Source organism: Quercus lobata, chromosome 6, assembly GCF_001633185.2.
Source record: "Quercus lobata isolate SW786 chromosome 6, ValleyOak3.0 Primary Assembly, whole genome shotgun sequence".
Classification (NCBI taxonomy): domain Eukaryota; kingdom Viridiplantae; phylum Streptophyta; class Magnoliopsida; order Fagales; family Fagaceae; genus Quercus; species Quercus lobata.
The window spans coordinates 34,222,703-34,294,791 of NC_044909.1; the positions used below are offsets into that span (position 1 = coordinate 34,222,703).

A 72,089-nucleotide genomic window follows, 5' to 3' on the forward strand; every position below is an offset into this window, starting at 1 on the left:
GATTTTCCCGACTGAACCAAGTCGCCAACCAGTCGCCAGGGTAGCTGCGAAACACTTTGAAAACAAGATTCTTGAAATTTTTTCTAAGTTTTTTTCGCGACTGGAAGGTCTACCCGCGAGGAAGTCACGAGCTGAACCGCGAAAATCTCTATATACCCCTCGTGACTAGACCTTGCACCCGCGAATAAGTTGCCAACATGAGTCGCAAAAAACATGAAAATCCAGATTTTTGAAAAATATTCTAAGTATTTTTCTCGACTGAGGCATTTACTCGCTAGTAAATCGTGAAAAATCTCTGTATGGGCTCGTGATTGGAGCATGCGACTGGCCCAACCCGCAACTGAGTCGCCAAAACAGGGCAACACTTGTTTTGAAAATTTTGACAATTTTTGTTAAAACAAAGTACTTTCCAAAAACAACTAAAACACTCAAAAATCTTTTTGTGTTTAATCAACAAAGATTGAGCATGTGAAAACACATTTAATCAAGTACAATCACATGAATGAATATGACATTCATTGAACATAGACGTGTGTTGTGTTTGAATATAAAAAATGAGATAGTCCTTAGTCTAATGTGAAACTTCAATGATCAATTCAATCAAGGTATACACAACTAGCACTAGATAATGTGACCCATCTCAATTATAGAAATATGCATATATGACATCCCACATAAACTTGAGTATAATATTTTTGAAGCTTTTCATTTGGCTCCATGATCAACATATCATTTGATCTTTTTGAATCAACACATCTCATTGTGAGATCGATGCCTAAAATTTTTGATATTTCACTTTGATGAGTTAGCCTTTGGCTTTTTGGGCATCATACAATTTTATTTTTGGTCGCTTTCCCTTTTTCTTAGTCAAATACTAGTATGTGCGACAGGCTTTTGCAGCTCAATATCTCTTTTCATTTGGAAATTTACATTTGATGAGCTCTTTTAGCAAAAACAGAAAAAAAATAAATAAAAGAATGGGAAGATATATAGACATAAGTCTATGCATGTCTCAAGATCAACAAAATCATTCACTAGTCGTTCATGACAAGATTGAAGATCTATTTACAATAGTCACATAGATTTCAAAATTTCTCCCACAATGATATGAGTGCATAGGAAACAATCTATGCTCGTAGATGCGCAAAGCTATTTGCACAAAGGTACAAGGCAAAACATGTTTTGAGACAAAACTCAATAATGTCGATCAAATTTTTTGATTTTCTACTTTTTATGCATTTTTGAATTTTTGACACAAAAACTAGTAAAGATTGATCAAAAACAATGTAAAAACATTCAAAGTAAAAAACAAACAAGCATAATTTTCAACACATGCTGGAACGATAACAGAAAGCACTCAACCAATCAAAGTCACAAAGCATAGAAAATATTAATGCATGGACATGTTGTAATGCTTATGCATGAGTACCCTTCTTCATCCACATGGCACGTGCATTTGGGGTGATATCCCTAGAGGATTGGGTACGAGTGTTTTGGCTTCCAAACCTTTTTTTGAAGCTTACCAAACAGGTGGTGAATGCATCAATCATCCTCATCACATCCCTCATTCCAAGATCACCATTTCGACATCTTGATGACTCAACAGCCCAAGTCCTCTTGTCATTTCTTGGTCTTTTTGACCTTTGATCAGTTGCATTCTTCAATGCTCTAAGCTTATGACAATTAGGTTGGGTGTGTCCTTGAAGTCCACAGTGATGGCAAACATGGTTCGTTCTAGGACCTCTTTGTGATCTTGGAAGAGATGTCCCTCTGGCTTCAGACCTGACCACAAATTGGTTCCGGGACTTATTTAACACCCTTTGGTCAGCCACAATCTTCTTCTTTTCAACCTTTGCCTTCTCCACAGTAGGGGCAACTACAACCGGTTCTTTGGCCTTCATAAACTTCACTTCTTTGGAGATATTCACAGCTGAACTACTTTCTCCAGTATATCCCAATCCGGTTCTATTGGAAAACGATTTTTGTTGGGAAGGACTTCATCAAGCTTTTTAGTGGAGACCCTCTCTATCTTGGCATTTGCTTGAACCACTTCAAGCTTAAGAAATTTGACCTTTGTGTAAGCTTCAGTCAGCTCACCATTCAGCGTCTCTATCTCACACTTGGCCTCCTTATAATGCACTAGAAGGCTTTTATAGTCCTCCTCTGCCTTTTTCATCTTCTTCACGGCTACCATGGCCACCCTTGCATACTCTCCCGACTTCTCAAGGAGTGAGTTGTAGTTCTCTTGAAGACTGGCTGTGCTTTCATTTTCTTCAGCATCTGATTCTTCAACAACTCCCATTGATTCTTCATCACTATGCTCCCCAAGCTCTTGCACAAGCAAATTCAAGTCCTCCGAAGACTCAACATGATCAATGGTCATGAGTGCAGAGTAGTTTCCCTTTCTAAGACAAAGACCTTCATCTAAAGATCCAATGATGTTACTGCCCAGATGGTTTTTGATCACTCTTGATGATGGCTTCTTTGAGGTAAACACTTTATCATTCTGAGAGATGGGAGAATGAACTTCTGGAGGAGTGAGAGGACTTGATGTCCTAGACATTGATCCTGTTTCCATTTTTGAGTTCACAGGAGTTGATTCATTTTCTGGTGTAGATTTTTTAACTTCAATATCTTGGGCTTCGCCCTCAGTTGTGAGTCCTTTGGAGCTTGGACCTTCTCCATCATCAACCATCTATATCTTTGTTATAGCATCATCAACTTCCACATTGATGGACTCCATTACCGTCTTTGTTCTCTTATTGAATACTCTATATGCCCGACTATTAGTAGAATACCCAAGGAAGATGCCTTCATCACTTTTCGCATCAAACTTCCCAAGGTTCTCACGATTATTGAGAATGTAACACTTGCTTCCGAATACTTGGAAGTACTTCACTTTTGGCTTCTTTTCATTCCAAATTTCATATGCGGTCTTCTTTGTTCCAGCTCAAAAATATATTCTATTGCCAATGTGACATGAGGTGTTCATAGCTTCTCCCCAAAACTTTTGAGGAATTTGCTTGTTGAGTAGCATAACTCTCGCCATTTCTTGAATCACCCGATTCTTCCTCTCAACCACCCCATTTTGTTGAGGAGTTTTGGAAGCTGAAAATTTCTTTTTGATTCCATTCTTCTCACAAAACGACTCAAATCTTGCATTCTCAAACTCCTTGCCATGATCACTCCTTATCTTGACAATAGGAATCCCTTTCTCATTTTGTAGTCTCTTGCAAAGAATTTTCAATTTCTCACACGCTTCCGATTTTTCTCTAAGAAATTCAACCCAGGTATATCTTGAGAAATCATCAACAATGACCATAATGTACCTTTTTCCTCCTAGACTTTTAGTTCTTGTGGGCCCCATTAGATCAACATAAAGAAGCTCTAAGCATCGTGAAGAGGCGATCACATTCACCTTGTGGTGACTTGCCTTTGTTTGCTTCTCCATTTGGCATGCACCAGAAAAAGTCTTCTCCACCTTTCCAAATTTTGGAAGTCCTTAAACAGCTTCAAATTTGGAGACTTTAGCCACTTGTTTGAAGTTAGCATGTCCGAATCTTTGATGCCAAAGTTCCAACATGTCAACACGAGCAATTCTGTAGGAAATTGGTGCCGTAGGAACCACTCCGTAGCAATTGTCGGTAGTTCTCTTTCTTTCCAAGCCTTGAATCCCTTCTTTATCAATAATTATGCACCCCTTCTTTGAGAATTGAACAAGGAAATCCTCATCACATATTTGAGTGATGCTTAAAAGATTTGCCTTCAACCCTTTGATGTATAAATCATCCTTCAATAGAGGTAATCCAGGTATCTCAACAGTCCTTTTGCCAAGAACTTGAGCAAGACTCCCATCGCCAAATGTTACATAGTCACCAATCTTTTCTTTGAGTGACTTAAACAGTGATTTATCACCTGTCATATGATGAGAACAGCGCTATCAAGATACCATACATGATTTAAATACCTTCAATGAGGTGTGCACAAATAGGCAAGCATGGGATAAGCATTCTTGACCTTCAAACAGAAACTTATCTTCATTTTCCATGCTCTTGCTAGATTGAATTTTCTTTTTCAGATTATCAACCTTATCACACAATCTTCTATTTCTTCTTTTATACTTCTTAACCAACGAATTAGATTCACATAGACTATTGTGTAAGATTTGATTCTTATTTTCAAAAAATTTCAGCATGTGAACAAACATTCTAACATGTTTCTTTATTTTTAATAACTCTAGGAATTCTTTGTTAGGGCACCCCTCAAACATACTCATAGAGTCATTATCACAAACATTTAAACCACAATTCAGCATAACCTTTTCCAAGGCTTCATCTATAGCTAAAGGGTCTAGGATCGCACTTAGGTAATTAAACCATAGCAAGTGCACCTGCTTTGATACCAATTGAATGTTCAATTAGTGTATAAAACACCTTGAACGTTTAGATCCCCAATTTCCAAATTATCAATTCAAGCTATCAAACAATTAATGTGCAAAATATGAACATAAGCATATAACAGAATTTATAAACAATCTTAGACCAAATAAAATCACATTCACAGCAGAAATTAAATGGCAAAGATTAAGGGAAGAGAGATGCAAACACAAGGATAACACATGATGTGTTATCGAAGAGGAAATCGAAGCCCTCGGCATAAAACCTCTCCGCCACCCTCCAAGCGGTAAATAATCCACTAAAGAATGTAGTTGGGATACATGAATAGCAGAAGACCCTCCAAGCCTGATCTACCCAGTGTACCTAAGCCCTCCAAGCTCCTACTCCCATGATATTACAACGAACTTATTTCTTCTTTAGCTTACCGGATTCCGCTATAAACCATAGCATCAACCAATATGAAATTGGTCCCTTCCTAATTGCTTCCCAAACACCAAATGGCCTTCTCATAGATGTGGATATGGTGAGAAAATTTTTTGGTAATGTACCTCTCAAGGATGTAACAATGGAGAGGAAGAGAGTAGATGAATTTAAAGAGTCTCTATGTGAAGATTGTGTATGAGTCAATCTTATTTTTCTCTAGGGTTTCTCCCACAAAATTCTCTTTGGAAGCTCTCTATATTTCGTGGGAATAAGGGTCTATATATAGTGGGGTGAGAAAGGAATGCGAAGAGTCAGTTTTTCCCAAACAAGGTGGTCTGGTGACTTGGCCTTGCGACTAGACTAAGTCGCGAGTTCAAGTCGTGAACTAATGGCCTGGCCAACTTGGGACTTTTGTCCTGTAGTGCAACAGTTGGCATGACGCTTCAACTTCTGACATACTTGGCATGTGTGCAACTTCTAGCGGCTTGTAAGCTGCAAGCCACCCACGAGATCCAGTTGCGAGTCCTGCTTCTTTGCACAATCTTGAGCATTTCTTCACACTCTTTCACACACTACCCTTACATGATTCCCACCTAAATACAAAGTTATTAATTGCTAAAATACAAGCAAATTTGGCACAGAATAAAGCCAACAAGATGGTTGATAAAATTTCAACCTTACAATCTCCCCCTTTGGCTATTCCGTGACAAAACCCTAAAAACAAACTCAAGACTTAACATGTGAGATGAGAACTGTTGAATAAAACTCACTCACACCTAACTGTAGAATCTGTGTAGCTCTTGAATCATATGAACAAGAATCTCCTGAAACACAATAGCACAATATGATCATTGTATGTAGAAAAACTTGTAATGCATATGCGGCAAGCTCAATGTGATCAAGCAAAATGGAATAAAGTAATAAACCATGGCTTGACCATACAAGAAATCACTATAAAATAGTGACCACAATGCTCATTCACACTTGGAATGAACATCCGGACATACAAGCTAACAAGCTCAATGCAAATTACTTGCATGTCCAACACTCAACCAATGCACAATAAATAAGGTATATGCATCTAGGAACAAGATCCTACTAGGGCACAAGAGTGAGAGTACTTAAAGAAAATGCATAACATTTAGCTAGAAGTACTAGGCAACAAAACATAAAGGCTGCATAAGTATAGTACAAACCATAAAAGCCTACAAAAAATATGGAAACAAACCCTAAAAACTTACAAAAGCAACATGGGTACAAATCAAAGTATTTTAAATAAACTAAAAGTGCTTAAAGTTTCTTCCTTTCAAAATGATAAGAAGCTATGATGCACTTGGAACATATATACCTCTAACCTGAAATACTTGCACAAAACACATTAGACCCTCAAGGTAAAGCAAGTAATAAAATGACAAGTATAATGTAACAAGTAAAAAGCGATCAAGTAAATATGTTGTGAAACATATGAGTAACTTGATCATACACCAAAACAGTCATAAGACAAACAGACAAAACAAAGTTTTCTTATTATCACAATGTCTTCTCCCCCTTGGATATGCATCTCCCTTATGGAATATCTCTCCCCTTACAAATGTGCATGAGAAATAGAATTTCTCCCTCTAAGGATGTGCACAGGAGTCATATAGAAATGAAAAAAACTCTCTGATATACTCTCTAGAGTATACTCTCCCCCTTTTTGTCAGGAAGAGATAAAGGGTCAAGGAGAAAAGAGGGCAAGAGATGAAGGTATGAACAATGATAATGATGCATGAGGGGTGCGAGATGAATGAGAAAATGAAACTCAAACTGAAGACAAAGTAAAATGCTACAAAGCATAAGGTAAACATGACATGCTAGGATGAAGAAGCAAGGTATAGACCAATGCATGACAAGGGTAGCAAAGGTGTGTGCAAGAGGTGGCTATGTGCAATGCATGACTAATGCATGAAAAATGCACATGTGTGGCAAGGTGTGTTAAATATACAACCAATGAACCAAACGTGTTCCCAATAAGGAAACATGAGAAACCCCAAATTTTGGTACTCATAGGAGTCCAAACAAGCGAGAAAATACCTAAGAGGCATTTTATCAAACACTTAGCATGCACACTATGAACAACAATGTGAAACAATACATGAACATCATGAAATCCACCCTTAATACATGTTCTTTTTGCCACAAGGGGCCAATCATCTAAAGAAAATCAACAAAAGAAACCAATCCCATGCAAAAATTTGACAAAAAATAAGTTTTCCCAACCCCTATGATGAAAATCCCAACCAAGTGCACAAAACTCTCCAAAATATAATCTAAGAAACAAAATCAATGAAAAGAGTTTATAATTACCTTAGAGATGTTAATGGAATGAAACCATTCAAATTGATTGGGTTTTGATGTAAAAATAGTGAAAGAGAGGTTTAAGAGAGGATGGGAGAGGTTCAAAATAGGTTTCCCAAGAAAAGCCCTTTAAAAGCTATTTCTGGGCGTTTTGCAACTGGGCGAGTCGCGAGGTTCAGTCGTGAAAATTTTCGCGAGTCGCAAGTGAGTCGCCAAAGCTTCTAGATGAACTCGTGACTGGGGTTTCACGACTGGTGACTCGCCAGCTGAGTCGCGAAAAACTCTGACACCTGTTTTTCAGCACAGAACATGTTTAAACAATGAAAAACAAAGTAAGCACTAAACATGAACACAAAGAGTGATAAAAATCACTTCCAAAAATATATAAAATGATCAAAAATCTTTTCGGATTGATCCATATATAGTTGAGCACACACACATCACATTTAAACAAGTTCAATCAAACAAATGAATAAGATATTCATTAAACATTAGGCATGTGTGTTGTGTGTGCGTATCAAATGTGGAATAATCCTTAGTCTAGAGTGAGCACACACACATCACATTTAAACAAGTTCAATCAAACAAATGAATAAGATATTCATTAAACATTAGGCATGTGTGTTGTGTGTGCGTATCAAATGTGGAATAATCCTTAGTCTAGAGTGAAGTTTCAATGATCAATTCAATCAAGTCATACACAACTAGTACTAAGTCAAGTGGTTTATCTCAATTATAGAAATGAACATATATGACCTCTCACAAGAAAATGATTACATATATTTGAAGCTTTTCATTAGGCTTCTTTACAATCCATAACATTTGATCATTTTGAATCAATACATCTCATTTTGAGATCGATGCTTGAAATTTTTTGATATTTCAATTTGATAAACAAGCCTTTGGCTTTTGGGCATCATATGTTTTCAATACAAGCCGCTTTCCCTTTTTTCTAGTCAAATACTAGTATGTGCGACGGTTTTTGCAGCTCAATATCTTTTTACATTTGGAGATTTACATTTGGTGAGCTCTTTAAGCAAAAACAATAAAGAGTGTGGAAAGATATATAGGCACAAGTCTACGCATGTATCAAAACCAACATGACTACTAACTAATCATTCATGACAAGCGTGAAGATCGATTTACAACAATCACGCATAGATGTCAAGATTTTTCCCATAAAGATAGATGTGCATATATAACAAGTTAAGCTCGTAAATGCACTATGCCATTAGTACAAAGGTACTAGGCCAAACTCACATGTGGAATGTGCTCAAACATATACGATCAAACTTTTTGAATTTTTCACTTTTTATATGTTTTTGGATTTTTACAAACACAAAAACAAAAGCATAAAAGTATGATCAAATGCAAAAACTATCAAAACAATGCATATAAAGAGATTCATGATGCACAAATGCATGACAATGAAGCATCTAATGCATGAAGGGTCCTACAAAGATCGAAAGAATTAGATTAAGGACGAAAAGAGCAAAAGCTTAACCATAGGAACCCTTTCTCATCCAAATGGAATGATTGTTTGGAATGAGTGTCTCATGAGAAGAGAGACGAGAGTTGGAAGAATGAGAACCACATAAACAAGGAGTTAAGAGCATTAAACACTTTGTTTAACAACATGCTATTTTCACTTAAAACCGGTTTACCATGTTTATCATGACATCTAAGAAGCTCAAGTTTCTCTTTTCTTTTAATTATTTTAAAAGCATGAAACTTAGAGCATTGAGGTCTTAGATGACCAAAGGCACCACAATGGTGACAAACAATGTGTTTAGGTCCACTAGGTTTTTTGGGAAGGGATCTAGCAACATGGTTTTGTTCTCTCTTTAACTTACGACATTGAGGTCTTATATGACAAATCACATCACAATGGTGGCAAGTTGGAACAAATTTGGATTCATCTAAAGCCTTAGGTTGAGACCTAAACGGAGGCTTTGACTTAATAGCCTTTCTCTCCACCTTTTGATTTCTTTTATGTAGAGGAATATACACCGATTTGTCATTTGAGGTAGAACACACAATAGACACAAAATCGGGTACCATAACATGATTGCAACAAATATTTTCATCCTTTTTAGAAATAGGTTCAGCAATCAAACCCTTGGCATGCATCTTAAGAGATTCATTTTCACATTTAAGGTCATCAACTAGTTTGTTAGACAAAACAAGTTTAGCATCCAAGTCCATATTCAAACATTCAAACTCTTTGAGCTTTTCAAGAGAATTTTGAGCACATTTCTTATATTTCTCAACCAATTTGTTGTATTCATTGAGCTTAGCAATCAAATCATCATTTTCACAAAATAACTTGCTCAAATTCTTTTGAAGCTTCTTTAACCTTTTTCTTGAAGAGTTTGTCATTTGGAATATCAACAACACCCATATATTCAAGTAACATGTCATCACAATTATAAGGATTAACACTCATAGATGCATTATAACAAACACATGGCATGTTACACTCGACAACATCCAAAACATCCATAGAATCATACAAAGCATTATCCATGGCAAAACACAAAAGGGGTCAAGGAACACACTTAGGTATTTAAACCATAACAAATGTACCCGCTCTGATACCAATTGAGAGTTCAATTTGTGTATAAAACACTATGAACGTTTAGACCCCCAATTAACAAATTACCAATTCAAGCTTAATATCAAACAATTAATGTGCAGAATATGAACATAAACTTAATACATAATTGATAAATAATCTAAACCAAATAAAATTACATCCACAGCAGAAATTAAATGGCAAAGATTAAGGGAAGAGGGATGCAAATACAAGGACAACACAACGATGTGTTATCGGAGAGGAAATCGAAGCCTTCAGCGTAAAACCTCTTCGCCACCCTCCAAGCGGTAAATAATCCACTAAAGAATGTAGTTGGGATACATGAACAGCAGAAAACCCTCCAAGTCTAATCTGCCCATTGTACCTAAGCCTTCCAAGCTCCTACTCCAACGAGGTTACGCCAAACCTATTTCTTCTTTAACTTACTGGATTCTGCAACTTGACCATAGCATCAACTAATATGAAATTGGTCCCTTCTTAACTGCTTCCCAAAGCACCAAATAGCTTTCTCACAGAGATGGGTATGGTGAGGAAATGTTTTAGTAATGCACCTCTCAAGGATGTAACAATGGAGAGGAAGAGAGTAGAGGAATTTGAAGAGTCTCTATGTGAAGATTGTGGATGAGTCAATCTAGTTTTTCTCTAGGGTTTCTCTCATAAAATTCTCTCTGTAAACTCTATTTATTTCGTGGGTATATGGGTCTACATATAGTGGGGTGAGAAAGGAATGCGAAGAGTCAGTTTTTCCCAAATAGGGTGGTCTGGCGACTTAGACTCTCGACTGGACTGAGTCGCAAGTTCAAGTCGCGAGCTAATGGCCTGGCCAGCCTGGGACTTTTGTCTTATAGTGCAACAGCTGGCATGACACTTCAGCTTCTAGCATGCTTGGCATGTTTGCAACTTCTGGCGGCTTGCAATCCGCGAGCCACCCGCGAGATCCAGTCGCGAGTCCCTGCTTCTTTGCACAATCTTCAGCATTTCTTCACACTCTCTCACACACTACCCTTACATAATTCCCACCTAGATACAGGGTTACTAATTGCTAAAATACAAGCAAATTTGGCACATAATAAAACCAACAAGATGGTTGATAAAATTTCAACCTTAGAAAGGTAAAAAGCATCGGAGCTCGTTGTTGCTTAGATCGATAGCTATAAGCTCGCTTTGTGCACCTAAAGAAGCTAGGGCTTGTACGGAGGAGAATAGGTTGAATGAGAGAGTGAGTTGTTTTAGTGATAGGAGGTCGTAGAGAAGGGATGGTACTGAGCCATTGAGTCGATTGTGACTTATATTGATTACATGTAAATAACCCAAAGTTCTGAAATTCTCTGGGATTATTGTTCCTTCTAAGCTATTGTTTCTCATGGAGATTTGAACCAGCGAAGATGGAAAAACCCACAGGATTTTGCTGGAGATGGCATTGTTGCTAGCATCTAAAAAGGAAAACTTGTTCAAAGAACCCAACTCGAGAAACTTGCATGTAAGCTTGTTTGATTGGAGTTCGAGTCTTTTTAAGCTCATAAGGTTGTTGAAATTCGCTGGAATTGCTCCTTCTAGCTTGTTGTTATCGAGGTAAAGCTCCTCAAGCCCAGTGAGTGAGCTAATCGAGGTGGGTATTTTGTCGGAGAACGAGTTAATTGAGAGACCGAGTTGTCGCAGACGAGTCAGGTTAGGGAGCGAGTCAGGAATTGGATTAGAGAAGAAGTTGTTGGAGCGGTTAAGGGTGTCTAAGTAAGGGAGGTTCCAAGAAATGTGATAGGCCAATAATGTATTGGTCCCTTATGATGAACTAACCAATTAATTTAGCCAAGTGAATTAATTAAGTTAATTAACATGCAAAGCGCGTGGTAGCACAAACAAATCACCAAATAACTAAATGCAGCGGAAATTATATTGAGATGGTGATTTGTTTACGAATGGGGATAACCTACACGACAAAAACCCCACCGGGTGATTTTAAGGTCACCATTCCCAAGAATCCACTATTATCAAAACAGGGGTTACAAGTAAGGGAATCACAATACCTTACACCAACCTACAGTTGAACCTTTACCCCAATACCCAATTAGACTTGTTTTGTAGTGACAATCTCTCTTTTCAATGCGCGGATCCCAGTACGCGACTTAATCACCAACTTGAGAAGAATGTTGGCTGCAAAGTTCTTCAGCTCATCACACGATGAAGATCACGAAGCTTTTTGGTCACAAAACCCTACGGTGTACAAACACAGCAGCTTCTTCAAGAGAAAGATGAACTACAGAAATTTTTTGTCTCTGGTCACAATTTGCATAAACAAGACTTTGCTTCACACTTGTGCAACTTGTATTACCTTTGATAGCCCTTAAAATAATCCTTATATATGTTTAGGGTTGTGAGAAAAGAAAGCCTAAACACATACTCATAGATTGGATGTAAAACAGCTCTGAAAAACTGAGTCTCATAAACCTCGATAGATAGCCATCTATCGAGCTAGCTATCGAGCCACGGGCTTTAACAACTTTTAAACCTCGATAGATGCTAGCTGTCGAGTTTTAAATTCCAACGCTTTCTTACTTGATTCTTGGATAGAGTTGCATGGCTTTAACACTTGAAATTGAAATCTTGTTCCTTGAAGTATTAAACACATCCTAGATCTATCCAATTACAAGTAAAGTGCATTTTGTCAAAGAATTTGCCAATTACATAAAATAGTGACATATTTTCCTAACATTGAATCACATATGTCCTAACAAAATGGAAGAGAGTGAACCGTTGTAACCCGCCTGGTCATGACTGAGTTCGGTGACTCAGCTTGTTTCTGAGACATTGAGGTCGAAACGAAACCCGCACATGAACTATTTGCTGAAGAGGTTGTTGCATGGGTCAACATTGAAGTCCCAGGAGTTAGTGTCTATTTGGGAGTCTTGCAACTGGATCTCGCGACTAGCAAGTCGCCAGAATGGCACACGTGTAAAGCATGCAGGGGGAGTTAAAGGGTCACGCCAGCTGTTGCACTACAATACAAAACTTTCAGTCTGGCCAGGCAGTTAGCTCATGACACAAACTCGCGACTCGTTCCAGTCGCGAGCTCGAGTTGCCAGGATGCCCTGTTTGGTTGTAACTGACTCTTCGCATTCCTCATACACCCTGCTATAGATTCCCTTATACCTATGAAATGTAGAGTGCTTCCAAAAAAAATTTTGGGAGAGAAACCCTAGAGAAAAACAAGATTGACTCATCCACAATCTTCATCTTTTGATTTTCCAAATTCTTCTACTCTCGCCCTCTCCATTGATATATCCTTGAGAGGTACTTTAGCCAAATCCTTATCTCACCATACCCATATCTGCGAGAAGCTATTTTGGTGCTTGGGAAGTAGTTCAGAAGGGACCAATTCAATTTCGTTGATGCAATGGGCTATTGCGGGATCTGGTAAGCTAGAGAAGACAAGGTTCGGCGTAACCTTGTTAGAGAAAGAAGCTTGGAGGGCTTAGGTGCATTGAGTAGACTAGGCTTGGAATGTCTTTTGCTATTCATGTATCCTAACTTCATTCTCTAGTGGATTATTGACCGCTTGGAGGGCGGTGGAGTAGTTTTACGTCGAGTACTTCAGTTTCTTCTTCGATAAAACATCACCGTGTTATCTTTGTGATTGCATCTTCCTTCCCTTTCTCTTTACCATTTAATTATAGCTGTGATTGTGATTAATTATGGTTTAGAGTGTGTTACACGTGTTGTTTTCTTCATATATATATATGAGTTGATGTATGTTTTCTTCACCTTTGTCTCACATGTGTTGTTTCTTTTCTATCTTTATACACATGTTTCTTATTGTCTACAACTTGTCTATGTTTCACACTTGATCTTGTTTAAGCATTTCAGATAACACAGGTTGCAAGTTTATATGCCATGATCTCTGTTTTTGCAAAGTTTTCAAGAGTTCGTTGTAGGGCTAGACTTATGTACTTTTGTAAATTATGGGATAGTTGTGTTAGACTTCTCTCATAATTCCTTTTTGTTGTTTTATCACAGATTTTCAAAGGGAGAGATTGTTAGGGTCATATTTTATAGTAATTGGCTAATCCTTTGACAAAATGCACTTTATTTCTAATTGGGTAGGTCTAAGATGGGTTTAGTACTTCAAGAAACATGTTGTTCAAGTCAAGTATTAATGACATGAAGATTGATCCAAGAAACAAGTGAAGAAAAGCTGTTCACTAAGTCTTGACAGATAGCTCGATAGAAGCTTGCTATCAAGACTTAATGTGAAGCTCGATAAATAGCTCGACAGCAACTCGATCTATCGAGAACTACGATTTTAGAATTTCCAAATCTTGAATTTGGCCTAGTCTTATGCAGTTGTTTAGGGTTTCTTTTCTCATAACCCTAGACATATTTAAGGCTTATTTTAAGAGTCGTCACACACGAATATAGAGACCAAGATTCTTATTTTCTCTGCGTGAAGCTACTGCATTTGTGCGCCATTGGATTTTGTAACCAAGTGCTTCCCGATCTTCATTATTGCTGAAGTGAAGAACTTTGAATTCAACAACATCAGTTCAAATTTCTAGAGTTAGTCACGTACTGGGATCCATGCAAAGGGTTAGTCACAAATTGGGGGTTTGCGCATCAAAGGGAAAGAAGGCTACTACAAAATCAAGTCCAATTGGGTATTGGAGTGATGGTTCAACTGCAGGTTGGTATTTCGGGATAGGCTAGGATAGTTGGTAAGATTCCTTATACTTGTAAGCGCTTGATTGTTAATTAATGGATTCTTGGGAGTGGTGACCTTAAAATCACCCGGTGGGGTTTTTGTCTTGCAAGGTTTTTCCCATTTGTCAACAAATCACCGTGTCTAATTTATTTTTCACTGCACTTAGTATTTTTGGTGATTTGTTGGTGCTTTCACGATTTGCATACAATTGAACCTAATTAATCAACTTGGGTAATTGAATTAATTAACCGGGGTCAAACTATCTTAACCCAACAAATTAGACCTATGAATAGTAGCAAAAATAAGCTGAATATTTAAAAAATCTGGCTTTTTAAGCAATCCTAATCGCGCAATTAATGCATGAGCCTGGACTCACTGAGTTAGGGTCTAACCCATTCTTCAGCTCCTTCAAAACCTCTATATCCCCCTAAAATGTTTTTGATTTTGCTGTAAACATATATCGGTAGGTGAAAGGAGAAGAAAGGGGAATTTTTGGGTAATAATTGTGCAATAATTGTTTAAAGATTCAATTGAGCAATTATTGTGGTCAATGGTAAGCTTCAAAAAAAGGGCTCCAATTAGGGATGATCAAACCCATTGGGTAATGGGTATCTGACCCTACCCAACTCGAAAGTTTGATATTAGTTATTTAGTTTTTAATGAGTATAACATAATCAGGTTGGATTTTATCTAAACTCGAACAAACCAAAAAAATGAAAAAAACACAAAAACACAAAAACAAAAACAAAAACAAAACAAAATAATACAAAACGAATTTGAAGCTGGAGAATACATAATCAGATAGAGGAAGTCATGGACAACACATACTAGTATACTACTGGACTACATGCTATGCAATTATTAAAAAAAATAAGTATTAGAATAGCACTTCCTATTTTGTATAGAGGAAGTCATATACCATTTATTAAGAATATATATAATTAATAGGAACTTCCTATTAATCAAGAATACATACCCTCTAAATGTGTCATTAATTTTTAGAAATCAAGAAAAATCTGAAATTCATAGATTTCTAAATTTGTTTGTATAAAGATGTTTCCTTGAAATTCAAAATTTATAGATTTCTAATTTTGGTTGGCCAAAGATCTCTCCTATATATACATGTATGCAGAAGAACATCAACAGTAAGGGTGCAAAAGTAAACACACAGACACAAAAAAAAAAAAAAAAAAAAAGAGCTTAGCAATTGTATACACAAAGACATAAGAGATGGAGAAATATTCCTTCAAGTTGGCTTTTTTAATTGCCCTCTTATTTCTTGGCTCCTGTAAGAATCTCATCCTATATTTTTACTTAATTTTTTTTTTCTTATATGTATATAGTACTATATGGCCTTATTGTTCTTGCAAATAATTATAAACTTTGAGATAATTCAGTACTTTAAATAGGTTTGGTACCTCTAATACGATAGAAATTTAAGTAAAAATTAAGGAATATATACTTCTATTCATCAAAAAAAATAAATGGCCATTTTCAAGTTTTTTTTTTTTAAATTATTTTAATTATTTTTAAATATGCAAAATTATTCATTATTCAAGTCTGTGTTATTCAAGTCTGTGTTAAGAGGGAAAATGAACATTAGTGTTACTAACGAACATTTGAAAAATGCATAATATCTGGATTTAAAAAAATTGACATTATCTCTCATAATAAACGAAACACAAGAACGTTCACTTAGTTATCATTTACATAGGAGATTAATTTGTTGGATCTTATTTATTTACTTCTTTATTTATTTATTTATTATGTACAATGATACATTGTTGTATATATAAAACTAGTACTGTGCCACAATTTTATAATTTTAATGATTTTTCAATGTTTCATACTTAAATATAATTTGAGAGAATGCAATCGTTAACAAATACAATAATTGCAGGTTTCAAGTTGGATGTTGAAGGACTTACACAAATTAAATGCCAAAATGATAACGATTGCAAAGATCTACAAAATTGTTTTTGCCACAAGGATTTGAAGTTGTGTTTCTGTGATCCCCCCACTAAACAAGAATTTGTAGCTAAAGTCCTCAACAATCACTTGGAAGGACAAAATGATAGCTTGTTTCATTAATAGCAACCCTATAAGTTGTAATTTGGAATAAATTGTAATTCTCAGGACATCCTATTATTCAAGAAAAATAAATCAAGGATCCTGTTAATAAGTGCTATAAGGACACAAGTTAAATATTAATAAATGTTCAATTATTTAAAATGCTAAAAGATTAGCATTAAACTCAATATATTTGCACATTTTCTTCCATTCTCTTTTATTTTCAAATCATTGACATAATATGGTTAAATTTTTTGATTTCTACATTTTACGTTTTTATCTAGACTAGGATCACGCACATTCAGGAGAACAATCAGGCTAATATCCATACCCAAAATGAAAATCCCCCCAAAATGGTAGATATATGAAATTGAATCATCAATTTCGATGGGAAGGAGAAAAGAAAGGTACTCATCTAGCTAAGTAGAAGAATCCTTAAATCCTTAGTATAGGAAACTAAAAGTCCGACCACCATATTGACCAAGAAACATATCTAAAAGAAAGAAGCTGAAATGGAGAGGCCAAATTATGTACAATTATCTCTAAGCTACTGCAAATTTTGAGAGGGCTTGTTTCTGTTGATTGTAGCAAGGGAATTAGTTGTGCATATAAACACGAGAAGTGCTACGTCTACAAACAACTCGCGTGGAATGCCAAGGAGAGCAGCCCAAATTGCTTGGAACTCAAGTTTGAGTTGAAACTCAAGTTCCAAAAAATTTGCAATATAACTAAATAACTTTGTTAATGTGCTTTTCTCCTAAAATTTACTAAAATTGTGCTATTGGGCAAATTTGGCAAGTGGTGATCTCTTCAAAGGTTTAGTCCAGTTTAGCTATTCCTATATGAGGGTGAATTAAAAAGAAAAAGGAAAATAGAGGTAATGCATGGGAATTGGGGAATTGTAATTGGTCATTATTATTATTATAGAAAAATTAGTCTAGGGACTTGACACTTTTAGTGGAGCTTATGTTGTTATATAAACCACAATTTATTTTTTAAAAAAAGTGAAGTTTAAGTAGAATATTTTTCAAATTCTCTTAAAATAAGATTTGAAAGTTCATATAAACTTAGGCCAACAACAAGTGAAAAAAAAAAAAAAAAAGCTTAAATAACAACAATTATTAATCTAAACAAAAACAAAACTAGGCCAACAACAACTGTAAAAATTATTCATTAAAACCTAATCAAAAAAGGAAAAAAATTACATTTGCCCCACTTACCATCATTAGTCCTCTTAAACAAGAAGAAAATGTCTATACAAAATTAACTGATCTAAAATCCCATAATACAAATTAGCAAGGTCAAACAAATTAGTCCAACAACAAAATCACAGATAAACAATTTAGCCCAACCAACCAATTTTACCAAAAAAATATTAATACAATTAGCTTGGCCCTTACAAAGTTTGTCGCAAAACTAATCTCAAAAGGTTGAATTGAGACATTCCACTCCATCGAATTCCAAATAAAAATTTATTAAAAAAAAACTAACGGAGAGAGAGTGAGAGGCACTAGGACTAAAGCATGCAGTAGAGGTAGAGGCAGTGGAAGATTGAATCCAAAATGCAGCAACACTCCAGCAAGACACTTTGACTTCGGCACCACCACACAAGATCTGCTTCTGAGAGAGACACCAACAACAGCACTACAAACTACAGTAGCAACACAATATTTCTTTGTCTCTCTCTCTCTGACTCCTTTCTTTTATTCAGTTTTGTTTTTCTCTGACTCCTTGCTGGTCAAGTTGTGATGTTATAATTGTGGTTTTTACTAAAATTTTCTACTAACTATATAAAAAGAGGCAATAGCTCAATCTATAGTAGAGTAGAGTATTTGGTGAGGCAAAACTCATTGTTTTTTTTTTCACTGTACGCCCAGTTTTGTTTGTGCTTTTTTGTTTTTTCTTTTGAAAATTTATGTGTGCATACACAGTACTTACACAATAAATTTTTACAATTATTTAGGTGTAAATGTTTATAGGTCAAAATAAAATAATAAAATAAAAGATTGAGACCAACTACGACTGAAACTAAATGATTGCAAAAATTTAATAACATCTTCTTGTTGTTATAATATTTTCACAATTGCCAAGATTTCAGTTCCTTAAAAATCAAAATAAAATCACAATAATTTCATAACAAATCTTACTTGGTGAGGTATTTTTATTGGATATAAAAGTGATATTAGTAGTGGGCTCAGTTTAAAACCAGTAACAATTTGTCATTTAGATTTTGTTGTGAAAATGCTATGGGTGTAGCATTTCTCTAAAATACAATAATAAAATATCATATCGGATCCTAAAAATAAAGGTATTGTGAAAATGTTGTGATATTTTGTTGTATTCTTTGTCTTCTTTTTTAGTTTTGTCAAATTCGGAGAACCAAAATTCATAGTTTCATGCACAATTTTCTTGGGTTGCCTTTTTGTTTTTTTAATTTTTAATGCACAGTTTTAGAATTAGTAATAATTTGTTACTTAAGATTTGTTGTGGACGTCAAAAATAAAATACTAAAATATCAAACCGGGACCTACCACAGCTTGAAGTAAAAAGTATTGTGAAAATGTTGTGACATTTTTTTTTTGGTTCCTAGGCTTCTGTTTTGGTTTAGTAAAATTTAGTAAGCCAAAATTCACTGTTTTAGTCACAATTTTCTTCAATTGGCGTTTGGTCTTTTTTTTTTTTTTTTTTTTTTTTTTTTTTAATGCACGTTTTAAAGTGGTTATCCTAGTTTAAAACCAGAAACAATTTATCATCTTGGATTTATTCTAAAAATGTTGTGGACGTAGCATTACTCTAAAATAAAATAATAAAATATCATATCAGGACCCACCATAGTTAAAAATAAAGGTATTGTAAACATATCTTGACATTTTGTTGTGTTCCTAGCCTTCTTTTTTGGTATAGTCAATCTGTTGAGCCAAAATTCATTGTTTTATGCACATATTTTTTAGGTTGACTTTTTTTATAATACATCGTTTCAAGGTATAAAAAAATATTAAAAAAAAAAAACACATTGTTTTACACACACACGCACACAAAATTGACGAAGAAGCACTTTCCCATTTTATGTGTGGGGTAGTTCATTCCTCCCCTAAACTAAAGTTGAATAATTTCCTCCTTTTATTTTGTAAATGAGCATACACTTCTATTGTTACTCTCTTTGTTAAACCCTAACAAAATTTTGTAATTCCTAAAATATTCCATTGTGCAATGTCTAAAATACTCCCGCTAAATGTTAATGTCCCAAAAAATTTCTTCTTATATTTTGAATTTTATGTGATAGATTGATAGTTATGCTTGGAAAGTTAGAAAGGTGATATATGGTGTTCTATTTGTTACTTAGAGAACACGAATTTATTAGGTTTAAATCTTCTAGACTTATAATTTTATCTAATGGAAACTTTGATGACTGATGTCCTTTGTTATCTTCTTCTTCTTTTAATTTCTTTCCCAGTTTAAAAGGGTGTTCATTAAAAATAATTAAGCTAAATGATAGGCCAAGAATGTATTGACCTCTTGTGATAAATTAACCAATTAATTATCCAAGTTAATTAATTATCCAAGTTAATTAATTAATTCAATTAATATGCAATACGCGAGGTAGCACAAACAAATCACCAACTAAGTTAATATGCAGCGAAAAATAAAATTGACATGGTGATTTGTTTACGAATGGGGAAAACCTCCAAAGTAAAAACCCCACCGGGTGATTTTAAGGTCACCACTCCCGAGAATCCACTATTATCAAAACAAGTGATTACAAGTAAAGGAATCCTAGTACCTTATACCAACCTACAGTTGAACCCTTACCCCAATATCTAATTGGACTTGTTCTGTAGTGACAATCTCTACTTTTCAATGCATGGCTCGTAGTGCTTGACTAACCAATTGATGCACGGATCCAAGTACGTGATTAGCCACCAACTTCAGAAGGATGTTGGCTGCAAAATTTTTTAGTTCATCAAAACAATGAAGATCACAAAAATCCTTGGTTACAAAACCCTACGGCCTACAAACGCTGCAGCTTCTTCAAGAGAGAGATGAACTAGGGCTCCAGTCACAATATGCTTGTGAAAAACCTTTGCATCAAGTTGCACTCACTTTTCATCGACTGTGACGGCTCTTAAAATAATCCTTATGTATGTTTAGGGTTGTGAGAAAAGAAAGTCTAAAAAAATATACACAGATTGGTGTGAAATCAGATCTAAAAAACTAATTTTCGTAAATCTCGATAGATAGGTTATCTGTCATGTAGCTATCGAGCATCGGGCTAAACAAGCCTTTTAAACCTCGATAGATGTTATTTGTTAAGCTAGCTATCGAGCTTTAAAATCCTATACTTCTTCACTTGCTTCTTCGATAGATTTGCATGGCTTTAACACTTAGACTTGAACTCTTGTTTCTTGAAGTATTAAACGCATCCTAGATCTATCCAACTACAAGTAAAGTACGTTTCGTCAAAGGATTAGCCAATTTTAGATGACATATGTTCCTAACATGATTCACATATGTCCTAACACTAAACATCATAGTTAGGCTTATAAATAAAGATGATAAAGAAGGAAGTATGAATAACAAAATCTTCATTATAGATGGTTGCAAGTATTTAATTTGATGAAGAACTTGAAATTGTAGCATATATCATCGTTCATTACGAAAATTTAAATATTGTGAAAAGATGATGACATTCATTATCATTCTTAGTAGCATTATTTAGTGAGTAGATATTACGTTTAATAAATATATAGGTTCTCAGAAATTGTCGTAGTAAATAGCTATTTTAAATTTAAGTACATGACTTCATGCTTCTTCCTTAAAAAAAAAAAAAAAAAAAAAATCTATCTTAAATTTCTCACTAAGGGGGCAGCACATGCAACACAAACTAATATTAAAGAAAAGTCCGAACAACAAATATAATCAAGAGTCAAAAGCTTGTGTATTGTGCTCATGCTATTCGTTTATTGTGCATTGTAAAAAGAGAGTAATTCTGATAGTTTAAATGAAAAAAAGAAAAAAGAAAAAAGAAAAAAAAAGTGAGAATGAAATAATGTGCGGTGGGTGGTGGTAGAGATATTACAAATTTTATTAGTATGAAACTCGTGCTTACATATGTAAATGATAAATTGGTGTGGTGCTATTGATGTTAGTTTGGGTTATTAAACATATAGGACATTAGTTCGTCATGGACATTTAGAGTTACTAAAATGATTTTTCCTTACAGATTTCATGATATTAGTTATGCCAAATTTTTTATTACATTGCTATTACGTATGTAATTTTGAAAATCATTATAAGATACTACATATACTGTAAAGTAGTGATTTACGAATTTGTATTTTGTTGGCTTTTATTCCGTGCCAAATTTGATTGCAATTTTTTTCAATCTTTTGTACTCTGTATTTGTTGTGGGAATTTATTGTAAGAGTTGTGTGATAGTGAGAAAGAGTGTGAAGACTCAAACTATTGAAGACTGAAGAGTTTTCACGGGTATATTGCGACTAAGCATCCCGCGAAAGGAAGCATGTGCCTTGCACATGAATGGAATGTGAAGAGTCAGGCCACATGGAGATAGCTGTGTTTCGCGAGTATCTCGCGGGTAAGGCCTTCTCGCGAGACACCTGCGAGACATTCTGTTCTGCCAGCCAGTCCAGTCTGATACACACTTTCTGTGCCTACACTATTTATGCCCACATTACCAACAAATGTAAAGGAGAGCTTCTGAGAGAAAACCCTAGCTAAAACACTTGAGAGTTAGAAATTGTTATACCAACAATTCTCTACACCTTTGATTGTGGGATTTCCTCATCTCTTACCTCTCCATTTCTATACCATTGAGAGGTCAATAGCCCAAACACTTACCACACCTTTTGAGAGTGTCTAGTGAGGTTTTGGTGCTACTGGAAAACATTGGAAGAAGCCAAGGATGGCAGATGCAACATGGAGCTTGTTGCGGGATCCGGAGAGCTAGACAAGACACGGTTCCGAGAAACCTTGTTGGAGTAGGAGCTTGGAGGGCTTAGGTACAGTGGGTAGATTAGGCTTGGAGGGTCTCTTGTTAACCCATGTATCCCAACTGATTGTCTAGTGGATCGATTTTCGCGTGGAGGGCGGCGGAGAGGTTTTTCGCCGAGTTCTTCGGTTTCCTCTTTGATAACACGTCTCGGTGTTATCTGTGTTTGCATCTCTCTTCCCTACTCTCGTTCATTTCATTTTATTGCTGTGTTGCTTTAAATATGGATTAGAGTAGCTCTCGTGTTTGTATGCTTGTGTTTACACTATTCCGCACTTAGTATTAAGTTAATGTAAAATCAACCAAGCCGTAATTTGAATTGGGGGTTTAAACAAGCTCTTGTTTTTTCATACATTTCGAGCTTTCAATATCAATTCACAGTAATTGTACATGAAATTGTACCAAATACAACCCTAAATAAAAAGAATAGATTGGTCCAATAGTATCCCCTAAATTTAATGGGGATAGGTGTATAGAATCGCTCAGCTTAATTACAATTTTTTAGCTTCAAGATTTTCACAAAAAAAATATTTGAATAGAAACACTATAAAAAATATGCTCATTAGTTTAGAAAAAAATAACAGCAAAAATCTAAACAATTTAATATTTATGGAAAGCTAACAAAAACAAAATCCAATTTTGATTCTAATTGAATTTTCTCTAAGCTTTGTTTTATTTTTTTTACTTATTTTTTTAAATATATATAGACCATACATATTTATGGTATATTACATAAACGACTTACTTATAAATTTGAATTATTTTTAGTTACAAAAAAAAAAAGCTCATAGATATAAAATCATTCTGTAAGGTTGAATTTATTCAACCATCCAATTGGCTTTATTCCGTGCCAAATTTGCTTGTAATTCAGCATTTAGTAACCCTGTATTTAGGTGGGTTTGATGTAAGGGTAGTGAGTGAGATAGAGTGAAGTTTGCTCAAGAGTGTGCAAGAAAACAGAGACTCGCGGCTGGGACTCGCGGGTGACTCGCGGTTGCAAGCCGCCAGAAGCAGCACACGTGCGAAGCATGCTGGAAGATGAACAGTCATGCTAGCTGGAGAACTACAGGACAAAACAGGACAATTGGCCATACGGTTATCTCGCGACTGGATCTCGCGACTTAGTCAAGCCGCGAGGTCAAGCCGCGAACCACCCCTATTTTGTAAAAACCTGACGTTTCACATTCCTCTCTACTGGAGTATAAATACCCCTATTACCCACGATTGAAAGAGAGCTTCCAGAGAGAATTTTGAGAGAGAAACCCTAAAGAAAAACAAGATTGATTCACACACAATCTATACCTTAGAGACTCTTCAAATTCCTCAACTCTCTTCCTCTCCATTATCAAATCCTTGAGAGGCATTATACCAAACTAGGTTCTCACCATCATCATCATTGTGAGACTGCTGTTTGGATTTCTGGGAAGCAGTTAGGAAGGAACCAATCTTCATTGGTTGATGCTACGGTCTAGTAGCGGAATCCGGAAAGCTAGAAAAGAAAAAGGTTCGGCGCAACCTCGTTGGAGCAAGAAGCTTGGAGGGCTTAGGTGCACTGGGTAGATTAGGCTTGGAGGGTCTATTACTGTCCTTGTATCCCAACTATATTTTCTAGTGGATTGATTACCGCTTGGAGGGCGGCGGAGAGGTTTTTCGCCGAGGGCTTCGGTTTCCTCTTCGATAACACATCGCGTGTTGTCTTTGTGTTTGCATCTTCCTTCCTCTCTATCTTTGCCTTTTTATTTATCTGCTGTGGATATTAATCTGTTATGGCTTAGATAGTATTTAATCAATTTCGTATGATAGCATATGTTAAGTTTCCGCACACTAGTTGTTTGACATATTGCTTGAATTGATTAAGTTGTAATTTGGGGGTCTAAACGTTCAAAGGTGTTTTTGTACACGTTTTTGAACTTTCAATTGGTATCAGAGCGGGTACACTGATATTGGTTTCATTACCATTGTGTGATCCTTGACTCCCTTTTGAGATGGATAGGTCTCAATCCCTAAATGCACCTCCATATTTTGATGGTAGTAATTATGCTTTTTGGAAGGTTCGAATGAGAGCTTTTCTGTGTTCTATTGATGAATCCGTTTGGGATGCTGTTGAGATTGGTTGGACCAAACCAGAGGCAGCCAAATCCACATGGGATAAGGCAGCACTTGCTGCATCTAATGCTAATAGTAAAGCACTCAATGCTATTTTCTGTGGTGTGTCTCCAGATGAATTTCACAGGATTTCTCATATTACCGTGGCCAAAGAAGCATGGGAGATTTTGGAAACTACCTATGAAGGCACGAAGAAAGTGAAAGACACCAAGTTACAAATGCTGACCACTCGGTTTGAGGAGCTCAAAATGAGTGAGGATGAGTCTTTTGACTCTTTCTATGGGAAGTTAAATGAAGTGGTTGTCAGCAAGTTCAACTTGGGGGAGAAAACGGAGGACTCGAAGATTGTAAGGAAGATCCTTCGATCATTGCCGGAAAGTTTTCGAGCTAAAGTGACAGCAATTGAAGAGAGCAAGGACCTCGATGACATCAAAGTGCAAGAGCTGGTTGGTTCTCTGCAGACTTATGAGATGTCGCTGCCCAATCAACGGAAGAGTAAATCTCTTGCTCTAAAGACCATTAATGAGAAGGTGGAAGATCAAGACTCATCGGGAGAAGATGTGGTTGACAAAGATGTTGCATACCTTGTCAAAAATTTCAAAAAGTTTTTGAAATTCAAAAATAATGCCAAATTTGATGATAAAAGAAAATTCCAAAGTTCTGGAAGGGAGAAAAGGGAATTCAAAAGGAAAGATAGAAAAGAATCCCAACCTACACAAGGTGTCACTTGTTTCGAATGTAACGGGCATGGACACTTCAAGAAGGAATGTCCGAATTATTTGAAATCGAAAGGTAAAGTGTATGCCACGACCTTGAGTGACTCGGATTCGTCTGACTCAGAATCTGAAGAGAGCTGTGATGGAGAGGGGAACTATTCGGCTTTTATGACTATTTCTCATGTTGAGTCTTCAGATGAACTGAATCTGCTTGTGCAAGACCTTGGAGAACATAGTGATGATGAATCACTAGGAATTGTTGAAGAATCGGATGCTGAAGAAGATGGAAGCACAACGAATCTTCAGGAGAATTATAACTCACTCTTGGAGAAGTCCGGGGAATACACAAGGGTGGCCAAGGCTGCTGTGAGAAAAATGAAGAAGGCTGAGGAGGACTACAAAAGTCTCCTAATCCGATATAAGGAGGCCAAATGTGAGATAGAAACTCTGAATGGAGAGTTGTCCGAAACTTATACAAAAGTAAGGTTTTTTGAGAGTGAGGTTGTGCAAGCAAATGCTAAAGTAGAGAGGGTTACCACCAAGAAACTAGATGATGTTATCTTATCTCAAAAGAGCTTTTCAGACAAATCCGGATTGGGATATACCGGAGGAGGTAGTTCGTCTGGAAATGTCACTAAAGAAGTGAAGTTTGTAAAGGCCAAAGGTCCAGTTGTAGCTAACCTTACTGGTGAGAAGCTCGAGGTGGAGGAGAAGAAGAATTTGGTGAACCAATGGATGTTAAATCCTCGTAATCAGTTTGTAGGCAGGTCTGAATCTCGTGCCAAGTCACGTCCTCGACCACAAAGAGGTCCTAGAGGAACTTATGTGTGCCACTATTGCGGACTTCAAGGGCATACTCGACCAAATTGCCAAAAGCTGAGAGCAAAGAATAGTGCAACTCCTCAAAGGTCAGGAGGACCTAGAAATGATAGAAGAATTTGGGCTGGAGATCAATCTAGAGATCAGAATGGTGATCCCGGAATGATAAACGTGATGAAGATGATTGGTGCATTCACCAACTGCTTGGAAAGCTTCTCACGAAGGTTTGAAAGCCCTAACTCTCGTACCCAATCCTATAAGGAAATCACCCCAAACGCAAGTGAAGTGTGGGTGGAAAAGGGTACTCATGCATAAGCATTACAACATGTCCATGCATTAATACTTCCTATGCTTTGTGACTATGTTTGTTTGTTTTGCTTGCTATTTTTGCTGTTTGATTGTTTGCTTGTCTACTTGTGAATATCTTTAATTTTGTCGTATCAATCTTTTTGTTTATTGTGTCAAAAATCCAAAAACCACATAAAAATTAGAAAATCAAAAAGCTTGATTGACTTTGTTGAGTTTTTGTCTCAAAACTTGTTTTGCCTTGTACCTTTGTGCTAATGGCTTTGTGCATTTTCGAGCATTGCTTGTTTTCATGCACTTATATCACTGTGGGAAAAATCTTGAAATCTTTGTGATTGTTGTAAATAGATCTTCAAACTTGTCATGAATGATTAGTGAATGGTTTTGTTGATCTTGAGACTTGCATAGACTTGTGTCTATATATCTTCCCACTCTTTATTTTTGTTTTGCTAAAAAGAGCTCATCAAATGTAAATCTCCAAATGAAAAGAGATATTGAGCAGCAAAAGCCTGTCGCATATTCTAGTATTTGACTAGGAAAAAGGGTAAGCGACCTTATATTGAAGTGAATGTTTATTCAAAAAGCCAAAGGCTTATTCCTTAAAGTGAAATATCATATATCACTCTCACAATGAGAGGTGATTGACTCAAAAGATCAAAAAGATCAATTGTTATGATTGAAAGTGGAGTCAAATGTAAAACTCCAAATCATGTTATCAAGTTTTGTGGGAGGTCATATATACATATTTCTATAATTGAGATGGATCACATGATCTAATGCTAATTGTGTATGCCTTGGTTGAATTGATCATTGAAACTTCACATTAGTCGAAGGACTATCTCATTGTTGATATCCACACACAACACACAAGTTTATGTTCAATAAATGCCATATTCATTTGTGTGATTGTACTTGATGAAATGTGTTTTCACATGCTCAATCTTTGTTAATTCAAGCACAAAAAGATTTTTGAGTGTTTTAGGTGTTTTTGGAAAGTATTTTGTTTGAAAAATCTGAAAATTTCAAAAATCCAGTTTTGCCCTGTTTTGGCGGCTCAGTCGCGGGTATGTCAAGTCGCGAGCCTCAGTCGCATCTTCGCTGGTCATTTTTGGCGACTTGTTCGCGAGTGGAAGGTCCAGTCGCGAGGATCACTCAGAGATTTTCGCGGCTCAGCTCGCGACTTACTCGCGGGTAGACCTTCCAGTCGCGAAAAACACTTAGAAAAATTTTCAATTTTTTTGTTCTTGAGTGCTTTGGCGGCTTGAGCTGGCGACTGTGTGGCGACTTAATCCAGTCGCGAAATTCGCGTGTTTGGCAGAAACAGGAGCAGTTTTAAAACTTGTTTCAGTTTTCCCTCGAATATTTGTGACTGTTCATCTTCTCCCTCCCAAACACTCCGTGCTCCCATTTCCAATCTCCATTGTTGCATACTTGTAGCTCAAAATCTTCAAGTCACAGGTATGGGTTGTCAGTTTTGCACTCTTTTCTACTTGATTTTATGCTTTTCCCCTTGATTTTTCACATATATTTGTGATTTAGAAATGGGTTTGTGTTTTGGATTTTGCTCCTTGTTCATGCTTAGATTGCGAATGCTGCTGCTAGAATATGATTTGTTCTTAGTTGTTTCACTATTACTCTTCATTCTGTGCTTAGCTATGTGATTCTTTGATTTTAACTGAACTTTGAGCTGATGAGTTGTTTCAAATTGTTCCTTTTTTAGGCTGTGAGTTTAATGTGCTAAATATGCCTGCTCTTTTGTGTTAATCTTTTGGGAGCATATGTGTGCTTCACAATACTGTTTATGTGACATATCATTTTCCAGTTTTTGTCTCATTGACTTATGACTGCCTTTAAGTTAGTTTCTATATCTGATGCTTTTATGTGTATTTCCTATCTTAGGCTTGCTTTTCCATGTGATTGATCTAAGTAGCTTGTGTTTAAATGCTTCAAGTTCATTTGTATGGATGATATCTCTTTGATAATTACATGAGACTGACTTGTTTTACACATATATTGCTCTGTACTGTTGTGGCCTCTTCTGATTGATCACAGATGGCTCCCTCACCCCCTAAGAAGAAAACTCCTGCAAAGAAAGCTGACAAAAGGTTGAAAATGGATTCTAAGCTATTTAGGTCAGTTCATCATTTTGAGAGATACAGGGATAACTTCTTGAGTGCAGGAATTATTCAAGAAAGATTTGTAGATTTGGAGGATTTGAGACAAACCTTTATCCCCAGCTGTTTTGAAGGAAGAGGATGGGAAAAACTTCTGAGTGATTTCTCTGTAGTGTGTGAACCCCTGATTAGGGAATTTTACTCAAATGCTGTGATAAAGGAGAATGAGTTAAGTTGCTGGGTTAGAGGTAAAGAATTCATTTTGGATGCTCATGTCATAGATGATGCATTAGGACTTGAAGGATTAGATGATGAGGAATTTATCAACTACAAGGATAGGAGTGTCTCCATTGAAACAGTCCAACAAAGGATAGGTGGGCAGAGAGAAGGAAAATGTTTGAATACCACTGCCTTTCCAGTGGACATGAGGTGTCTAACAATCATCATGATGTTTAACCTCTATCCCATTAAGAAGTTGACTACCATCAATTGTGCTAGAGCAGTCTTTCTGATAGATCTCAAAGAAAAGAACTTCATAGACATAAGTTCCCACATATATGACACCATTGTGGATGAGACAAGAACAACCTCTAGGCCAAAGTTGATCTTTCCCAGTTTGCTAATGAGGATTTTTAGAAGGAAGGGTGTTCCTATACCACAAGACATCAGTCCCATGTCCACACCTTCTGCAATTAACAAGCTTACCTGCAAAAGGATAAGTGTTAGGCTTCCAGGAGAAGAAGATGAAGGTGATGAAGGAGAAGGTGTCCCAATGGAGACTGAAGCAGAGGCAGCAGGGCATGCATCAACCTCAACACCCAGGAGGAGTGGCAAAAGACCCAGAGCATCAACTTCTTTAGATACACCTCCAGATGCTTTCCAAATAATTATGGAAAGACTTGATGGGATCAGAGAAGTCCAGAATGAGCACTCTGAGAGGATGAAAGCTATGCAGGATCAGATTGATGTTTTGTCTGCAAAACTTGACAGCTTCACCACTCAGCCTGAACACTGACCCTTTGGCCATTCCTGTCAAAAAGGGGGAGATGTTTTTGTTGATAATGACATTGATGATCGATTGAGAAGCAGAAAAGCAGCTCTTAAGGGGGAGTAATGTGTTGAGGGGGAGTCATGTCAAACTCTAAGACTTTGTTTATATATATTTATGTTTTGAGTACTCTTAGTGGTTTTATGGGTTTGATACACTATGTTTTGGTGTATTTTTTCTAACTCTTAACTTATACTCTTGGTTTAAAGTTTAATATATTTTGATGATGTTATTCAGGATGTTTTGTGTTTTGTACCCATGTGCTTGTGTAAGCTTTTAGGGTTTGTGTTTTATGCATAGTTTGTAGGCTTTATGGTATGTACCTTGCTTAATGCAACCTTTATGCTATGTTGAAATCAGTACTTTAATCTAAATGGTATGCATTTTGGTTTATGTACTGTCACTCTTGTGCCCTTGTAGGATTGTTCCTAGATGCATATGCCTTGTGTGATATGCATTGGTTGAGTGTTGAGCATACAAGTGTCTTGCCTTGTGCTTGTTAACTTGTATGTCCTTGTGTTCATTCCAAGTGTGAATGAGCACTGTGATCACTACCTTGTGGTGTTCACTTGGTTGATCAAGCCATGGTTTGTTTCATAACTCCATCTTTACTTGATCACATATTGCCTGTTTCATATGCATTTTATAATTTTCTGCTTACAATGATCATGGTGTATTGTTGTGTTTCAGGAGTATTATGTTCATATGATTCAAGTGCTTCACAGCTTCTAGAGTTAGGTGTGAGTGAGTTTTGTTCAACTGTTCCCAACTCACATGTTAAGTCTAGAGTCTGTTTTAGGGTTTTGTCACGGAATAGCCAAAGGGGGAGATTGTAAGGTTGAATTTATTCAACCATCTAATTGGCTTTCTTCCGTGCCAAATTTGCTTGTAATTCAGCATTTAGTAACCCTGTATTTAGGTGGGTTTGATGTAAGGGTAGTGAGTGAGATAGAGTGAAGTTTGCTCAAGAGTGTGCAAGAAAACAGAGACTCGCGGCTGGGACTCGCGGGTGACTCGCGGCTGCAAGCCACCAGAAACAGCACACGTGCCAAGCATGCTGGAAGATGAACAGTCATGCTAGCTGGAGCACTACAGGACAAAACAGGACAACTGGCCATACGGTTATCTCGCGACTGGATCTCGCGACTTAGTCAAGCCGCGAGGTCAAGCCGCGAGCCACCCCTGTTTTGTAAAAACCTGACGTTTCACATTCCTCTCTACTGGAGTATAAATACCCCTATTACCCACGATTGAAAGAGAGCTTCCAGAGAGAATTTTGAGAGAGAAACCCTAAAGAAAAACAAGATTGATTCACACACAATCTATACCTTAGAGACTCTTCAAATTCCTCAACTCTCTTCCTCTCCATTGTCAAATCCTTGAGAGGCATTATACCAAACTAGGTTCTCACCATCATCATCATTGTGAGACTGCTGTTTGGATTTCTGGGAAGCAGTTAGGAAGGAACCAATCTTCATTGGTTGATGCTACGGTCTAGTAGCGGAATCCGGAAAGCTAGAAAAGAAAAAGATTCGGCGCAACCTCGTTGGAGCAAGAAGCTTGGAGGGCTTAGGTGCACTGGGTAGATTAGACTTGGAGGGTCTATTGCTGTCCTTGTATCCCAACTATATTTTCTAGTGGATTGATTACCGCTTGGAGGGCGGCGGAGAGGTTTTTCGCCGAGGGCTTCGGTTTCCTCTTCGATAACACATCGCGTGTTGTCTTTGTGTTTGCATCTTCCTTCCTCTCTATCTTTGCCTTTTTATTTATCTGCTGTGGATTTTAATCTGTTATGGCTTAGATAGTATTTAATCAATTTCGTATGATAGCATATGTTAAGTTTCCGCACACTAGTTGTTTGACATATTGCTTGAATTGATTAAGTTGTAATTTGGGGGTCTAAACGTTCAAAGGTGTTTTTGTACACGTTTTTGAACTTTCACATTCAAACTTTCACATCCTCTAATTTTATTTATAGAGTTAGTGTAGGGATAAGGGCCCAAAATTGTATATTGGGCCTTAGGCTTTGGCCGAGGACGTTGATTGGTCCGAGGACGAATAAGTAATTGTGAGGGTGTTAAGTTCAGAGCACCATGAGTAATGTGCATGCAGAAAGGTTGGGAAAGGTGGTCCGAGGAGGATTGTCTCCTCTAATAAATGAAGCACGGATCGAATGTATGTTTTATCACTCAAAGTGACCTTCCAGGAAAAGCCACTGAGAGGAATGTGCCTTATGAACGTACTGGAAGAATGGGAGCTCTAAAATATCTAAGGGAAAGCTGCTACCTCCACATTAAATGCTCTGCACCTAACTTTCTGGCTGTATTAATGTGGAGAAGACCCTTGAACAGTGCAACCTTGGCTACCTTAACTCACAGAAGGCTTGAGGGGGTGTTCAATGGGACAGACACTCAAGTAGTGGCTTAAATGATCAACAAGTGTTGGGTCAAGATCATCAAAAGGGAACTATATAATGTAAAAGACACTCCATGGAGAAGGGACCGAAAAATAGAGAGAGAACTCTAAAGAGAAACAATGTAGCAGTCAGGAAGTAATCGTGTAATAATACTTAAGATAAATATACAAGAACTGATCTCCTCGGACCTGTCCGAGGACGACTTAATCCAGTTGAAATCCATCTACCTTTCTGTTCTTGTCATTTGAATCCACTTTGTTTGCCATCCAAATCATTCTAGTCCAGTTTTCCAACCCACTCTCTACAAATTTATTGTATTGGACTTTTTGGGCTCGAGCCTATTCATCCTTTGGGCTTGGGATTCCAACTCGGTCCTTACAGTTAGATATTTGAATAGTTTTTTTTTTTTTTATAAATTTTTTATGGTTTATTTATATTGGACTTCTCGTTTTCTACACTGAATTAACTCAATTGGAACAAAAGAAAAAAAAAAATATATATAAAAAAAAAAAAAAAAAACTTAGATTTGGTAGTACATGTGGCATAAATTAAACTCTAAATTAATTCCAATTTTTACACTAAATTAACTCGGCACAAAAATTTAAAAGCTTAGATTATATGGGACACGTGGCACAAAATTAGGATCTAATTGAATTCCAATTTGAAATCTAATTGGATTTTCTCTAAATTTTGGCTCTTAATATGTATAGATAGATAGATAGATAGATAGATAGATTACGTAGTATTTATAATTTTTTGTGTCACTAATGAAAAAAAATGATATATATTTATTGATTTATTATATTTTTGAAATCTATTGATTTTATTCACTACCACATCAGTTTTTAATAAAATTTAATATATTGCATTTAGGGAATTGAACCTAACTATTTTTTTTTTTTTTGAGTGAAATGTACCTAAGTTTTATCCTAAAGTATTAAATTGCTTTGATGACATACCATCGAAATTTGATATTGCTTTATTCTTCTTGTGTACTTCTCTGGTTAATTTACTCTTTTTTTATGATGCTTATTATTGTTTACCTGTGTGATTGAATGTATCCATATCCCCATTCTACTTCTCTAGCTAATTTATTTAAAAAGAATAGCGAGTTTTATTTTGATAGATAATTATATTGCAATGTTTTCATAAACTGATAGGTCACAAACTGAATGACCTCTTGTGATAGAAATTAATTAATTAATTAGCCAAGTTTTTAATTAATCAATTTATCATGCAAACGCACGGTAGCACAAACAAATCACCAACAAATTAAATATGCAGTGAAAAATAAATAACACGGTGATTTGTTTACGAATGGGGAAAACCTAATGGCAAAAGTCCTACTGGGTGATTTTCAGGTTACCACTCCCGAAACTCCACTGTTATCACAACAAGCGGTTACAAGTAAAGGATTCCCAGTACCTTACCAACCTACAGTTGAACCCTTACCCCAATACCCAATTGGACTTGTTCTGTAGTGACAGTTTCCCTTTCAGATGCACGACTCCCAGTACGTGACTAACCAATTGCGCAGATCCCAGTACGTGACTTCAGTCACCAACTAAGAAGGTTGTTGGTTGTAAAGTTCTTCTGTTCGTCCAAACGATGAAGATTAAGAAGATGCTTGGTCACAAAATCCTACGGTGCACATACACAGTAACTTCTTCAAGAGAAAGAGATGAACTAGGGCAAGAACTTCGTCTCCGGTCACAATTTGCTTGAACAAAGTTTGCTCAAAGCTTGTGCAACTTGTGAACACTTTAACGGCCCTTAAACTGATCCTTTTATATGTCTAGGGTTAGGAGAAAAGAAAGCCCAAAGACACATTCACGGATCCCAAGAAAATCATATTAAAATTCTGAAAATCTTAAACCTCGACAGATAGTAGGTGTCAAGCAGCTGTTGAGCAGGTGTCGAGCACACCGAATGAAGAACAGCTTCCTTAAGCTCGATAGATACAGCTGTCGAGCCAGCTGTCGAGATTTAATGATTTTGCACTCTGAACTTGTTTTGTTGAACAGACTTGAAAGTTTCAATACTTGATCTTGAAACAAGGTTTCTTGATGTATTTAAAACATCCTAAATCTACTAAAATACAAGTAAAGCGCGTTTTGTCAAAGGATAAGCCAATTACATAAAATCATGACATATGTTCTTAACAAGTGAAACACATATGTCCTAATAATCTCTCCCTTTGGCAATCCGTGACAAAACCACAACAAACAAATGAACATATGAGAGAAGTCATAAATCACTCAACTTATATTCACTTGTTGAATACAATAAAATTTATCCTAACACAAACTCTTGAAAAAATTTGCAAGAAGAGAGTTTATGGCAAGTAGACTGTGACAACCTGTATTTCTGAAACACTTTAAACAAAACTCATCAAGGCATCTTTGTGTGAAACAGAAATAATAGATTGCATACAAGTATAAGAAACATGTGTATAAAGAGAGAAAAGAAACAACACTTGAAGGGGTAGGTGAAAGAAAAACATACATCAATATAAAGAAAGAGATAAGTACAATGTATGTCTATAAATGGTCACAAGACCTCATGTACAAGAGTAATGTATCTAAAAAGAAAGAAAAGAAAAGATACATACTATCCTCACTACATCCCTCAAAATGTATCAACACTCTCCCTAACAAAATGATCCTATACTAACTCTCCCCTTAAGATGGACTACTCTCATACCAAAACTACTCCCCCTTTTTGTCACGAATGACAAAGGGTAAGAGTGCCAAGTAGACATCTCATCAGCAGAGCTAGCATCTCCATCAGCATCATTTGAAGCATCATCATCATCATCACCATCATCATCCTCATTCTCAGAAGCAGAAGCCATGGGAGAAGGTGGTGAAGGAGTAACTTCAGGAGCAAATCCACCCATAGACGCCTGTCGTCATGCAATACGACTGACACGAACGTTCACCTGATACAACTTCGTAGAGAGTGTATCGAGGCGAGCATCCATGCGCTACAGTTGCACCATTATATCCTAGAGACACATCGCTTGAAGAAGAAGGAGGAGTCGATGTGGATGGAGCCGAACGGGATGGAGCGGAACGGGAGGAAGGAGCTGCTGAATCCAACTGCCGCGACCGAAGCTGGGCCTCGCTATGTTTAACGGTAGCGTAGTCTATGGCATACATGACGATAAAGTGGTTGGAAGAGGGAAAATAAACAGAAAAATGGCGTAGAATCCTCGTGATAGCGGAAGGAAAGATGAGCTTATCATGGGACGCCGAATCTAGATGAACATCTATAATAAACAGAATGATATGAGAAGGGAAGTCTATGGTAAGATGCTGAAGAAGAGACAACAAAAATCAAGCACGAGGCTCTGTGATGGAGTTATAGTGAGAAAAGGGATGCAAAACAAAAGTCATCACCATGTTCATGAATCTAGGATCTTTAGCAAAAGGTCGACATGGTGTAAAAAGACGCTCACCCTAAGCAGTAGGGCGCTCACAGAAAGTAGACATGAGCTCATCCCTGGACACAGTCCTCAGACACTCACAACCAGGATAGTCAGAAAAGTCTATCCTAGGGACCCGAAGCACATCAGCAACCAACTGCGGTGTGATAGGAATGCGTGTACCCCGAACGCGAGTGAAGAAAAGAGGTACTGACCGATCATTCCCGTGCATGTTGGAGTAGAACTCCTGGATAAGTACGAGAGGACAGGTGACCGGGACGTCACACAGTGACTCCTATCCCCTACTGTGAATGACAGAGGGAAGGTCGGCGTCAGAAAAATCCGTCAAGATGACTTAGCGTTCTGAATGAATGCCTCATCTAGAAAAGATCTTCGAAAATGCCTTAAAGGCATCATCATCACGGAACCGGACATGAGATGGGGTAGGATCAGACGAAGAAGAAGCACCGGAACGAAGAGGGTTCTGGGCTGGAGTGGATTTACGTTTAGGTGCCATAGACACGACTATCGTAAACTAATAGAGAGGGAGAGAAAGAATGACAATCAGAAAAGTCCCAAACATTTTCAAATATATCCAATATATTGAAAAGAAGTACGTATGCATGGGAAATGCATGAACATGTGACATGCAAAGAAAATTGCATCATGGGCTTAGCCCAATCCAAACCTATCAGCACACAAACATATAGCACACATCTAAATGCATGGCAATACCATTATAATGCTAATGTGATGCAATGTATGAGGTTTTAAACACATTTAAGTGAAAACCCAACCCAAAATTTCAATGAAATCTCATCAATATTGAAAAACCCCAAAAATTTTTGAAAACCCCAAATCCTAGGTTTCAAAACATGAAATGCATGAATAAGAAAGGATTAGAAGCTTACCAAGTGAACAAAAACTTGAAAAACCTTGAGAACTAAGATAGGAGTGAGATTGGAGTGTTTTTAGGAGAGAAACAGAGAAGTATCGAGAGAGAGATCGATGGAAATGAGAAGTAGATCGCGCAGAGGCTTTATATAGGAAAGCTAGTAAATCTCGACATATACAGGTATCGAGAGGTATCGAGCGATCTGTCGAGGAGGTGTCGAGGAAATGCTCGTCGACAGCTGAGGTGTCGAGGAGGTATCGAGGATCAACACATCAGACTTTAAGAATAGAAGCTCGATCGATCCACCAAGTATCGAAAAGCTATCGAGCATACAGATCTAATCTCGATAGATCCACCAGGTATCGAGGTGCAGGTGAGATTGCGATAAGAAAAAGCTTAAGGAAGCTCGACAGATAGGCAGCTATTGAGGAGGTGTCGAGGAGGTGTTAAAAGCAGTTTTTCGAGATGTGAAAAACACAAACATGAATGCAATCCAACATGCAACTCAACCAACGATCCAATCAATATATTAAGCTCTTAAAATCATCTCTCAAATGAAAATTTAAGCACATGGATCTCCACAAACACACACACACACACACACACTAAACAAGTCTAACCAATTTTATATTTTAAAAACGAGTTTAGACAGTTTAGTGAGCATACATTAATACATGTAAAACCTCGTGATGGCCAAATCACATTGTACCTGAACATGTATCAAGAATAGCAAAGAATATTGCGTGTTGTGTGTGAAAAACATCGCAAGATTGCATAAGTGTATGCGTGTTATGACGATTTAAGATATGAGAAAATCACTTAACTTACACACAATCATAACTGCTTGATGGAGACTATCACCTTTGAGGTACATCCTATAACTCTCACATCTCCTAGAATACACGCTTGCAATCATATTTAAAGCATTTTTGATCTTTTTGCTTTTAATTTTCTTTACATATTTTTCTTTTAAACATATCATGCATGGGCTTATTAGAGAGAGAAAAGAAATACCTAATGATAATTGACATTCAAATTTTGCTATACCTAAGTACACAAATGTTATTGAAACTGCACTTTTGCTATGCCGAGGCATACAGGTGTCTTATTATGATTGGCGGGCAACAGTGGTGAGATGGTTATTTATGCCTTTCTCTTAGGATTTTTAGTCCTTCCCGTCAAAAAGAGTGATATGCATGTTAAGTTTAAGAGACAACTTAATCGTACTCATCACAAACACGAGCCACAAAACTCACTTGCTTAGTTGTGCATAGAGATGCTCATCTAAGCTACAAATGATACAAAGTTTAGAAGACTTTGTTTCAATGGCCATCTAAGGTACACAAGTACCAATATACAAAACGCACACTGTTTTTGTATTTTTTTTTTTTTTCAATTTTTTTTATTTTTTATAAAGAAAAACAAAACAAAGCAAAAACTGAAAAATAACCAAACAAAAACATGTTAAACAAACAAAGCATAAAAACTAAATGTAGATGCTTGAGGAAGAAGGAAAAAGAGAGGAAGATCATCCCATGGAGATAACACCAATGTTTTGACGAAGGAATTCGAAGCGTTTACTATCAAGAGGTTTGGTAAACAGGTCAGTCTTCTGATCATCGGTGTGAATAAACTCAAGAGTGAGAGTACCATCTTCGACAAGCTCCCTAATGAAGTGATGTCGAATCTCTATGTGTTTTGTTCTAGAATGTTGAACCGGATTCTTAGAGATATTAATGGCACTAGTATTGTCACAATAGATAGTGAGATGTTCTTGACAAATACTATAATCATGGAAGAGTTTTTGCATCCATAGGAATTGGGTGCAACAGCTACCAGCAGCAATTTACTCAGCTTCTGCAGTGGATAATGAGATGAAGTTCTGCTTTTTACTCATCCAAGAGACAAGATTATCACCCACATAGAAACAACCCCCTGAAGTACTCTTTCTATCATCAGCATTCCCAGCCCAATCAACATTAGAGTACCCAGCTAGGACATTGCTTGTGTCCTTGCTGTACCACACACCAAACTCAGCAGTGGTTTTGACATACTTTATGATTCTCTTTAAAGTAGTCATATGGGACTGTTTGAGATTAGCCTGATATCTAGCACATACTCCAACACTGTAACTAATGTCAGGTCTACTAGCAGTAAGGTAAAGGAGACTACCTATCATGCTTCTATAAAGAGAAGGATCAACACTTCTACCTAACAAGTCAACAGTGAGTTTAACATTTGGGCTCATAGGGGTTCGGACAGAACTAGCAGATTCCAAACCAATTTTTTTCACAAGATTCTTAGCATATTTAGATTGAGATAGAAATATACCTAAATCTTGTTGACGAATCTGCAGCCCAAGGAAGTGAGTCAGCTCTCCAATCATGCTCGTCTTGAACTCTGCCTGCATGAGTTTTGAGAAATCATGAGCAAGTTCATCCTTAGTCGATCCAAAGATGATGTCATCAACATAGACTTGGGCAATTGTTAGCTCGCTATCTTCTCTTTTGATGAAAAGAGTCTGATCAGCCTTTCCTCTTGTGAATCCATGTGACACCAAGTATTGTGTAAGTCGATCATACCAAGCTTTGGGGGCTTGCTTTAACCCATAGAGTGCTTTCTTGAGGTACAGTACATGATCTGGAAAGTGTGGATCAGTAAACCCTTTTGGTTGCTCCACATAAATGTCTTCTTTGAGAAATCCATTTAAGAAAGCAGTCTTCACATCCATTTGATAAAGCTTGAACTTTAATTGACATGCCAGTGCAAGGAGAATTCTGATGGACTACATACGGGCAACCGGAGCAAATGTCTCATCATAGTCTACTCCTTCCATTTGAGAGTATCCTTGAGCTACAAGCCGAGCCTTGTTTCGGATCACATTGCCCTCCTCATCAGTCTTGTTGCGGAATATCCACTTTGTACCAATGATGTGTTCACCCTCCAGTCTAGGTACCAAGGTCCAAACATCATTCCTCTGAAACTGAAGAAGTTCATCATGCATTGCTTTAACCCAACTTTCATCCTGAAGAGCTTCCTCAACTTTTGTGGGTTCAACCTGTGATAAATAACAAGAATAAGACACAAAGTTAGCAACACATTTATCAACAGTTCGTTTCCTTAATGTGAGTTCATTCATATTCCCCACAATATCTTCTGGAGGATGGTTTAATTTAACCCTGGATGAAGGTCTTTTCTCTTCATGAGACTCAGAATCTGGTGAAGTGGATATGTCTACAGAATCTTCCAAAACATTGGGAGTACTGGGAGTACTTGGATATGCAGGTTCTTGTTCAATAAGCTCTTGAACTCCATTAGGCTCAGGATGAGGAATTTCTTTGGGTAACTCTTCAATACTTTTCTGAGAGCTGGAATCTGAAGACTCATCAATAACAACATTTACTGTCTCCATTATCTTCATGGTTCTCTTATTGTATACTCGATAAGCCTTGCTTGTGGAGGAGTAGCCCAAAAATATATCTTCATCACTTCTAGAGTCAAACTTTCCCACATTCTCTCTATTCTTGAGGATGAAACAGGTGCTTCCAAAGATCCTGAAGTACTTCACATTCGGCTTTCTTCCTTTCCATAACTCATATGAAGTCTTCTTGGTACCAGGTTTGAAGTACACCCTATTAACTGTATGACAAGCAATGTTAACAACTTCTCCCTAAAAGTTTCTGGCCAAATCCTTGTTATATAACATGGCTCTGGCCATCTCTTGAATAACTCTGTTCTTTCTTTCTACCACACCATTCTATTGAGGAGTAATAGGAGCAGAGAATTCTTGAGATATACCTAATTTCTAGCAAAAGGACTCCATATGTGAGTTTTCGAATTCTTTACCATGGTCACTTCAAATTCGATCGATCTTCAGGTTCTTCTCATTCTGCAATCTTGTGCATAAGGCTTCAATGTGCTCAGGAGCATCAGACTTGGATCGTAAGAGAATGACCCAAGTGTATCTGGTGAAGTCGTCTACCACAACCATGATGTATCTCTTACCACCAAGAGACTCGGTTCTAGTTGGACCCATAAGATCCAAATGTAGGAGCTCCAATGGCCTAGATGTAGCTGATGTCTGAGTGCTTGGATGCTTAGCTTTTGTCTGTTTCCCAAGTTGACATGGTCCACACACCACATTGTTCATTCTACTAAGCTTCGGTATTCCCAAGACTAATTCATGCTTAGATACAATAGAAAAGTGTTTGTAACTAGCATGTCCCATCCGTTGATGCCATAAATCTTCATTAGGCAAACGAATACTGTTGCACACAATATCAACATCAGGAACCAATCCATAACAGTTGTCTAAAGTGCGAACACCACTTATGAGGTTCTTTCCAGACTCATCCATGACAAGACATTTTCCCTTTGAGAAAAACACCATGAAGTCTTGATCACATATCTAACTTATGCTTAACAGGTTCATCCTTAGACCTTCTACATAGAGGACATTTGCAATGTCTGGCAGTCCAGGTTATGAAATAATTATCTTTCCTTTAATTTGAGATTTGCTCCCATCACCGAAAGTTACATTGCCACCCTTTTTAGACTCAAAGGTCTTGAAGAGAGATCTGTCTTCAGTCATATGCCTTGAGCAACCGCTGTCGAGGTACCACAGACATGTGTCCATAACTTTAAATGCAGATTTCATCATAAAACATACTTCATGTTTAAATGACAGATCAGTGGGAATGGTGCTTTCTCTCATCTGTCTTTTTCGAGCTAAGCCTTTAATGTTTACTCTTCTTAGACGAACTCCTTTGCACATTTTCATTCTGAGACAGTCTAGTTTCTTCTTAGCTGAACTGAGATCTTTTTCCATAGTAATTATAGAAGAATTCAAATAACTTTTAGACTTGTATTTTCTGAAACACTCAATCAAAAAGAGATTAGAAAAACAAGATGTATTTGAAAACATAGATCTCTTCAAGCTGGTAAAGTCATGACAATAAGGGTCAATGGATCAACACAGCAAAGATTAAACCCTAATCAGAGTGTGCCCGCTCTGATACCACTTGATAGGCCACAAACTGAATGACCCCTTGTGATAGAAATTAATTAATTAATTAGCCAAGTTATTAATTAATCAATTTATCATGCAAACGCGTGGTAGCACAAACAAATCACCAATAAACTAATTATACAGCGGAAAATAAATAACACGGTGATTTGTTTACGAATGGGGAAAACCTAACAGCAAAAACCCCACCAAGTGATTTTCAGGTCACCACTCCCGAAACTCCACTATTATCACAACAAGCGGTTACAAGTAAAGGAATCCAAGTACCTTACCAACTTACAGTTGAACCCTTACCCCATACCCAATTGGACTTGTTCTGTAGTGGCAGTTCCCCTTTCTGATGCACGACTCCCAATACGTTACTAATCAATTACGCGGATCCCAGTACGCGATTTCAATCACCAACTAAGAAGGTTGTTGGTTGCAAAATTATTTAGTTCATCCAAACGATGAAGATCAAGAAGATGCTTGGTCACAAAACCCTACGGTGCACATACACAGCAACTTCTTCAAGAGAAGGAGATGAACTAAGGCAAGAACTTTGTCTCCGGTCACAATTTGCTTGAATAGAGTTTGCTCAATGCTTGTGCAACTTATGAACACTTTGACGGCCCTTAAACTGATCCTTTTATATGTCTAGGGGTAGGAGAAAAGAAGGCCCAAAGACACATTCGTGGATCCCAAGAAAATCATATTGAAATTCTAAAAATCTTAAACCTCAACAGATAGCAAGTGTCGAGCAACTGTCGAGCAGGTGTCGAGCACACCGAATGAAGAACAGCTTCCTTAGGCTCGATAGATGCAGTTGTCGACTAGCTGTCGAGCTTTAATGATTTTGCACTCTGAACTTGTTTTCTTAAACAGACTTGAAAGCTTCAATACGTGATCTTGAAACAAGGTTTCTTGAAGTATTTAAAACATCCTAAATCTACCCAAATACAAGTAAAGTGCGTTTTGTCAAAGGATAAGCCAATTACATAAAATCAAGACATATGTTCTTAACATGTGAAACATATATGTCCTAACAGTATTCAAAACGCAAAAAATGTGTTTGGTACCCTATTTTAAATAACATATTTTAAAATATAAAATAGGATAATTATGTTTGGTATGTGTTTGCTTTTTTTAAAAAATCTTACAAGCACAGTAAAAACATATTTATTTTATTGGAAGAGAGAGAAACTCCCTTGTTACCAATGCACACCCTTTCCTTCTCTCTTTTCTTTTCTCCTCTATTGCTCCATCTTTCTTTTATTTTATTTTCTTTTTTGTGTCCTCAAAACCCATTGCTCGACCTTCTCTCTCGATGGTTCTAGAAAATAAAACCCAGGTGAAATTTCAAAGGTTAGAAATTTCTTGGGTTTTGTTTTCACTATTGACATGCCATTTTCTCATTGATTTTTCAAATAAAATCGCTTCACTGATACAGGAAAAGAAACCATGTGAAATTTCAAAACGAGTTGTGAGATGTGGAACTTTTTCATGGGTTTTGATTGAGTGGAAAATATCCTTACTTGTTCAGTTTGTTCTTTTGTTCTCCTTGTTGACATGCCCTTTCCTCTTAAATTTTTTTAAATAAAAAGATCTTCACTAATACGAGAAGAAAAAATCATTAGAATTTTCTAGAAGAGCTATGAGATGTGGAAATTTTCTTGGGTTTTGTTTGTTTAGATCGATGGAAGAAATCATTGACTTGAGACGTTAAGGGAAGCAAGTGTGAATTGAAGGAGATAGTGAGAGAAAAGAGTGCTAGAGGCGTGACAGAGAGAGAAGACTGTTTAAGTGTTTTCTAATCAAGTGGGACCTGTGGGTTCTAGTTAGCTCAACTGGTAAAGTCTCTGATGGTTGAATAAGAAATCTGGGGTACAATCCCCGCCTACACCAAAAACCAATTGGTGTCTTGGTCTGATGATAAAAGAGCTATTATTAGAAACAGACGCCATAGGTTAAAACTATCTAAAAAAAAAAAAAATTCAAGTAGTTCCCATGGTTTTTAACATATTTACAAAAGTGCCAATAAGTAATGTTATTTGAAAATTGAAAACTGGTAAGAGTAGTTTTTTGAATTCAGTGTTTAAACACCTTAATATGAGAAATGTAACTCAAACATTTCAGTAAAAAACACCCTTACCAAAAGCTTTTTTTTTTTTTTTTTTGGCCTACAGTTCAGTGTTTAAATACTAAAAACTGTTAGGAAACCAAAAGTTGGACCTCCTTATTGACCTAGAAACATATCCAAAAGAAAGAACTTGAAATGAAGAAGCCAAATCATGTAACATTGTCTCCAAGCTGCTGGAAATTTTAAGTGTGTTTGTATAAGTTCATGGAAAACGGTGTTTTAAATTTAAAATTAGTGTTTGTAAAAAAAAAAAAAAGAATTATAAGGAGTTATGGTTGTAAAATAGAGTTTTGGATTTTAAAAATGTTCTTTTAAGCTCCCAAAACGCCTAACCAAACGGACCCTTCGAGAGGTGATGTTTCTATTGATTGTAGCACAGTGGCGTTCTAGGATTATTATTTAGGGTGATCAATAAGAAACATAAATTATACAAATTTAAAACAAAAAAGAACTTGAATATATTGACATCACAACAAAAAAAAAAAAAACAAAAATTGAAAGACATAAATTTTTTACATTTGCTTTCTATGATGTTTTATATATTGCATTATCAATCCTACAAGTTACATCTCTTTCAGTGTACATGGCCAAATAATCATTCATCCATTGATTTCCCATTTGATTGATTTATTTCATATTTGTTAAGATTTGAATGACCTCTTTTTTTTAAAAAAAAAATTTAAGATTAACAAATTTCTACTTTTGTTGTTAGGCTTTTTAATTTTTATTTTCCAGATTTTAGATTAAATTAGTTTATTATTAAGGTTTTTTTTTTAATTATTAAAAAGGTCAAGATATTGTTCAGAGGATCATATTCAAACTTGTGGCTATCAAAAACTCAATAAAAGAAACACAGCTTGATTTTAAAATGGTTAAATCCCTAGGTAACTGACTAGCACAATTTATTTATCATAAGAACATGGGAAAAATTTCACAGTGGGAAGCTGAAACAACTGACTTAACAACGCAAGATTACAAAATGAGAAGCTAAGTAACACAACTCATTTTTTTTAGGTATAGGGAGTTAGTAAAAAAAGAAAAATACAATATCTCTCACACTCTCTCTTCTTTAGGCTTTTTTCCTAATATTTCTCAACACCCTCTTTGTTACAAACTCATCTCCTTTTATAGGAATTTTCCCTTCCCTTATCTCTCTAGCTAGCTTGCTCCCAGCCAGATTTTTTACGGATACATGTCCCCTCTTTCATTGGTTTTCCCCCCTTCTTATCCTAAAACAAGACTTTGGGGCAAGGGGGGGGGGGTGTCTGTACTGTTCAAGTTGTCTTATATGTATTTAATGCAGAAGAGAGTAGGTAGAGAACCTTTCATTAATGCAGAGCTGATAGTCTCTGCGATCCTTATTCCTTTAGGGAGTTTCCCAAGGGATATCTACTAAGAGTGGTATCTCGGCTAAAAGAGGGATTAGTTCCTCGAGATCCTTCCTTTGCCTACTTTAAGGTCACCAGTGTTTACAACCTCGGACAAGAGTTTCAATGTTGGTGGCATATCTAAAACTTCGCGGGAATCATCTGGGGATAATTTCCCTTTATTACCATTAATATTAGATGCATTGTAAAATATGGTAAAAAAAGATATAAGCATTAATATATTCTTCTAAAATATAAACGAATCTAGGAGCAAAAATAAGAGTCATAAAAAACACAAGAAGATCAATTACATGTCATATTATTTGTTTAAGGAATTACAGGAACAAAGCTCCTACATTCTGTCAATGATTTTTGCTGACCACCTTGACAGAAAAAGAAAGTTACCGGACACTAATACAAGTAGTTATCAACCAACCTCACGTTTACAGAACCGGGTTGGACCCCATTAGAGGATCTAGTTTGGGTCTGAACAAGTAGTTCCCTCTAGGCAACAGCCTTATTAATGGTGAAATTTGGAGTCCCGATATTACCGCTTTGAAGGCGTACTGGGTCGGTATCATACCCGTGAACTTATTGTTCTCCAAGGACAAAGCGGAGAGCCTTGGCATTAACGCCATGAATGAAGGTAAAAAGCCTCGGACCTCGTTGTTGCTTAGATCGATAGCTATGAGCTCGCTTTGTGTGCCTAAAGAAGCTGGGGCTTGTACGGAGGAGAACAGGTTGAATGAGAGAGTGAGTTGTTGCAGTGATAGGAGGTCGTAGAGAAGGGATGGTACTGAGCCATTGAGTCGATTGTGACTTATATTGATTACTTGTAAATAACCGAAAGTTCTGAAATTCTCTGGGATTATTGTTCCTTCTAAGCTATTGTTTCTCATGGAGATTTGAACCAGCGAAGATGGAAAAACCCAAGGGATTTTGTCGGAGATGGCATTGTTGCTAGCATCTAAAAAGGAAAACTTTTTTAAAGAACCCAATTCAGGAAACTTGCATGTGAGCTTGTTTGATTAGAGTTCGTGTCTTTTTAAGCTCACAAGGTTGTTGAAACTCGCTGGAAATTCTCCCTCTAGCTTGTTGTTATCGAGGTAAAGCTCCTCAAGCTCAGTGAGTGAGCTAATCAAGGTGGGTATTTTGTCGGAGAATGAGTTCATTGAGAGATCGAGTCACCGCAGACGAGTCAGGTTAGGGAGTGAGTCAGGAAATGGATTAGAGAAGAAGTTGTTGGAGCGGTCAAGGGTGTCTAAGTAAGGGAGGTTCCAAGAAATGTGATAGGCCAAGAATGTATTAGTCCCTTGTGATGAATTAACCAATTAATTTAGCCAAGTGAATTAATTAAGTTAATTAACATGCAAAGCGCGTGGTAGCACGAACAAATCACCAAATAACTAAATGCAGTGGAAATTAAATTGACATGGTGATTTCTTTACGAATAGGGAAAACTTACACGACAAAAACCCCACCAGGTAATTTTAAAGTCACCATTCTCGAGAATCCACTATTATCAAAACAGACGGTTGCAAGTAAGGGAATCACAGTACCTTATACCAACCTACAGTTGAACCTTTACCCCAATACCCAATTGGACTTGTTCTGTAGTAACAATCTCTCCTTTTAATGCACGGATCCCAGTACGCGACTTAATCACCAACTTCAAAAGAGTGTTGGCTGCAAAGTTCTTTTGTTCATCACACGATAAAGATCACAAAGCTCCTTGGTCACAAAACCCTACGGTGCACAAACATAGCAGCTTCTTCAAGAGAAAGATGAACTTGGGAAAAGTTTTGTCTCTATTCACAATTTGCATAAACAAGACTTTGCTTCACACTTGTGCAACTTGTATAACCTTTGATGGCCCTTAAAAAAATCCTTATATATGTTTAGGGTTGTGAGAGAAGAAAGCCTAAACACATACTCATGGATTGGATGTAAAACAGCTCTGAAAAACTGAGTCTCATAAACCTCGATAGATAGCCATCTATCGAGCTAGCTGTCGAGCCACGAGCTTCAACAGCTTTTAAACCTCGATAGATGCTAGCTGTCAAGTTTTAAATTCCAGCACTTTCTTACTTGGTTCTTGGACAGACTTGCATGGTTTTAACACTTGAATTTGAAACCTTGTTCCTTGAAGTATTAAACACATCCTAGATCTATCCAATTACAAGTAAAGTGCATTTTGTCAAAAGATTAGCTAATTACATAAAATAGTGACATATGTTCTTAACATTGAATCACATATGTCTTAACAAAATGGAAGAGAGTGAACCGTTGTAACCCGCGTGGTCATGACTGAGCTCGGTGACTCCGCTCATTTCTGAGACATTGAGGTCAAAACGAAACCCACACATGAACTAGTTGCTGAAGAGGTTGTTGCATGGGTCAACATTGAAGTCCCAGGAGTTAGTGTCTATTTAGGAGTCTTGAAACTGGATCTCGTGACTAGCAAGTCGCTAGAATGGTACACGTGCGAAGCATGCAGGGGGAGCTGTAGGGTCACACTAGCTGTTGCACTACAGGACAAAACTTCCAGTCTGGCCAGCCAGTTAGTTCATGACTCAAACTCGCGACTCGTTCTAGTCACGAGCTTGAGTTACCAGAATGCCCTGTTTAATTGTAATTGACTCTTGGCAGTCCTCATACACCCTGCTATAAATACCCTTATACCCATGAAATGTAGAGAGCTTTCAGAGAGAATTTTGTATGAGAAACCTTAGAGAAAAACAAGATTGACTCATCCACAATCTTCATCTTTTGATTCTCCAAATTCCTCTACTCTCACCCTCTCCATTGATATATCCTTGAGATGTACATTAGCCAAATCCTTATCTCACCATACCCATATTTGTGAGAAGCTCTTTTGGTGCTCGAGAAGTAGTTCAGAAGGGACCAATTCAATTTGGTTGATGCAATGGGCTATTGCGGGATCTGGTAAGATAGGGAAGACAAGGTTCGGTGTAACCCTGTTGGAGTAAGAAGCTTAGAGGGCTTAGGTGCATTGAGTAGATTAGGCTTAGAGGGTCTTCTACTATTCATGTATCCCAACTTTATTCTCTAGTGGATTATTGACCGCTTGGAGGGCGGCGGAGAGGTTTTACGCCGAGTACTTCGGTTTCCTCTTCGATAAAACATCGTCGTGTTATCTTTGTTTTTGCATCTTTCTTCCCTTTCTCTTTACCTTTTAATTACTATTGTGATTGTGATTAATTATGGTTTAGAGTGTGTTACATGTTTGGGTTTAGCTTATATTCATATTCCGCACATATATTGTTTGATTATAAGGTTGTATTGGTAATTTGTAAATTGGGGGTCTAAACGTTCATTGGTGTTTTCTACACTATTTGAACATTCAGGAGTGAAGGTTCAACTGTAGGTTGGCATTTTGGGATAGGCCAAGGTAGCTAGTAAGATTCCTTATACTTGTAACCACTTGATTGTTGTTTAGTGGATTCTTGGGAGTGATGACCTTAAAATCACCCGCTAGGATTTTTGCCTTGCGAGGTTTTCCCCATTTATCAACAAGTCACCATGTCTAATTTATTTTCCGCTGCACTTAGTATTTTTGGTGATTTATTGGTGCATTCATGATTTGCATACAATTGAACCTAATTAATCAACTTGGGTAATTGAATTAATTAATGAGATTAAGCTATCTTAACCCAACAAGTGGTATCAAAGCAAGCACACTCTTTGCTGTGTGATCTATTGACTCCTTTTGTTATGGATCGTGGGCAATCCGTAATTGTTCCTCCTTTATTTGATGGTAGTAACTATGCATATTGGAAAGTATGCATGAGAGGCTTTTTACTGTCTTTAGATGAGAAAGTATGGCTTGCAGTTGTCGTAGGTTGGACGTAGCCTAATGAGCCACCAGCCATCTGGGATGATGCAAAGATCAAAGCTGCAAATTTTAACAGTAAAGCACTGAATGTTCTGTTTAGCGCTGTGACCAATGAAGAATTCAAGAAGATCTGTTCCACTGACAATAGGAAAGAAGCATGGACTATTCTTCAAAAGGATCTCTTTCTATAGACTTTCCATCACATATGATAGAATCTATTATAGATTGCTATCGAGACACTACCACATGGGATAAGCTCATCTTTCCTTCAACTATCACGCACATTCTCACTCAGTTGCACGTCACCATTCCTTTTTCTCCTCTCTTCTATGTCATGGGTGCCATAAGCAAGGTGTCTATTTGGAGGAGTGCAGCGTAGCTTGCTGTGAAGTGGCCTTGTGTGGAGCCTTCGGATGTAGCCCCTACAAACCCTGCAGGCCCTTCCTCTCAATCCTCTTCCTCATCTGCCCCTTCTTCCTCATTTAGGGCACCTGTCTCCCTTGTGGAAGTCACGTAGCAACTTCAGCATATGCATGTTGATTTTGGTAGTCATCTTGACCATCTATCCAATGAGATGTGTCAAATGAACATCAAAATCGGTCACATCGCTTACCGCTAGTCTCGCCTTGATGGTTTTGCACCCTCATCTTCACCTGAGCATGTTGAGGAGTCCTCTTCTTTGGATGGTGGAGATGATGATGGTGATGATGCTTCTGGCTCTGAGTATGATGATGAGGTGACGAACTCTCAGTGATACACCGTTTTTCACTTGTGACAAAAAGGGGAGTAGTTTTATAGATGAGAGTAGTCTTGTTGTTAGGGGGAGAGCTTGCATAGGATAAACTAGATAGTGGGAAAGTGTTTTGAGGGATGTAGTGAGGTTCTGGTGTCTTTCTTTTCTCATTACATATACCATGGTCTTGTGACCACTTTTGTTATATACATTGTATTCTTTGATATATATAAATATATATATATATATATATATATATGAGTTGATGTATATTTTCTTTACCTTTGTCTCACATGTGTTGTTTCTTATTGTATACAACTTGTCTGTGTTTCACACTTCATCTTGTTTAATCATTTCAGGCAAGACATGTTACAAGTTTATCATGCCATGATCTCTCTTTTTGCAAAGTTTTCAAGAGTTCGTTGTAGGGCTAGACTTATGTACTTTTGTAAATTATGAGATAGTTGTGTTAGACTTCTCTCATAATTGCTTTTTGTGGTTTTATCACGGATTTCCAAAGGGGGGGGATTGTTAGAGTCATATTTTATTGTAATTGGCTAATCCTTTAACAAAATGTACTTGTAATTGGGTAGATCTAAGATGGGTTTAGTACTTCAAGAAACATGTTGTTCAAGTCAAGTATTAAAGAAATGAAGATTGATCCAAGAAACAAGTGAAGAAAAGCTGTTCACTAAGTCTCGACTGATAGCTCGATAGAAGCCTGCTATTAAGACTTAATGTGAAGCTCCATAAATTGCTCGACAACAACTCGATCTATCGAGAACTACGATTTTAGAATTTCCAAATTTGAAATTCGGCCCAGTCTTGTGCAGTTGTTTAGGGTTTCTTTTCTCATAACCCTAGACATATTTAAGGCTTATTTTAAGAGTCGTCACACACGAATATAAAAACCAAGATACTTATTTTCTCTGTGTGAAGCTACTGCAGTTGTGCGCTATAGGATTTCGTAACCAAGTGCTTCTCGATCTTCATTATTGATGAAGTGAAGAACTTTGCAGTCAATAACATCTGTTCAAATTGCTGGAGTTAGTCACGTACTGGGATCCATGCAAAGGGTTAGTCACAAATTGGAGGTTTGTGCATCAAACGGAAAGAAGGCTACTACAAGATCAAGTCCAATTGGGTATTGGAGCGATGGTTCAACTGTAGGTTGGTATTTCAGGATAGGCTACCGCATTTGGTAAAATTCCTTATACTTGTGACCGCTTAATTGTTAATTAGTGGATTCTTAGGAGTGGTGACCTTAAAATCACCTGGTGGGGTTTTTTGCCTTGCGAGGTTTTTCCCATTTGTTAACAAATCACCGTGTCTAATTTATTTTCCGCTGCACTTAGTATTTTTGGTGATTTGTTGGTGCTTTCACGATTTGCATACAATTGAACCTAATTAATAAACTTGGGTAATTGAATTAATTAATTGAGGTCAAACTATCTTAACCCAACAAATGAGACCTATGAATAGTTGCAAAAATAAGCTGAATACTTAAAAAATCTGGCTTTTAAGCAATTCTAAACGCACAATTAATGCATGAGCCTGGACTAATTGAGTTAGGGTCCAACCCATTCTTTAGCTCCTTCAAAACCTCTATATCCCCCTAAAATGTTTTTGATTCTGCTGTAATCGAATATCGGTAAGGGAAAGGAGAAGAAAGGGTAATTTTTTGGGTAATAATTGTGCAATAATTGTTTAAAGATTCAGTTGAGCAATTATTGTGGTCAATGGTAAGCTTCAAAAAAAGGGCTCCAATTAGGGATGATCAAACCCATTGGGTAATGGGTATCCACCCTACCCAACCCGAAAGTTTCAGCCGATATTATTTGTTAAGTTTTTAATGAGTATAACATAATCAGGTTGGTTTTTATCCAAACTCGAAAAAAAAAAAAAAAAAATAACACAAAACGAATATGAAGCTGGAGAATACATAATCAGATAGAGGAAGTCATGGACAACACATACTAGTATACTACTGGACTACATGCTATGCAATTATTAAAAAAAATATGTATTATAATTGCACTTCCTATTTTGTATAGAGGAAGTCATATACCATTTATTAAGAATATATATAATGAATAGCAACTTCCTATTAATCAAGAATACATACCCTCTAAATGTGTCATTAATTTTTAGAAATCAAGTAAAATCTGAAATTTATAGATTTCTAAATTTGTTCATATAAAGATCTTTCCTTGAAATTCGAAATTTATAGATTTCTAATTTTGTTTGGCCAAAGATCTCTCCTATATATACATGTATGCAAGAACATCAACAGTAAGGGTGCAAAAGTAAACACCAAAAAAAAAAAAAAAGAAGAGCTTAGCAATTGTATACACAAAGACATAAGAGATGGAGAAATATTCCTTCAAGTTGGCTTTTTTAATTGCCCTCTTATTTCTTGGCTCTTGTAAGAATCTCATCCTTTATTTTTACTTAATTTTTTTTTTCTTGTATGTATATAGTACTATATGGCCTTATTGTTCTTGCAAATAATTATAAACTTTGAGATAATTCAGTATTTTAAATAGGTTTGGTACCTCTAATATGATAGAAATTTAACTAAAAATTATGGAATATATACTTCTATTCATCACAAAAAATAAATGGTCATTTTGAAGTTTTTTTTTTTTTTTAATATGCAAAATTATTCACTATTCAAGTCTGTGTTATAGGGTAGGGTAAAAGAATTTAACTCATTCACTCAAGCAAAATTTAGATTGCCTCTTACTCACATTATTCTACATCTAGGGAAAATGAACATTAGTGTTACTAACGAACATTTGAAAAATGCATAATATCTGGATTTAAAAAATTGACATTATCTCTCATAATAAACGAGTTTCAAACACAAGAATGTTCACTTAGTTATCATTTACATAGGAGATTAATTTGTTGGATCTTATTTATTTATTTCTTCCTCTTTTTTATTTTTATTTTTTTTTATGTACGATGATACATTGTTGTATATATATAACTAGTACTATGCCACAATTTTATAATTTTAATGATTTTTCAATGTTTCATACTTAAATATAATTTGAGAGAATGCAATCGTTAACAAATACAATAATTTCAGGTTTCAAGTTGGATGTTGAAGGACTTACACAAATTAAATGCCAAAATGATAACGATTGCAAAGATCTACAAAATTGTTTTTGCCACAAGGATTTGAAGTTGTGTTTCTGTGATCCCCCCACTAAACAAGAATTTGTAGCTAAAGTCCTCAACAATCACTTGGAAGGACAAAATGATAACTTGTTTCATTAACAGCAACCCTATAAGTTGTAATTCAGAATAAATTGTAATTCTCAGGACATCCTATTATTCAAGAAAAATAAATCAAGGATCCTGTTAATAAGTGCTATAAGGACACAAGTTAAATATTAATAAATGTTCAATTATTTAAAATGCCAAAAGATTAGCATTAAACTCAATAGATTTGCACAGTTTCTTCCATTCTCTTTTATTTTTAAATCATTGACATTATATGGTTAAATTTTTTGATTTGTACGTTTTAAGTTTTTATCTAGACTAGGATCACGCACGTTCAAGAACAATCACACTAATATCCATACCCAAAATGAAAAACCCACAAAATGGTAGATATATGTAATTGAATCATCTATTTCAGTGGGAAGGAGAAAAGAAAGATACTCATCTAGCTAAGTAGAAGAATCCTTAAGTCCTTTGCATAGGAAACTAAAAGTCCGGCCACCATATTAACCAAGAAACACATCTAAAAGAAAGAAGCTGAAATGGAGAGGCCAAATTATGTACAATTACCTCTAAGATACTGCAAATTTTGAGAGGGCTTGTTTCTGTTGATTGTAGCAAGGGAATTAGTTGTGCATATAAACACGAGTAGTGCTACGTCTACAAACAACTCGCATGGAATGCCAAGGAGTGCAGCCCAAATTGCTTGGAACTCAAGTTTGAGTTGAAACTCGAGTTCCAAAAAATGTGCTATATATCTAAATAACTTTGTTAATGTGCTTTTCTCCTAAAATTTCCTAAAATTGTGCTATTGGGCAAATTTGGCAAGTGGTGATCTCTTCAAAGGTTTAGTCCAGTTTAGCTATTCCTACATGAGGGTGAATTAAAGAGAAAAAAGAAAATAGGGGTAATGCATGGGAATTGGGGAATTGTAATTGGTCATTATTATTATAAAAAAATAGTCTAGGGTCTTGACTCTTTTAGTGGAGCTTATGTTGTTATATAAACCACAATTTTTTTTTTTTTTAAATGTGAAGTTTAAGCATAATCTTTTTCAAATTCTCTTAAAATAAGATTTCAAAATTCATATAAAATTATTTAAAATTGTAAGGTTGAATTTTATCAACCATCTTGTTGACTTTATTCCGTGCCAAATTTACTTGTATTTTAGCAATTAGTAACCCTGTATTTAGGTGGGAATCGTGTAAGGGTAGTGAGTTAGAGAGTGTGAAGAAATGCTCAAGAATGTGCAAGGATGCAGAGACTCGCGGCTGGGACTCGCGGCTGACTCGCGAATGGCAAGCCGCCAAAGCTGGCACACGTGTGAGGCATGCAGGGGAGCTGAAGAGTCATGCCAGCTGTTGCACTACAGGACAAGAGTCCTAGGCTGGCCAGGCCGTTAGCTCGCGACTTGAACCCGTGACTCAATCTAGTCGCGAGGCCAAGTTGCCAGACCACCCTATTTTGAAAAAACTGACTCTTTGCATTCCTTTCTTACCCCACTATATATAGACCCTTCAACTTCTGTCATACTTGGCACGTGTGCAACTTCTGGCGGCTTGCAAGCCGCAAGCCACCTGCGAGATCCAGTTGCGAGTTCGTGCTTCCTTGCACAGTCTTGAGCATTTCTTCACAACCTTTCACACACTACCCTTACATGATTCTTGCCTAAATACAGGGTTATTAATTGCTAAAATACAAGCAAATTTGGCACAGAATAAAGCCAACAAGATGGTTGATAAAATTTCAACCTTAAAATTTCCTCCTTTGGCTATTTCGTGACAAAACCCTAAAAGAAACTCTAGACTTAACATGTGAGATGAGAACAGTTGAATAAAACTCACTCACACCTAACTCTAGAATCTGTGTAGCTCTTGAATCATATGAACAAGAATCTCCTTAAACACAATAATACAATATGATCATTGTATGTAGAAAAACTTGTAATGCATATGAGGCAAACACAATGCGATCAAGCAAAATGGAATAAAGTAATAAACCATGGCTTGACCATACAAGCAATCACTATAAAATAGTGACCACAATGCTCATTCACACTTGGAATGAACATCCGAACATACAAGCTAACAATCTCAATGCAAATTACTTGCATGTCCAACACTCAACCAATGCACAATAAATAAGGTATATGCATCTAGGAACAAGATCCTACTGCAGCACAAGAGTGAGAGTACTTAATGAAAATGCATAACATTTAGCTAGAAGTATTAGGCAACAAAACATAAAGGCTGCATAAGTATGGTACAAACAATAAAAGCCTACAAAACACATGGAAACAAATCCTAAAAGCTTACAAAAGCAACATGGGTACAAATTAAAGTATTTTAAATAAACTAAAAGTGCTTAAAGTTTCTCCCTTTCAAAATAACAAGAAGCTATGATGCACTTTGAACATATATACCTGTAACCTGAAACATTTGCACAAAATACATTAGACCCTCAAGGTAAAGCAAGTAATAAAAGGATAAGTATAATGTAACAAGTAAAAAGCGATCAAGTAAATATGTTGTGAAACATATGAGCAACTTGATCATACACCAAAACAGTCATAAGACAAACAGACAAAACAAAGTTTTCTTATTATCATAATGTCTTCTCCCTCTTAGCATATGCATCTCCCCTATGGAATATCTCTCCCCCTACAAATGTGTACGTGAAATAGAATTTCTCCCCCTAAGGATGTGCACAAGGGTCATTAGAAATGACAAAAACTCTCCGATATACTCCCTAGAGTATACTCTCCCCCTTTCTGTCAGGAAGAGACAAAGGGTCAAGGAGAAAAGAGGGCAAGAGATAAAGGTATGAACAATGATAATGATGCATGAAGGGTGCGAGATGAATGAGAAAATGTAGCTCAAACTGAAGACAAAGTAAAATACTACAAAGCATAAAGTAAATATGACATGCTAGGATGAAGAAGCAAGATTTAGACCAATGCATGACAAGGATAGCAAAGGTGTGTGCAAGAGGTGGCTATGTGCAATTCATGGCCAATGCATGAAAAATGCACATGTGGGGTAAGGTGTGTTAAATACACAACCAATGAACCAAACGTGTTCCTAATGAGGAAACATGAGAAACTGCAAAGTTTGGCATTCATCGGAGTCCAAACAAGCGAGAAAATGCCTAAGAGACATTTTATCAAACACCTAGCATGCACACTATGAATAACAATGTGAAATAATGCATGAACATCATGAAATCCACCCTTAATACATGTTCGTTTTGCCACAAGGGGCCAATCATCTAAAGAAAATCAACAAAAGAAACCAATCCCATGCAAAAATTTGACAAAAAATAAGTTTTCCAAACCCATATGATGAAAATCCCAACCAAGAGCACAAAACTCTCCAAAACATAATCTAAGAATCAAAATCAATGAAAAGATTTTATAATTACCTTAGAGATGTTAATGGAATGAAACCATTCAAATTGATTAGATTTTGATGTAAAAATAGTGAAAGAGGGGTTTAAGAGAGGATGGGAGAGGTTCAAAACAGGTTTCCCAAGAAAAAAGCCCTTTAAAAGTTATTTTTGGGCGTTTCGCAATTGGGTGAGTCGCGAGGTTCAGTCGTGAAAGTTTTCGCGAGTCGCGAGTGAGTCACCAAAGCTTCTAGATGAACTCGCGACTAGGGTTTCGGGATTGGCGAGTTGCGAAAAACTTTGACACTTGTTTTTCAACGTAGAACATGTTTAAACAATGAAAAACAAAGTAAGTACTAAACATGAACACAAAAAGCGATAAAAATCACTTCCAAAAACATATAAAATGATCAAAAATCTTTTCAGATTGATCCATATATAGTTGAGCACACACACATCACATTTAAATAAGTATAATCAAACAAATGAATAAGACATTCATTAAACATTAGGCATGTGTGTTGTGTGTGCGTATCAAATGTGGAATAGTCCTTAGTCTAGAGTGAAATTTCAATGATCAATTCAATCAAGTCATATACAACTAGTACTAAGTCAAATGGTATATCTCAATTATAGAAATGAACATATATGACCTCTCACAAGACAATGATTACATATCTTTGAAACTTTTCATTAGGCTTCTTTACAATCCATAACATTTGATCATTTTGAATCAATACATCTCATTTTGAGATCGATGCCTGAAATTTTTTAATATTTCAATTTGATGAACAGGCCTTTGGCTTTTGGGCATCATACATTTTCAATACAAGTCGCTTTCCCATTTTCCTAGTCAAATACTAGTATGTGCGACGGCTTTTGTAGCTCAATATCTCTTTTCATTTGGAGATTTACATTTGGTGAGCTCTTTAAGCAAAAACAATAAAAAGTGAGGGAAGATATATAGGCACAAGTCTACGCATGTATCAAAACCAACATGACTACTAACTAATCATTCATGACAAGCTTGAAGATCGATTTACATCAATCATGCATAGATGTCAAGATTTTTCCCATAAAGATAAATGTGCATATATATTAAGTTAAGCTCGTAAATGCACTGCGCTATTAGTACGAAGGTACTAGGCCAAACTCACATGTGGAATGTGCTCAAACATATACGATCAAACTTTTTGAATTTTTCACTTTTTATGTGTTTTTGGATTTTTACACACACAAAAACAAAAGTATAAAAGTAAGAACAAATGCAAAAATGATCAAAACAATTCATATAAAGAGATGCATGATGCACAAATGCATGACATTGAAGCATCTAATGCATGAAGGGTCCTACAAAGATCGAAAGAATTAGATTAAGGATGAAAAGTGCAAAAGCTTAACCATAGGAACCCTTCCTCATCCAAATGGAACGATTGTTTGGAATGAGAGTCTTACGAGAAGAGAGACGAGGGTTGGAAGAATGAGAACCGGAGATGCACATAGACAAGGAGTTAAGAACATTAAACACTTTCTTTAACAACATGCTATTTTCACTCAAAACCGGTTTACCATGTTTAGCATGACATCCAAGAAACTCAAGTTTCTCTTTTCTTTTAATTATTTTAAAAGCATGAAACTTAGAGCATTGAGGTCTTAGATGACCAAAGGCACCGCAATGGTGACAAACAAAGTGTTTAGGTCCACTAGGCTTTTTAGGAAGGGATCTAGCAACATGGTTTTGTTCTCTGTTTAACTTACAACATTGAGGTCTTATATGACCAATCACACCACAATGGGGGCAAGTTGGAACAAACTTATATCCATCCAAAACCTTAGGTTGAGACCTAAATGAAGGCTTTAACTTAATAGCCTTTCTCTCAACCTTTTGATTTCTTTTATGTGGAGGAATATACACCGATTTGTCCTTTGAGGTAGAACACACAATAGGCACAAAATCGGGTACCACAACATGATTGCAACAAATATTTTCATCCTTTTTGGAAATAGGTTCAGCAATCAAACACTTGGCATGCATCTTAAGAGATTCATTTTCACATTTAAGGTCATCAACTAGTTTGTTAGACAAAACAAGTTTAGCATCCAAGTCCATATTCAAACATTCAAACTCTTTGAGCTTTTCAAGAGAATTTTTAGCATGTTTCTTATATTTCTCAACCAATTTGTTGGATTCATTGAGCTTAGCAATCAAATTATCATTTTCACAAAATAACTTTCTCAAATTCTTTTGAAACTTCTTTAGCCTTTTTCTTGAAGAGTTTGTCATTTGGAATATCAACAACACCCATATATTCAAGTAACATGTCATCACAATTATGAGGATTAACACTCATAGATGCATTATAACAAACACATGGCATGTTACACTCGACAACATCCAAAACATCCATAGAAGTATACAAAGCATTATCCATTGCAAAACACACAAGGGGTTAAGGATCATACTTAGGTATTTAAAGCACAACAAGTGTACCCGCTCTGATACCAATTGAGAGTTCAATTAGTGTATAAAACACTATGAACGTTTAGACCCCAAATTAACAAATTACTAATTCAAGCTTAATATCAAACAATTAATGTGCGGAATATGAACATAAACTTAATACAGAATTGATAAACAATCTAAACCAAATAAAATCACATCAACCACAGAAATTAAATGGCAAAGATTAAAGGAAGAGGGATGGAAATACAATGACAACACAACAATGTGTTATCGAAGAGGAAACTGAAGCCCTCAGCGTAAAACCTTTTTGCCGCCCTCCAAGTGGTAAATAATCCACTAAAGAATGTAGTTGGGATACGTGAACAGCAGAAGACCCTCTAAGCGTAATTTACCCATTGTACCTAATCCCTCCAAGCTCCTACTCCATCAAGGTTACACCGAACCTATTTCTTCTTTAGCTTTCCGGATTCCGCTACTTGACCATAGCATCAACCAATATGAAATTGGTCCCTTCTTAACTGCTTCCCAAAGCACCAAATAGCTTTCTCACAGATATGGGTATGGTGAGAAAAGGTTTTGGTAATGCACCTCTCAAGGATGTAACAATGGAGAGGAAGAGAGTAGAGAAATTTGAAGAGTCTCTATGTGAAGATTGTGGAAGAGTCAATCTAGTTTTTCTCTAGGGTATCTCTCTCAAAATTCCCTCTGGAAACTCTTTATATTTCGTGGGTATAAGGGTCTATATCTAGTGGGGGTGAGAAAGGAATGCGAAGAGTCAGTTTTTCCCAAACAGGGTGGTCTGGCGACTTGGCCTTTCAACTGGACTGAGCCGCGAGTTCAAGTCGCGAGCTAACGGCCTGGCCAGCCTGGGACTTTTGTCCTATAGTGCAACAGTTGGCATGACGCTTCAACTTTTGGCATGCTTGACACGTTTGCAACTTCTGGTAGCTTGCAATCCGTGAGCCACCCGTGAGATCCTGTCACGAGTCCCTGCTTCTTTGCACAATCTTGAGCATTTCTTCACACTCTCTCACACACTACCCTTACATGATTCCCACCTAAATACAGGGTTACTAATGGCTAAAATACAAGCAAATTTGGCACAGAATAAAGCCAACAAGATGGTTGATAAAATTTCAACCTTACAAAGGTAAAAAGCTTCGGATCTCGTTGTTGCTTAGATCAATAGCTATGAGCTCGTTTTGTGTGCCTAAAGAAGCTGGGGCTTGTACGGAGGAGAACAGGTTGAATGAGAGAGTGAGTTGTTGCAGTGATAGGAGGTCGTAGAGAAGGGATGGTATTGAGCCACTAAGTCGATCGTGACTTATATTGATTACTTGTAAATAACCCAAAGTTCTGAAACTCTCTGGGATTATTGTTCCTTCTAAGCTATTGTTTCTCATGGAGATTTGAACCAGCGAAGATGGAAAAACCCACGGGATTTTGCTGGAGATGGCATTGTTGCTAGCATCTAAAAAGGAAAACTTGTTCAAAGAACCCAACTCAGGAAACTTGCATGTGAGCTTGTTTGATTGGAGTTCGAGTCTTTTTAAGCTCACAAGGTTGTTGAAACTCGCTGGAATTGCTCCTTCCAGCTTGTTGTTATCGAGGTAAAGCTCCTCAAGCTCAGTGAATGAGCTAATCACGGTGGGTATTTTGTTGGAGAACGAGTTCATTGAGAGACCGAGTCGTTGCAGACGAGTCAGGTTAGGGAACAAGTCAGGAATTGGATTGGAGAAGAAGTTGTTGGAGTGATCAAGGGTGTTTATGTAAGGGAGGTTCAAAGAAATGTGATAGGTCAAGAATGTATTGGTCCCTTGTGATGAATTAACCAATTAATTTAGCCAAGTAAATTAATTAAGTTAATTAACATGCAAAGCGCGTGGTAGCACAAACAAATCACCAAATAAATAAATGCAATGGAAATTATAATTACACGGTGATTTTTTTACGAATGGGAAAAACCTACACGACAAAAACCCCTCCGGGTGATTTTAAGGTCACCATTCCAAAGAATCTACTATTATCAAAACAGGCGGTTACAAGTAAGGGAATCACAGTACCTTATACCAACCTACTGTTGAACCTTTACCCCAATACCCGATTGGACTTGTTCTGTAGTGACAATCTCTCCTTTTAATGTGTAGATCCTAGTCTGCGACTTAATCACCAACTTGAGAAGAATGTTGGCTGCAAAGTTCTTCAGTTCATCACACGATGAAGATCACGAAACTCCTTGGTCACAAAACCCTACGGTGTACAAACACAGCAACTTGTTCAAGAGAAAGATGAACTAGGGAAAATTTTTGTCTCTGGTCACAATTTGCATAAACAAGACTTTGCTTCACACTTGTGCAACTTGTATAACCTTTGACGGCCCTTAAAATAATCCTTATATATGTTTAGGGCTGTGAGAAAAGAAAGCCTAAACACATACTCATAGATTGGATGTAAAACAGCTCTGAAAAACTGTCTCATAAACCTCTATAGATAGCCATCTATCGAGCTAGCTGTCGAGTCACGGGCTTCAACAGCTTTTAAACCTCGATAGATGCTAACTGTCGAGTTTTAAATTCCAGCGCTTTCTTACTTGATTCTTGAACAGACTTGCATGGTTTTAATACTTGAAATTGAAATCTTGTTTCTTAAAGTATTAAACACATCCTAACATTGAATCACATATGTCCTAACAAAATGGAAGAGAGTGAACCGTTGTAACCCGCTTGGTCATGATTGAGTTCGGTGACTTAGCTCGTTTCTGAGACATTGAGGTCGAAACGAAACCCGCACATGAACCAGTTGCTGAAGAGGTTGTTGCATGGGACAGCATTGAAGTCCCAGGAGTTAGTGTCTATTTGGGAGTCTCGCAACTGGATCTCACGACTAGCAAGTTGCCAGAATGGCACACGTGTGAAGCATGCAGGGGGAGTTGAAGGGTAATGCTAGCTGTTGCACTACAGGACAAAACTTCCAGTCTGGCCAGACAGTTAGCTAATGACTCAAACTCGCGACTCGTTCCAGTCGCGAGCTCGAGTTGCCAGGATGCCCTGTTTGGTTGTAACTGACTGTTTGCATTCCTCATACACCCTGCTATAAATACCCTTATACCCATGAAATGTACAGAGCTTCCAAAAAGAATTTGGGAGAGAAACCCTAGAGAAAACCAAGATTGACTCATCCACAATCTTCATCTTTTGATTCTCCAAATTCCTTTACTCTCACCCTCTCCATTGATATATCCTTGAGAGGTACATTAGCCAAATCCTTATCTCACCATACTCGTATTGTGAGAAGCTATTTTGGTGCTTGGGAAGCAGTTCAGAAGGGACCAATTCAATTTGGTTGATGCAATGGGCTATTGTGGGATCTGGTAAGCTAAAGAAGACAAGGTATGGCGTAACCCTATTAGAGAAAGAAGCTTCGAGGGCTTAGGCGCATTGAGTAGATTAGGCATGGAGGGTCTTCTACTATTCATATATCCTAACTTCATTCTCTAGTGGATTATTGACCGCTTGGAGGGCAGCGGAGAGGTTTTACGCCGACTACTTTGGTTTCTTCTTCGATAAAACATCGTCATGTTATCTTTGTCATTGCATCTTTCTTCCCTTTCTCTTTACCTTTTAATTACAGCTGTTATTGTGATTAATTATGGTTTAAAGTGTGTTACATGTGTTGTTTTCTTCATATATATATATGAGTTGATGTATGTTTTCTTCACCTTTGTCTCACATGTGTTGTTTCTTTTCTATCTTTATACACATGTTTCTTATTGTATACAACTTGTCTATGTTTCACACTTGATCTTGTTTAAGCATTTTAGATAACACAGGTTGCAAATTTATATGCCATGATCTCCCTTTTTGCAATGTTTTCAAGAGTTTGTTGTAGGGCTAGACTTATGTACTTTTGTAAATTATGGGATTGTTGTGTTAGACTTCTCTCATAATTCCTTTTTGTTGTTTTATCACAGATTTTCAAAGGGGCAGATTGTTAGGGTCATATTTTATTGTAATTGGCTAATCCTTTGACAAAATGCACTTTATTTGTAATTGGGTAGATCTAAGATGGGTTTAGTACTTCAAGAAACATGTTGTTCAAGTCAAGTATTAACAACATGAAGATTGATCCAAGAAACAAGTGAAGAAAAGCTATTCACTAAGTCTTGACAGATAGCTCGATAGAAGCCTGCTATTAAGACTTAATGTGAAGATCGATAAATAGCTCGACAGTAGCTCGATCTATCGAGAACTACGATTTTAGAATTTCCAAATCTAAAATTCAGCCTAGTCTTGTGCAGTTGTTTAGGGTTTCTTTTCTCATAACCTTAGACATATTTAAGGCTTATTTTAAGAGTCGTCACACACGAATATAGAGACCAAGATACTTATTTTCTCTGTGTGAAGTTACTGCGTTTGTGCGCTATAGGATTTTGTAACCAAGTGCTTCCCGATCTTCATTATTGATGAAGTGAAGAACTTTGCAGTCAATAACATCTGTTCAAATTTCTGGAGTTAGTCACATACTGGGATCCATGCAAAGGGTTAGTCACAAATTGGAGGTTTGCACATCAAAGGGAAAGAAGGCTACTATAAGATCAAGTCCAATTGGGTATTGGAGCGATGGTTCGACTGCAGGTTGGTATTTCGGGATAGGCTAGGGTAGTTGGTAAGATTCCTTATACTTGTAACCGCTTGGTTGTTCATTAGTGGATTCTTGGGAGTGGTGTCCTTAAAATCACCTTGTGGGGTTTTTACCTTGCGAGGTTTTTTCCATTTTTCAACAAATCACCGTGTCTAATTTATTTTCTACTGCACTTAGTATTTGTGAGAGTGCCTTTTTCGTGACACTCAGGCCCAAGGATCTCGGGCCTAAATGAAAAAGGATTTGGTGAACCGGGCCTTGACTCACCACAGCTAACGAGCTGTTTAAGAATCAAGTAGTATACAGAGGATGCTCCTGACAATATAAAAAAAAAAAAAAAAACAAGCAAGGATATCGAAGAGTGCCAAGAATTAACAAGGTAAATTCAGAAGGAAAGAAACAGGATTAGCAAGACGATAAAAAAAATTAACACTGAGGGGATCCTGGGAAATATGAAGCAATGTTTCATTAATTCATTATCTGTTTGATTACAGAAAGCTCACTAGGACGTGATACAAGGTTCAATTAAGCTCAAAGATTGCAGTCTTGAATGGCTATTTCAGTCTTCAAAACTTGCAAAGTTTGATTCTCGTTGAATCCGAGTATGTGCAATAGTGGCTTTTACAGGATACCGTGAAGCAATGTTTGTTTTCCCTTAGTATTTTCTCTTCACTCTAGATTTTTCTGATAGTTTTTCTAGAGAATCTCTTCTTTCTTGTGTTTCTCTCTTTTTTCGCTGCCTTTTCTTCACAATCCATCCCCTCCTTTTATAATGGAGTTTTTTGGTCTTCCCGGGGAACCGTTGGTTCCCCTGTTTTGCTCTTTTGCAAACAGAGCACGTCCTGTTCCCATCGTCTCGGTAAGTCCCGTTTCCGTTTTTTTCTCATTTTTTCCTTCTTTCAGCTCTGATTCTTTTGAATGTTCCTGGTTGGCCATCTTCTTTGGGATGTGCTGAGGTATGCCCTTCTCGGCATCCCCATTTCTGGCGTCTTCCACTTTTCCCTTTTCTTTCCCATCTGGGCGGAATCCTGTTCTGCCATTTTTGAAAGTCGTTTGTTATCATTCTTCTTCCCTGTCCTGGTTCCTCGAGGCTTTTTCTGTCTGTGCTATGAGAGGTCGCTCGCGTTCTTTTTGCTTTTGTTTCTTGTTTTCTTCTTCTGTCTTTTTCTATCGAGCTGTCCTAGTCTTCCTTTGTCTTTGTGCCTAAAGGGATTTGCGCCTCTTGATGGTTCTTGAGGATCCTTGCTTCTTATCCCTTGCTGTGATCCTCTTTTTTTGGATGCTTCTTTGTCTGGGCTTCAGGATCCCTTGGGCTTTTTAATTCCTTCATGGGTTTCCTGCTTCTGCTACTATGGGCTTAGCTTGATTTTTCCTTATCCTGGGCTTGACTTATTCTTTTGGGCTTCCTTCACTATGATCCTTTTTAGACCTCAACATTTAGCCCCCCGAGCTCGTGGGTTGCCTGAAGCCCACGCGTGAGTGATTTAGATTTTCTAAGATTTTCGTAGGATCCCCTTCTCCAACTTCTACTGGGTTCCCTTCCTTTTTACTTGGGATCCCGGCCCTTTTCTACTGCTTTTGGTCACCTCCTTTTTGCGTGTCGCGTTCCCTTATAATCATTATTTTTTGCAGTTTCCTCTTTGCACGGGACGTGGCAGTTGAGTATTTGAGGTAAAACTCCTCTACCCACTTTTCTCGTTTCCCGTTACTTCTCATTAATAACCGCTGATTAATCCCTTCTTCAAATTAAATTTTTTGGCAACTGGCGCGTCTTTCCATAAACTGTCTTCTCCAACTGCTATTTGCGCCTTTATTGTAGCCGTTTCATCTTATCACTTTGCTTCTCTGAGTTTTTCATTCTTTGAGTTTCTCTTTCTTTTTCTCTTCTTCTCTGTTACTCCGGTCTTCCCCTTTTTCGCACTTTCAATCTCCTTTCTTCTCATTGTACGTGTTGTTCCATTGGCTTCTTCTTCTTCCCAAAAGAGGAGAGAGCGTACCCCCAGTCCTTCTGAGGGTGAAGGTTCTTCTGGTTCTGCTCCGAGCAATTCTCGCGAGGTTACCGAACGTTCGGCCTTCCCTTTACGGGATCCTTGGTATTCTCTCAGTTCATTTTTTCCTCATGTATCTCATGGTGAGGCTCCTCCATCCCCTCATGCTTGGATGTTTTTTGGCCAAACGGTTTTTGCTGGTTCTGCCCAGGTTCCTGACCCTAGAGAGATTTTTGATCTTCAGATTAGACAAGGAATTCGAGAAGCGGTTCCTATCTTCTTTGATTTTGTTCCGGGAAAGATTCAGGGCTGGCCTATATGGGTAGACAAGGAACTGTCTGATGCTGAGTTTGTGGGTCGCTTGGAGCGCGCCGGTATCCTAAAGGCAGTGGCTATTTCCAGAAACCTTGAGGGCTTCAGAGACGCCAAAGGGCTCAGGCATCTGGTACGTCGTTGGTGCCCTTCCCTTCATACTTTTTTCTTTTCTGCTGGTGAATTGACTATCACCTTGGAAGATGTGGTTAATAACTTCCTCCTCTCGGTGTTTGGTGACGAGAGCCCCTTTGATATTAACCTTTCTGGTGAGGATCTCGTGGTAGAAGATAAATTGTTTGGTCATTTTGGTGGTCATGCTGCCTCTTCTGGTGGTAAGCCGGCTAGGATGAGGAGATGGGTGATGACCCTCTCTCGTGAGAAAGATAAGGAAGTGAGGTGGGCCGGTTTTTTGGCTTTTTGGCTTAGTAAATTCTTGTTTAGTGAGTTTCCTGGGTACGGAGTTAAGTCTTCCTTTTTTCCGTTGACAATCAAGTTGGCTCGAGGTACCCAGTATCCTTTGGCCCCTCTGTTCTTGGGTCATGTTTACTCTCAATTGGACCAGCTTCATGGAGATGAGACTAAGGGTGATTCTTGTTATGTGATTACTTCATCTCTTCACTGTGCTATCCTTCAGATTTTCATATGGGACCGTTCTGCAGCTACTTTGGCCAAGTGCAGGAATTTGAAATTTGTGAAGGACAAATTCCAAGGATCCCCCGACATAGTGAAGGGTCTTTGTGGCAATTTTACTAATGCCTTTCCAATTATCTTTCGTTGGATTAGCTTGAAAGGTGGTGGCCTCAATCTTGTGGAATTATTTGACCAAGCAGGGAACTTACATTGGAGATCTCCTCGTGAGTTTGGCCCTAGCTTTACGTGTGATTCTGTATTGTCTTCTTTTTTATCTTCTACAGGTAATACCTTTGATTTGCGCCGTGGTGTTGAGGGCAGTCTGGCTTATCTTGCCTGCATTAGCCCCTCCTAGCTTCCTGTGCCTTCTTCAAGTGGTCCAAAATATACTCATTATTCAGCACACCAGGTGCTCCGACAATTTGGTTTTGACCAGGACATTCCTCTAGTCTTTAAGGACGTGGTGTCATCCCTTCCTTCTTTGGATCCTTTCCTGAGGCTGTAGGCCTTTTCTTATTGGTCACGGAGGAGCCCCCAATTTGTAGTGCCTAACTCCCATAGAGGAGTCTTTGCTTCTAGTGGCTATACCAGTTTTTGGAGAAGAGTACAGAAGTCTTTTGTTGACTATGTTGGCTCTGGTACAGTTCGGGAAGCCCCGAATCTTAGCATTGTTTCTGCTCCAACATCCAATAGGCATTTATCCCTTCCTACTGCTGGGATTGTTTCTGCTGCTGCAAGCAGCAAGACTGGGTTTGCAGAGTGGCATGCCTCCAAGGGAGGTTGGGTGACTTATGGACAGGATTTTCCTAAGACTTGGCTGGGTTATAGTCTCATCATTGGCGCTTCCTCTGGAGTGCCCATCAAGAAAGGTGCAGTGGAGACGATAAGTGCTGCCACTGCTCCGAGTAAAGGTAAGGATGTCAGGCCGAAGAAAATGAAAGCTGTTGATGTTGATGAAAGTACAGGGGGTGTGGAGATAGGTTTTGAGACAAAAAGAAGAAAAACCGGGAAATCTTAAACACACTTGGCATCTCAGGAAGGCAAAGATGTCAGGGAACCTTTGGCTTCAAGGACCCGGAAGAAGACCAAGGTAGAGTCTTCTTTTTTCCAGGTTCCTGTGACTACTTCAGTCCATGGTTCTTTAGGATCCTCTGGTTTTGTATCCCAGCCTCCTTTAGGACCCTCTGGGCGTACTCGTAGTAAGCAAAAGACTTCCAGAGAATCTGTAGAGAGAGAGAGAAGGGCAAGACTTCTTTCCTTCTTCTCTCTTTTTCATTTGTTCACCTTGTTGCACTTATTTCTATTTTGCTGACGAGTGGTGGTTTCCTTTGCAGTCCAAGCGCAAGTCTGATCACAAGAAGGGTAAAGGCCAATCTTCTGGTGACGACGTGGTATGTGTGTTCCCCCCTTTTTTTTTTTGTTCTGACATTGTGTTGTTAACATTTCCCCTTTTTTTTTTACTTGGCACTGCCTTTTCTTCTTCTTCCTTTAGGTGGAGGTATCCCCTCCTATGACTGGCAAGGCTCTGGGAGAGGAAACTGTCACAGCTCTTTCTGTTGCTTTTCCTACTGTGGGGGAGGAGCCCCCTACTGGTGGTCTGGCTGGGGAAACCGAGCAACCGATGCAAGGTTCCCAGGATTCTCAAGATCCCAAAACCTTTAGGATCCCTTCATCTCAAAGTCCCCATCTTGAACGCACTCCTAGTCCTATCAGGACTGTGTTTCCTTAAACCTTGTCAGATAAAGGCGCTTTGGGAGACACTCCTTTATCCAAACAAACAGGTAAGCCTTGTTTCCTTGAAATAGCGTTACATCTCTATTTTCTTTTCCAGTTTTTTTTTTTTTTGAGTTCCTCCTTTTCCTTCTCCTTTTAGGTCAAACCAGTGAGAAATCCGCTCCCAGTGTTGCCTCTTCTTTAGAATCAGAAAGCTCAGAAGGTGAGTGCGAGCTGCTCCCATTGTGTTTCCTTTTCCTTTATTTTCTTCCCTTCGTCCTTCTCTTTTTTTTTTTATGGCAAAGCCCCCTGCATCTATTCCTTCCTTTAGCCACTTTGTCATTGGTTCTTCACCCTTTCTTCAACTTGCCTTATGTTCTTTCCCAGAATCCTCGAGGAAGTCAGGGGATCAGGAAGAGGAGGCTTTGCCCCAAGAAGCCGGAACTGGTTTGTCCTTCTTTCTCCCCTTTTTTTTTTTTTTTTTAAAGAATAAATCTGTTCTTCCTTTTTCTTTTTCTTTTTAAATATCGATACAGGCTTTGCAGATTCTGAGCCTGTTATCCCTGAAGGAATTGTGAGACCCGTTCAAGTTGCTGACCTTCATCCAGAGCGAAAGGCTGCAAGTCCTCCTGTCTCCGCAAGTGGTGACACAGTGATGGGGGACGCCTCGAAAGTGGCTGCCTCAGATCTTGATTCAAGGCTTTCCTCCTTCCTGGCTCGCTTTGATCTCTTGGAATTTAACAGTCTTCTTGCCAGCCATTTCCATGTTTTTGGGTCTTCTTATGGCAGTTTCCTGCGCTTCTCTGTTCCTGTTGAAGGCCTGCCGCTGTTAAAGAGTCTGCTCAAGAGTCACGGGGATTTCACCAGTGGCTTCAGGGGAGGCGTTTTTCTGGGCAATATTTTGATGGAGTTGCTATGTGCTGTGCTGGTTTCCCTGAGGAATTCTTCTGTAGATTCTTTGTCTGAAGAAAAACTTCTGGAGTGGAGAGGGGTGGTCCAAGACCTTCTGGAGGCCAAGTTCAATTTATCTTTTTTGTTGGATCACTTGCATCTGTTGGCCCATACGCTGTTTCAGAGGCAATCATCCAAGAGTATAGACATCGAGATAGCTGCTGCTGAGGAAACTTTGGCTCATGCTCACAAGGTTCTACAAGACTTGAAGGTCAAGCGGCAGAGGATCCTTTCTACTTTGACTGTGCCTGTCATTCCTTCGGATGCCTCCCTGTTGGCTGGCCTCATTCCTTAGCTTATTTTAGATTTACTTAAACAATTTGGGGTTGTATAAGTTTTTTTTTTTTTGAACATTGCTTTCCTCTTTGTTTCTTTTTTTTTTTTTTTGTGTTTCAAAACTGCTTCTCATTTCTTAATATGTGAATCTGCCCTTTTCTTTGATATATTGCCTTTTCTTTCCTATGACTCTTTTCTTTCCTGAGTCCTGGACCATGGTTTCCACAGGCTTCACTGTAAGTTCTGGTCCAGGTACCTGGTAATCTATTATGCAAGTACTAAACTTGGTACACTGGTATCCTTTTCTATACATTTTTCTTTGAGATATGGTCCCAGTTCATGAACTTTTGACAGGTTCCCCTTTTGCCAAGTGCTAGGCTAGGTATCCTGGATACTTTGCTTTTATCTGTGATCCTAGACCTATGCACTTGGAACTGTCTGTGGGATATCTGAAATTATCTGTGAGGTGGATCCTGGGCCATATGTAAAAGGGTATTACATACCCTTTTTTTTTTTTTACTCAGGTATCCTTCCTTAAATCTATCCAAACTTGGTCTTTGCAGTATTTAAAGAAAGGATTAAATGTTAAAGAAACAGGAACTTCATTAAAACATGGTCAATTTTAAGGAACAAAGAAAAATCATTTAGTGCAGTATTGACCACAAAGTGTCAATCTATCATATGTTCTTGAACAAAATCATTTTAGACCAGAATTCATGATAAAGACTGAAATAAAAAGATAAAATAAAAAAAAAACTTAGCAGATAGTGAAGCTGGTAAAAGGACCCTGAGGTACCGGGATCCCCTCATCCTTATGCGTAGTATTGCTTCAGCCATTTCCCGTTTATAGGTTCTGTCAGGACTGTCCCATCTTCTTTGGTAAGGTAATAATACCCACTCTCATGAGCTGCATTGATGATGTAGAGCCCTTCCCATTTTGGGGTGAACTTGGAAGGCCCTGGCAGGTTCCTCCTCACGTGCTCCGCCATCCTTAGTACTAATTGCCCTTTAGTGAACACTTTTGGGCGTACTGCTTGTGCATATGCTCTGGTCATTCTCTGCTGGTACCTCTGGCTCCTTTTCTTGGCTAGCTCTCTTTCTTCTTCTACCCCTTCCAGATCTGCTAGCCTCCTTTCATTGTTTGTGTCCTCACTTTCTCCTTGATTTTCCTCCAGAACTACCCTTGGTGTAGGAATGACTAACTCCACGGGGTTGATGGCTTCTGTTCCATAGACCAGGGAGAATGGGGAGAATCCTGTGGCTGTTTTTACAGAGCTTTTACATGCCCAAAGCACATCTGCCAGATGGTCACTCCATTTCCCTCCATACTCATGCTTCATTTTCTTAAGGATCTTCAACATTACCCTATTAGTAGCTTCAACTTGGTCGTTTCCTTGTGGGTAGTATGGGGTAGATCTTCCATGCTTAATGTGGTATGCTTCAGTTAACCCCTTCATATCTTTGTTTATGAATGGGGTTCCGTTGTCACTGATCAATCTTCTGGGGATCCCGAACCTTGTAATGATGTGGTTTCGAATGAAATTTGCTACAGCTGCTCCAGTAGCTTTTTTCAAAGGGATGGCCTCTACCCATTTTGTAAAGTACTTTGTGGCTACCAGGATCCATATATAACCATTGGATGGAGGGTTTATAGGCCCTATGAGATCAAGCCCCCAAGTATGAAAAGGCCATGGCGTCGTCATATCCTGTAGGACATTTGGGTGAGTGTGAATTGCATCTCCCAGGACTTGGCAAGCATGACATGTTTTGACCAGCTCCTCAGAGTCTCTTTTCATTGTTGGCCAGTAATATCCCAACAACAGTAACTGCTTGTACAGCCTTCTCTTCCTCGGGTGACTTCCACAATCTCCAGAATGTACTTCTTTGACTACTTCTCTAGCTTCCTTTGGTCCCAGGCACTTGAGGGGATCCCCATGGTATCCCTTTTTGAATAAGATGTCGTTCTGCAGGAAATACTTGCCTGCTAGCTTTTTGAGCTTGTGGGCCAATTTCCTGTCGGTTGGCAGGATCCCCTGAGCCAGGTATCCTATGAAAGGAACCCGCCAATCTTCTGCAATAAACACCACGTAGCTTTCTTCTTTATCAATTGCCAAACGACACTCTTGGCATTTCTCCTGTATAATTGCTGCTTCCTTGTCCATATCTGGCCAGTAGTACCCCATGCGTTGCATCCTTCTATATAGGCTAACCTTTTCTGCAACTCCATATGCTTGGGCGTGTAATTCTTTTAGTTTCGACTTTCCTTCCTTCTTGGTGATACATTTGGACAATATTCCTCCTGGCAGCCTTCTATACAATTCTCCTTCTATCTGAGTGTAATCCATTAGCTCTTTGATGTTCCCTCTGGGCCTTGCCTCTTTCATCTTTTCTTTGACTTCGTCCCTCCAGTCCTGCTGTTTGGACTCTCCGGGGTACATCCTTTGGAGGATCCTTACAATAGAATGTTCATGCCTTCCTATTTTTATCAGCGTATCTCTCCCATTAAATGGTATCTGGGATCCCAGGGTGGCGAGTGCATCAGCAAACCTGTTTTCACTTCTTTGAGTGTATTCTATGCTGAAGGTCTGAAATTCCATCTCCAGCCTTTGTGCCCAAGTCCTGTAGGCTGCTAAGCTTTGTTCCTGTAATGCAAAGTCACCTTTTACTTGGGAGACTACAAGATTGGAATCTCCCAACACTCTCATATGTTTTACTCCTATGTTGAGTGCTATAGTCAACCCGGTTAAGTATGCCTCATATTCAGCTGCATTATTAGAGCACGAGAAACCAAGTTTGAAAGACAAGGGCATGATATCCCCATTTTCACAACTTAGTACAATTTCTATCCCATTTGAAGTTGCTGTAGCCGACCTATCAAACCTCATGGTCCATTTCTTCCCTGGGATCTCCATTACTGCTACTTCGCCAGGGATTTCTTCGCTTAGCGGGCCTTCCTCCTTTCCTGAGAATTGAGCTAGCAAATCTGCTATGGCCTGGCTCTTGACAGCCTTGGGAGTTCTTA

The 72,089-nt window shown here is 37.6% G+C and overlaps 3 pseudogenes; all 3 read right to left on the reverse strand.

Annotated features, from left to right (window-relative positions):
• Positions 1 to 3,502: 3,502 nt before the first annotated feature.
• On the reverse strand, positions 3,503 to 34,950 carry LOC115950162 (annotated as a pseudogene).
• Positions 34,951 to 45,212: 10,262 nt separating this feature from the next.
• LOC115950163 lies at positions 45,213 to 58,521 on the reverse strand (annotated as a pseudogene).
• A 1,174-nt stretch (positions 58,522 to 59,695) lies between these two features.
• Positions 59,696 to 72,089, reverse strand: part of LOC115950164 — a 15,788-nt pseudogene continuing 3,394 nt past the window's right edge.